Source organism: Bos indicus, chromosome 14, assembly GCF_029378745.1.
Source record: "Bos indicus isolate NIAB-ARS_2022 breed Sahiwal x Tharparkar chromosome 14, NIAB-ARS_B.indTharparkar_mat_pri_1.0, whole genome shotgun sequence".
Lineage (NCBI taxonomy): Eukaryota > Metazoa > Chordata > Mammalia > Artiodactyla > Bovidae > Bos > Bos indicus.
Window position 1 is genome coordinate 69,363,499 of NC_091773.1, and position 71,921 is coordinate 69,435,419.

General features: G+C 44.5%; 1 protein-coding gene, 2 long non-coding RNA genes and 1 other non-coding gene across 5 annotated transcripts; 3 read left to right on the top strand and 1 right to left on the bottom strand.

The window, feature by feature from the left end:
* Nucleotides 1-4,568: 4,568 nt before the first annotated feature.
* LOC109568278 (uncharacterized) lies at nucleotides 4,569-7,452 on the bottom strand. The gene is made up of 2 exons (XR_002182219.2): nucleotides 6,982-7,452; nucleotides 4,569-4,983 (listed from the first exon to the last, which is right to left on the bottom strand). It is a non-coding gene; the product is annotated as an uncharacterized lncRNA (long non-coding RNA).
* TRNAS-AGA (transfer RNA serine (anticodon AGA)) lies at nucleotides 7,044-7,125 on the top strand. The gene has a single exon. It is a non-coding gene; the product is annotated as a tRNA-Ser (tRNA).
* A 48-nt stretch (nucleotides 7,453-7,500) lies between the features above and the next one.
* On the top strand, nucleotides 7,501-32,535 carry CFAP418 (cilia and flagella associated protein 418). Its single transcript, XM_019973902.2, has 6 exons — nucleotides 7,501-7,761; nucleotides 13,292-13,379; nucleotides 15,550-15,614; nucleotides 16,141-16,206; nucleotides 24,149-24,244; nucleotides 30,148-32,535. Exons 1-6 carry the CDS (start codon nucleotides 7,607-7,609, stop codon nucleotides 30,299-30,301), a joined length of 624 nt encoding a protein of 207 aa, XP_019829461.1. The 5' UTR covers nucleotides 7,501-7,606; the 3' UTR covers nucleotides 30,302-32,535.
* A 19,556-nt stretch (nucleotides 32,536-52,091) lies between these two features.
* On the top strand, nucleotides 52,092-65,157 carry LOC109568674 (uncharacterized). 2 transcript variants are annotated; one of them, XR_002182290.2, is made up of 3 exons: nucleotides 52,092-52,348; nucleotides 64,519-64,655; nucleotides 64,957-65,157. It is a non-coding gene; the product is annotated as an uncharacterized lncRNA (long non-coding RNA). The 2 variants fall into 2 exon arrangements; XR_011570662.1 differs by having other exon boundaries at nucleotides 64,519-65,157.
* Nucleotides 65,158-71,921: the final 6,764 nt, after the last annotated feature.

Below are 71,921 nucleotides of genomic sequence, written 5' to 3' on the forward strand. Positions count from 1 at the left end.
CTATATATGACAAACCCACAGCGAACATTATCCTCAATGGTGAAAAATTGAAAGCATTTCCTCTAAAGTCAGGAACAAGACAAGGGTGCCCACTTTCACCATTACTATTTAACATAGTTTTGGAAGTTTTGGCCACAGCAATCAGAGCAGAAAAAGAAATAAAAGGAATCCAAATTGGAAAAGAAGAAGTAAAACTGTCACTATTTGCAGATGACATGATCCTCTACATAGAAAACCCTAAAGACTCCACCAGAAAACTACTAGAACTAATCAATGATTATAGTAAAGTTGCAGGATATAAAATCAACACACAGAAATCCCTTGCATTCCTATACACTAATAATGAGAAAACAGAAAGAGAAATTAAGGAAACAATTCCATTCACCATTGCAACGGAAAGAATAAAATACTTAGGAATATATCTACCTAAAGAAACTAAAGACCTATATATAGAAAACTATAAAACACTGGTGAAAGAAATCAAAGAGGACACTAATAGATGGAGAAATATACCATGTTCATGGATTGGAAGAACCAATATAGTGAAAATGAGTATACTACCCAAAGCAATTTATAGATTCAATGCAATCCCTATCAAGCTACCAACAGTATTCTTCACAGAGCTAGAACAAATAATTTCACAATTTGTATGGAAATACAAAAAACCTTGAATAGCCAAAGCGATCTTGAGAAAGAAAAATGGAACTGGAGGAATCAACCTACCTGACTTCAGGCTCTACTACAAAGCCACAGTTATCAAGACAGTATGGTACTGGCACAAAGACAGAAATATAGATCAATGGAACAAAATAGAAAGCCCAGAGATAAATCCACGCACATATGGACACCTTATCTTTGACAAAGGAGGCAAGAATATACAATGGATTAAAGACAATCTCTTTAACAAGTGGTGCTGGGAAAACTGGTCAACCACTTGTAAAAGAATGAAACTAGAACACTTTCTAACACCATATACAAAAATAAACTCAAAATGGATTAAAGATCTCAACGTAAGACCAGAAACTATAAAACTCCTAGAGGAGAACATAGGCAAAACACTCTCTGACATACATCACAGCAGGATCCTCTATGACCCACCTCCCAGAATAGTGGAAATAAAAGCAAAAATAAACAAATGGGACCTAATTAAACTTAAAAGCTTCTGCACATCAAAGGAAACTATTAGCAAGGTGAAAAGACAGCCTTCAGAATGGGAGAAAATAATAGCAAATGAAGCAACTGACAAACAACTAATCTCAAAAATATACAAGCAACTCCTACAGCTCAACTCCAGAAAAATAAATGACCCAATCAAAAAATGGGCCAAAGATCTAAATAGACATTTCTCCAAAGAAGACATACAGGTGGCTAACAAACACATGAAAAGATGCTCAACATCACTCATTATCAGAGAAATGCAAATCAAAACCACTATGAGGCACCATTTCACACCAGTCAGAGTGGCTGCGATCCAGAAGTCTACAAATAATAAATGCTGGAGAGGGTGTGGAGAAAAGGGAACCCTCTTACACTGTTGGTGGGAATGCAAACTAGTACAGCCACTATGGAGAACAGTGTGGAGATTCCTTAAAAAACTGGAAATAGAACTGCCTTATGATCCAGCAATCCCACTGCTGGGCATACACACTGAGGAAACCAGAAGGGAAAGAGACACGTGTACCCCAATGTTCATCGCAGCACTGTTTATAATAGCCAGGACATGGAAGCAACCTAGATGTCCATCAGCAGATGAATGGATAAGAAAGCAGTGGTACATATACACAATGGAGTATTACTCAGCCATTAAAAAGAATACATTTGAATCAGTTCTAATGAGGTGGATGAAACCGGAGCCTATTATACAGAGTGAAGTAAGCCAGAAGGAAAAACACCAATACAGTATACTAACGCATATATATGGAATTTAGAAAGATGGTAACGATAACCCTGTATACGAGACAGCAAAAGAGACACTGACGTATAGAACAGTCTTATGGACTTTGTGGGAGAGGGAGAGGGTGGGAAGATTTGGGAGAATGGCATTGAAACATGTAAAATATCATGTATGAAACGAGATGCCAGTCCAGGTTCAATGCACGATACTGGATACTTGGGGCTAGTGCACTGGGACGACCCAGAGGGATGGTATGGGGAGGGAGGAGGGAGGAGGGTTCAGGATGGGGAACACATGTATACCTGTGGTGGATTCATTTTGATATTTGGCAAAACTAATACAATTATTTAAAGTTTAAAAATAAAATAAAATTAATTAAAAAAAAAAAAAAGAATCTTTAAGCTATAAAGGTTGGTTGATATGTGGAAGTATGGCTGAGGAAATAGAGCAAAGTGGCCTGCCTAAAACGCTGGGTTCCTCCCTAAGAGGCACTATGGCCAACTGGAAACCAGGAAGACCACTAGGCACTAAACCTAAGCCCTGGCCTGCAAGACATTTCTAATGGCCTCCATCCAGCTGGTTCTCAGTTTGCCTGGTGGCTCAGACCGTAAAGCGTCTGCCTACAATGCAGGAGATCTGGGTTCAATCCCTGGGTGGGGAAGATCTCCTGGAGAAGGAAATGGCAATCCACTCCAGTATTTTGCCTGGAAAATCCCATAGGTGGAGTAACCTGATAGGCTACAGTCCATGGGGTCACAAAGAGTCAGACATGACTGAGCTACTTCACTTTCTTTCTTTGCCTTCATTGTAACATCTAGCTCAAACTTTTACTTCCCCACATAGTTCCCCAACTGATCCTTTTTTTTCCTTGAATCAGGTTTAACTTTCTGAAGGCTGAAAATCATGAAGCAAAAATTTATTTGAAACAAGGAGGGAAGAGGGAGCTGGACTCACAGAACTATAGAAGTGAAAAAAAAATTGTTTTCATGTCAAAACCTCAAACAAAGGCTGGACTACTGACTCCTCAGGGGGTTGATGGGTTTGAGCCACAGGAATTAGCACTTGCCTCTTCGGGTTGATCTGTTTGTTGGTTGCTATGTGGATTGGTGATAAAATATCCATTTGGGTGGGATCAAAAATTGTATTACCCTCTTAGAGCACATCTGCGAATACTCCTTTTGAACAAATGACTGTAGTTCACCAGATCTCTGTGCCGTCAGAGGCTGCTTCCCAAATACCAACTTTGAGCCTAGCCCTATCATATGGACTCATGGAGGTCTGTGAAAAATAGTGTTCGAGGGGCCAGAAAGCATGAGAAGTTCTGACAAAAAGTGACAGGGTTTGTCACTGCTGCTGAAGAGAAATGTACTGAAACTAGAAAGACGAAGGAGATGCACACCTTTGGAACATGTCTGTGGATCAAAATAACACCCTAAGAGATTCCTGAGAGAGAGCCGGGAGCCGTGTTAACCTTGGCATTGCTATCATTAAAAGGCTATGCTCATTTCTGGCACCTAACATGAGACACTTTGACAGCAACAGGGTTGATGGAAGAGGAAAGAATCTGTTTTGCAGTTAAAAAAAAAAAAAAAAAGTTCTCGGATTTCGCAGGCCATTTGAAATCATGCCAGAGAAATACTCGATTTCAGCATTCTTCAGCTCTCCGCGATGATGCCGCAAGTGGTGTCCCCCACGTGTGATGATGTATTTCAGAGCCAGAGTTTTCTCAAGATGTTCCAAGTCTGCAGGCTCCTGATCCTTTTTCAAATTACAAAGATGATAGGATCCCAGCGAGAGTTGTGATTAGTCTAAACTCTCCACAGCTGTGAGAGACGAGTGTACAAATTCCAATAAAGATTCTGCGTGTTCTGGACTGAATTTACCTACGGGGCACTGAGGCCTAACTCGGGGACCACTTGCAAGAATCAGAGCTGCCCCAGTGCTATTCCGTCTCCAGCATTAGCAGCTGGAAGGCTGGTGACTGTTCTGCAAAGATGCCTCCCCTCACACCCACGACGCTGTCACTGCCCAGCAGTATCTATTTTTGGTGTAGGGGGAGAAAAAGCATTAATACATCAACCCAATGGACTGTAGCCTGCCAGGTTCCTCGGTCCATGGGATTTTCCAGGCAAGAATACTGGAGTGGCTTGCCATTTCCTTCTCCAGGGCATCTTCCCAACCCAGGGATTGAACCTGGGTCTCCTGCATTGCAGGCAGACTCTTTGCCGTCTGAGCCACCAGGGAATACCCTATTAATATATGGGAATCCAAAGAGGCCTTGCAATTCATGATGTGAACAGCTAGGACGACTATAGAACATCTTGCAACTTAACAGGTTGGCCTGGATCGTGTGTGAGAACAGAACCAGTTGTATTACCACCTCTAACTCATTTAGATCAGTGCTAGCAAGAAGGCAGGTTCCAAGCAGTCTTCAGTTACTTGGCAAAGTCAGCAGGGCTTTGTTTTCTTATTTTGGACACCTTTTCCCTAAAATACTTCCTTGGAATGCTAAGTAAATGTAATAATACACAGCAAGCCACTTTTACCATATTTAATAACTGTATTGTCTGAAGACTCTTGGCTATATTCCTTTATGAAACATCTGACGCTTGGCATGCTTTCCAAGACTGGGAAAGAGTTAGGGGACAAGTATTCACACCACTGTCAACACATATTAACAATTATAGAGATAATAAACAAGACTCTTTATTTTGGAAAAAAAATGAAAAAATATGTTTTTTTAATTGTTTTCTAATATGATTTGCATGAATTTTCCAAAGCCATGTATACATTCACCATGTACAACCACCTCCATTGCTTCGAGTCCATTGAAGTGCACCTGGTGTTGCTCCTGACATCCGGAGTTTTTCTTTTTTTTTTGGCCACGCTGTGTGGCTTGCAGGATTTCAGTTCCTCCAACAGGGCTTGAACTTGGGCCACGACAGTGAAGTCTGGAATGTTAACCACTAGGCCACCAGGGACGTCCCTGGAGATTTTTAGTAGTGTGCTTTCATTTTCCAGGTTATCACACAGCCATCCACATATGCCTATATGGCATTTCTCACTGTAGACATTGAACTTGACTTTCTCTAAAGCCAGAAAGACAACACAACTGAAGTCAGAAGTTCCAAAGAAGAGTTGATACGCTGTAAGTGAATTTCTCAAAATACCTACCTCTGGATGATCTACACATGATATCTACACATTAAAATGGGGGTGGGAGTGGAGGAAGAAGGAAATAAGCTTCATTTTTTCTAATATTCATATAAACAAAACACAAAATTAGAAACCTTCCTCTTTTATCTTTCATAGTCCTTCATGCAAATCTACATGCTAAGTCTTTCAACTACTGATGGTATACCTCAGATTTCATCTTTTCTAAAGAAAAATCAAATTATTAAGTGTATTAAACTGTATGCCAATTATGCATAACTCCCCCTGGAACCATACTGCAAGGGTAATTTCAGTATCAAGTGGTTTATTCCTGTCTTTCTGCTGGAGGTCAGTTCTGAGTAGAAATCACCCAGCAAGGTAAACAGGAGAAAAACAAAATAAAATATCAATATACTGAGTGGGATGTCATACTATACGACAAGATTCTGATAGTTAAAATAACAACCAGGGAAGCCTGACAGGTAAGGGGAATGCTGCCTTGCTGGGAATATTCAAGATTTGCCTGGTGGTGGAGATCAGCCCTGGGTGTTCTTTGGAAGAAATGACGCTAAAGCTGAAACTCCAGTACTTTGGCCACCTCATGCGAAGAGTTGACTCACTGGAAAAGACTCTGATGCTGGGAGGGATTGGGGGCAGGAGGAGAAGGGGAAGACAGAGGATGAGATGGCTGGATGGCATCACCAACTCGATGGACATGAATTTGAGTGAACTCCGGGAGTTGGTGATGGACAGGGAGGCCTGGCGGGCTGCGATTCATGGGATCGCAAAGAGTCGGACACGACTGAGCGACTGAACTGAACTGAAACATTAGTGACATGCTGATAAGTGCCTGACAACTAGCTCTAGCAAGAAAAGTATTTTGTACCATTTGCAATATCCTGGTGTAAATACACCCAGGAAGCCTAATTTCAAGCTACCCAAGTGACATCACGAATGGGAAGTTAGGAAGAGGTTCACAACAATAGACCACTGTAAACTATTGCAGATACAACAGATGTAAATAACCTCAAACATAAATTATAATAAAATATAGGATAATAACCAGACCGTGGTGAATTTTGACTATTGTTTTTGTTTTTTAATATAATTAACTGTAAGTCTACATAATTTAATTTTTTCACAGTGGCTGCATTTAACAACTGGCTCCCAAAAGTCATGAATATTTAAAGGTTGGCTCTACATTTGCGCCATCATATGTTGTCTGTTCAGAATATCTATCAGAATATCTTTTTTTTTTAACTGTAATTTTTTTATTGGAAAACAAATATAAAAAAATTACAATTAAAAAAATATCTTTAATAGATATTCTGAACAGACAACAAAAAACCCAACTAAATGAAGCTACTAATTCATTTCGATCATAGTATCTCCAGAGTTTCCAAGGTTGCCAACCTCTTTGCAATTCCCCTTCAGAAATACTCAAAAGTTCAGGTTTCAGTGTGCATACGTAGTATTTACAGGACAGACAATACCTTGCAGGTGTATCACACATCATACTTTTCCGAGCAGTGTCTTTAAGACACTGTGGCACATTCTAGCCCTGCATAATGAATTTAAATCAGTGGGGAGCACTACTTTAGTGCGTAGTGGGTAAAAAGAGTCCTGGAGCTGTTTGTGCTTAGACAGCGGCGGGGAAGTCGAGCTGATCACGCAAGGAGGCCGGGAGGCTGATCCGGGGCCCTACGATTCCCAGTTATCGCCGGAAAAATGCACACGTCGGCAAGCCAGTGTACAGCAGCACCAACCTTTCTTCCCTCTCTCTTGTTTTCTAACTAGCGATTTTACTAAAATTCAGTTTTTTATGATTGGCGATACTCTCAAGATCCCCTCCGAGAAGCTAAAATTATTAATAACTAAAACATTCAAATGTGCGCTTAAACTAACAGAAAACCTTTGTAGAGATGCAAACATACCTGTAACTAGACACTTGTGTGCAAGCTCTACATAGATCTCACTGCCAAAGGAACCACCAGCAGTAGTCGTGGCCGAGTGGTTAAGGCGATGGACTAGAAATCCATTGGGGTCTCCCCGCGCAGGTTCGAATCCTGCCGACTACGGAAAATCAACATTTTGACACAGGTGCTTATTTCTCTTTTCCAGGCTTCTCCGCAGACCATTTAAATAATTTATGAACGGCTGGGATACGACTGAGACCCCAAGGGGGCTAGACGAGGAGGAGATGACAGAGCTAGGGAGTCGGGCGATTGTGGTTACAACCTGAGTCCAGGAGGAGAGGGAGACGGGACAAAACACTTCAAACAATCGGGAACAGGAAAGCCAGTAGCGCAGAAACGGACAACGCCGACCTCCCGCCCCGCAGCCGGAACTTTCGCCCGCCTGGGGGCCTCGCGACCCCACCGCGTCTTTTCGCGCGAGCTCGTCAGCAACCAAGCCTCGCGAGGCTCGGAAACGGGGCGCGCATGCGCGGGGCGACGGGGCGCGCGCCCCGGGAAGGGATGGTGGGGGGGCGGTCCTCGCGTTGCTCCTGGAAACCACCGGTTGCCAGAACAACCCGGGAGCAAGACGTGAGAATACAAGATGGCGGAGGACCTAGACGAGCTCTTGGATGAGGTGGAGTCCAAGTTTTGCCGACCAGACCCACTGAGACTGGGTACGGTCGAGCGGCCCAGAGGCGGCGGAGGCGGCTTCTTCGGCCACGACCAGAACCGAGCCGAGGCGAAAGAGAATCTCAGGTTAACAGGCGGGAGGGGTGGACTGTTGTGGTGAAGCCTGCTCCAGGCCCTAAGGCCACCCCTCCGCCTCCAGACCGAAAAAACCGTACTCCCACCCGCCCCTCCCACGACCTCCAGCTCCTCTCCGTGTTCCGGCTCAGACCCTCACTCCCTCACTCCCCGGGGCCGCACGTACTCCCACGCCTCGTCCTCGAGGATCTTAGCATCTCTCCCCGAGGCCCGACTCCGCCCCCCGAGCAGGCCCCGCCTCTGAGAACCCGCGGCTTCCCCAGGTCTGTTCCACCCGGACACATCCCCGCGGCTTCCAGGGGGTCAGAGGGGGTGCATCTTAGGCCCCTGCTCTCGAACCCTGAGGGAGTCACGGTGACCCGGGCCTCCGTGTGCGTGAATGATTCTCGTCCCCTTTTCAGGTGCGGGGACCCCATTCCCCAGGCAGAACAATCCTTGGGCCAGTTGCTGGAGAAAACGTTTGCATTCTGGTCCATCATTAGTTATTGTTGTTGTTGTTGTTTTTCCCTTTGAAGCTCAGAATTGAATGAGGTTGGATTTAGGAAAAAAGATTTAGTTATTGGTCACACTCTATTAATCCCACCACCATCCTTCTACCCAGGGCCCCAACTAAGGGTCGCAGAGGATCTCAGGCATCCAAATTGAAATTTGGGGAAATTTCTTAAAGTTTTGGTTTTTGATCTAAAAAAGTATCTTTCATATTTGTCAGTCTTTTTTTTTTCCTATGTAATTATTAAATAGCAATGACTTTCTTATCTCCACTTCCCCTCAATTCCATTTTTGCCAGAGTGAGTATAGGCCTTCAAAGTGATAACTTGGGAGGCTCTGCAACAACTCTTGCTTGAATCTCTTAGAAACCCTTGTGGAATTACACGGAGGCAGCTTTGGAACAAACCAAGAGAGTCAGTCTTGTTCATTTATGGTTGCGTCTGTGGATTCTGTTTTGTTTTTGTGCACCTCTATGTGATTTCCCAGAGCCCGGCACCATTGCTACCCAATTTACTAGCTTTACCTCCAATGACAGATGTTTGTTTAAAAACTCGCCTTCACAATAAAAACATTCCAAAGAGTCTAAAGTTCAGAAACAGAAGCTCTAAAAATTAGTTGAGTGCTGGGCAGCATTCTAAGAAATAAATGTTGAGCCAACTAAAATGACTGCTTTGAATGGGCTAAGGCTCACTTGACTGTATATGCAAATATCACTCTCATTAATTTGTATATTGTTATCTTGAAGGCTGGACATCCTTCTATACTGATTTCCAGCAGATCTACCATTCCTGTCCTACAGCAGTGTTAGCTTGCAGTTTCTTTGTTCTTTTTATTCACTCCTTTGAGCGTGGAAAGAATTTATCAAAGAGCCTTCCAAGAGCCTATTCATCTTAGGAGAACTAGCACAGAGGGATAGGACGACTTGGAGCTAGCTGCTGAAAATGGTAAGGATTAGTAAGGTGGACAGATCCTTTCCAAGCACAGGTCCTTTTATGCCTCTGTCTGTAAAATCCATCCGTAATCCTAGTACCCCATCCCACCATACTAAATCAAATTCTTCAATAATACATTTACAGAAGCTGTAGCAAGCCAGTGCTACTGTTATTCACATGTTAAAACTTTTCACTTGGCAGTATATTTATAAAGGTAAACTGCACAGAAAGCACCAACAAAGACCCTAAACTTAAATATAAATGCAATATATAATGTCAAACATTAAAATTTTATCCTGAGCCAAGATTGATACCAGAAAGTTAGGAACCTACTTATATTATGAATTTATTAATAGGAGACTATCTGCCAATTGTACAGTGATTTAGCCTGTATCTCTTTTTCTTAAAAGAGTTAAAATACTGGAACTGTGTCTTTAAAATGACAGTTCTGCAACTAATACATGACTATGCCACATCTGGATATCAGGAACAGCTGCTAATATAAACAGTCAGAACATAGCAATTTGATGAAGACTTCAAAATGATAAAGAGAAATATATGATTAGTTGTTTTTTTTTTTAAAAAGACTGATGTGAGTTGAACTGCAATAAGAATAATGTGGTTCAGGATGATACAGATGGGGAATATTTACAGATAATATCATAACCTCCTAGATAATAGGTATAATAATAACCAACATTTATTGAATCCTTTCTGTATACTAAGAGCCTTATGTGTGTTTTTTCATTTAATTTCCAAATCCTTATGAAGTGAATGCTATTATTACACTCATTTAACTGACCAAATCAAGACTTAGAAAAATAGTTACTTGCCCAAGTTCATGTTTCCAAGTCTACTAGGACATTGTACACCTAGATATAAGCTTTTTTGTATACCTTTCACATTTAATTGTGGTTCAAGTGTTAAACCCCAATTGTCTGTATTATGTAGAATATGTATTTTATTTTTGACAGAAACTATATTTTAAATCAAGATTCAATATAAGAAGCAAAATCAGAGAACCAATAGCTATTTATTAACCTTTGATAAAGATTATTGTATTGTAGCATCAAAAAACCAAACAACATTATATTGTCCTTTAAAATGTATATGCTTTCTCAGTGAAATGATGGCATTTTTTTCCCACTTCTATAGGAAAACATAGGTAAGCATAGACGTCATAAAATTGTGTGCTCTAATAACAGACCAGTCTTAATGTAAGCTGGTAGCTCAAACCCCTAACAGTACTGAGTAGACTGGTAACATCTGAATGCATCTGATTCTTGAAATTGTGAAACTGCAGGGGAGAAGGGAATCCAGAGAGAACATCCTGAAAACCAAAGGAGAGAATTTCTCAGGGACATTTTAGCAACCTGCTGTCACAATAGAAATTGAAGGAATTGGTGTCAGGTGCTTCTGAAAGATTAAAAGGATTGTTACTGAGCAAGGCCATTGAATGTAATGATTTGGGCAGTAGAGACTTTGGGGGCAAAAAAGGAGTTTCATTGTAGCTGAGGGATATAGAGGCCAGAGGCAGCATATTACACCTGGAGGAAGTTTTAAGTAGTTGTCTAGATCTGCTTGTTACGTACAAAATGTCTGAGGTTCTGTGTGCTTAGTCACTTAATCGTGTCTGACTCTTTGAGACCCCATGGACTGCAGCCCACCAGGCTCCTCTGTCCACGAAGATTCTCCAGGCAAGAATACTGGAATAGGTTGCCATGCCCTCTTCCAGGGCATCTTCCCAACCCAGGGATGGAACCCAGGTCTCCCACATTGCAGGCAGATTCTTTACCATCTGAGCCGCCAGGGGAGCCCAAGAAACAAACACTTTACCCTCTGAGCCACCAGGGAAGCCAAGAATAGTGGCATGGGTAGTCTATCCCTTCTCCAGGGGAAATTCCCAACCCAGGAATCGAACCATGGTCTCCTGCATTGCAGGCGATTCAGAGAGATTAAATATTGGGTTGGCCAAAAAGTTCATTTGGGTTTTTCCACAACAGCTTATGGAAATTTAATTTAAGCTTAAATTCCATAAGCTTAATTTAAACTAGGTGGATAGTTCTCAACTGTTGATGACTTTACCACTCAAGGGGCATTTGACAACAGCATTTTTTGATTGTCACAATTGAGGAAGGGTGTGCTACTGGCATTTAGCTGGTAGAAGTCAAAAATACTATAAAACATCCTACAGTGCACAAGCCTACCACTGTGACACACACATCAAAGAATGATCTGGTCCAAATGTCAGTATTGCTAAGGTTGAGAAACCCTCAGCCAGGTCATCAGCTGATGCTAAATCCAGTATATTAATACTTGTAAGGAGGTAGAATAATGGATAAAAACTACTCTTCAGTAGTGATAAGAGAGGGTGGCAGCTGCCAGAAGGTTTTTGGAGTGCTTCTGTGAAGAGGAAAGCATCCTTGGCAAGAAACCAGTATGGTGGTGGTTTAGTCGCTAAGTCATGTCTGACTCTTGTGACCCGATGGACTGTAGCCCGCCAGGCTCCTCAGTCCATGGAATTCTCCAGGCAAGGATACTGGAGTGGGTTGCCATTTCCTTCTCCAGGGGATCTTCCCAACCCAGGAATTGAACCCAGGTCTCCTGCATTGCAGGCAGATTCTTTACCAACTGAGCTATGAAGGAAATGTAGAGTGGAAAATAATAAAGGTAAAAGTTAGAAAGGGAAAAACTGAAAAGGCAGAGTCTATACAGAAATGGAGTCAGTCATTCAGTGTTAGCAGCCTCTGCATTCTCTTAAGTCAGGTAAGTATCACACGCTAACCAGTATCAGGAGCTTCCCTGGTGGCTCAGCTGGTAAAAGAATCCACCTGCAATTCGGGAGACCTGGGTTCCCTCCCTGGGTTGGGAAGATCCCCTGGAGGAGGGCATGGCAACCCGCTCCAGTATTCTTGCCTGGAGAAGCCCCATGGACAGAGGAGCCTGGTGGGCTACAATCCATGGGGTCACAAAGAGTCGGACTCTGCGGAGTCACTACTGAGCGACTAAGCACAGCACAGCACAGCACAAATAGTATCAGAGACTATCAGGACTGTAGTCCTGATGTTAAAAATTTCAGAGCAAATACGTTTCTAGAAATAGACTGAAAAGCCTGTCTTTTAAAATAAATAATTTCATGATCCAGTGAAGTTATAAAGTACTAACGATGTATAGCATCTGTACAATAGCAACTCTGAAGAGAGTTAGTCTCCTTTACTGTTAGGTATCTTGAACTGCCCTAGATTCAATTCCAAGCCTCTCCCACTATTTATATGACCTTGGGCACGTTTTTTAATCTCTTCACATCTGTGTATTCAGTAAATGTTACTGAATTCCGTAACATTCAGTAATGTTACTGCTGCTGCTAAGTCGCTTCAGTCGTGTCCGACTCTGTGCAGCCCCATAGACGGCAGCCCACCAGACTCCACCATCCCTGGGATTCTCCAGACAAGAATACTGGAGTGGGTTGCCATTTCCTTCTCCAACATCTAGTAAATGTTAGCTGTTAAATAGAAGTCCCATGCAGTAACAGTTTGTCAGTAATCCTATGATGGCTTTACCTGCAGAAGATAAAGAGGTAGTTGAGGTACTCCATCAAGCAACTAACACTGTTCTGTGTGGGTTTGTAATTGATCATTTGGTTATATAACCTTTGGCTCCTGTAGTAAAGAGACTATTATTTGACTTACAATGGAACTCTTAGGGGAAAATTAGACATATGAAAATTATCTTTGTGTATAATTCTCAGGTTCTACTTACAATTGTACATATTTTTTATTCTTAAATAAGTGGTTGATATAATTTAGAAAAGTACATACCTACCTTTCTCTTATATATCATATGGCTTTAAATGTTATATTTTAAGTATGTAAAAGTACACATGTGAATTTGTACTCAATAAACTACATCTTTTTCTCAAGAAACTTGGGCTATGCCCATAGTACAAAAAAAAATTGCATCACAATTCTTTTGTTATCAACTCTAACAATAGACTTTATTGAAACAAAACTCTTCAGATACTTGGCTGACTTTATCTGCACTTAAGCTTCAAATGTTTTCTTGGTTTTTTTTTTTGTTGTTGTTGTTGTTTGTTTTTTCAGATCAGCAGAAACATTTGAAAAAGAAGATGATCTTGACAGTCTCATTAATGAAATATTTGAAGAGCCCCACTTTGACAAAAAACACTTTGTAAGTAAAGTGTCATAAAGGTAACAGCAATTCTTTCATTATCTCAAGACATGTTTAGAATAATCTAAAAGCTTATAGAATTTACAAGTATCTATAGTCCTGAATTATGAGAAGTAAAATTGTTTAAAGAAATTATTCCACTTAGATTTATACAGGAAAAAAGTATTAGAAACTGTGTGTGTTTTGCTGTTTATTTCTCATCAAGAATGATAAATTAGAAAAGGCGTTGAACAAAATGCAACTTACAGATGAAGTTGATTACTTGCATTTATTTGTAGACTCTAAGAGCACTCTGCTAAAAGATTAAAATCAGCTTGCATTATAGGAATGTGCTTAGCATCTCAGATGCTTTGCCATTGCTCTCATCCCTGAACTAATGAGTTAGTTGGTAATATTTTAATTTTTTAAATACTTGTGTATCTATGACAACTTTTTAAAAGCTTGTAAAATAATGTAACAGCCACCTGTATATTTACTACTCATACTGAACATACTCTAACATTTTCCCAGATTTACTTCTTTGTTGTTTTTTTTTTTGGCCACGCTGCGTGGCTTGCGGGATTTTAGTTCCCCCTCTGGGAATTGAACCCGGGCCAAAGTAGTGAAGGTGCCACTGAACTACCAGAAGCTATGTATCTTCAGATCAAGGCATTTCAGAAAGAGAAGGAAGTACTTTTCTAAAGAAGTATTAGAGAAGATAATTTGAAACAAAAGTAGGTTTTATAATCATGAAGAAATACACTTTTACACATTTCTTCTGTGTGCTCCCTTTTTTTTGAGGATAAGGAAACAGATTTTATTTAGCTATTTGGCTGCACGTTGCAGCATGCAGAATCTTAGTGCCCCGACGAGGGGCTGAACCCATACCCCTTGCTTTCAGAGCTTGAAATCTTAACCACTGGACCACCAGGGAAGTCCTTGTATGCTCCCTTTTTGAAGTTAGTGATTATATTCAGTTTTCCAACCTGCAGGAGAGAAAGCAACCCAAGTAAACTTCTGGAAAAAAGCAGGTTGATGTCAAACATTGATTGGATGAGAAAAGAAGTGTGTGAATTGCCAGTCCATGCCCAGCTTGTCCTAAGAGGCCAGATTATGCTCCTGAGAACAATACTCCCTCCCCCATTGCTCACCCATTGCGTTGTTTTTCTTTCTTTTTTTTTTTTAGTTAAAGTATAGTTGACTTACAGTATTATGTTATTTGCCAGTTATTTTGTTCATTAACTATTTTCAGACTCACCCAAGAAAGCCCGGCAACAGCTGCAGCTGTCCCAGTGTGCCAGCTTTGAGTCATAAACGCGAGCCAGGATGGCACATGGAGCATGCTTCCAAAGACAAAAAGAGACTCAGGCACATTAGTATTTGTCAGATATGCACCAAAAATGTTTCCAGTTCTGTTTAACAAAAGAGTTAAGGGAAAATAGTAAAACAAAGTATTTTGCCTCCATTAAATTTCCTCACCTACTAGGTAAATGATAGCATGTCTCCGCATAGTTTAAATCGCCTTTTCTCCTTCTCATTTCCTCTCCTTGGCGGTGGTCCTAGGATGTGGTTGGCTTATGTTGTTTGGTACCTTATACCAGTTAACACTTAATAAATGCTTGCTAATGATGACGTTATGTAACCATATAGGAACTACTGTATGGCTGTGACTAGGTAGCTCTACATTTTCATTGAATATCTAATGGTTGATACCATTCCGTTTGATCAAAACTAATATTCCTGAAGTTACCCAGGAGTTTGGTTAATTTATTTTTAGTTCAGGTGAGTACCGTTTACAGCCTTTAAAATGAGTCTGAGGTTTTTTTCCTCAATTGCATTTTTCCAGGATGAAGTTTTAAATAGCAGATCCTTCATATTAAATCATTGAACTCTAGTATTAACTGAAGAGTTATAAAGTGACTCTAAATCTTAGCTTGCTAATAATGGCAGTATGTCAATTTTCTAGACTAAATGTTAGCGTAGTAATTTGTAAATTCCTCAGGGAGGTCTACTTCCCTTTTGCTTTTAAAAGGTTTTGATCATTGTTTTTATTTCTGAAACTTTAACATCATAGGAAATTTTTATTTAAGCCATTTTAAAATACTTTTGTTACAAAATAACGAATATTAGTTTTCATGTTACAATTATCCAAGTTACCTGTGGTCTTTTATTATTTTGGTTTTTTTAACAGAAATTAAAATCTAAATCTTCAGGTAACACATCTGTCAGAGCTTCCATTCAAGGCCTTGGTAAAAGGTAAGTCGGGATTGCTTCAGTGAATTACACCCACTGCTAAGCATGGTCTAGTAGATTTTGTTACCATTTACCAACATTGAGCAACAAAGCACTGGTTAGTTTTCAGGGGAAAGACCCAATAGCAGCATTTTCCGTGCTCTTCTGGTCTATGACTCCTTAGTGCAAAGGAACTTAAATGGGAGGTTATTGCTGTTGTAAATAATTTTCTGCTGTGTAAAAAAAAGTGTGAACAGTTTCTCAGAATTAATGTGCTGTTATACTCTTCAGTATTTACTTTGTCCCCTACATTATTTGGCAAACACATTTTCCTCTGACTCATTTTAACTCTTTGAGTGGTTCTGAATGTGCAGGTTTTATCCAATAAAGCACTGACCCTGGAATGAATACCTCTTCGTTGTAATAGTTGACTTGCTCAGGAAAATATACAATTTGATTTCAAGAATGTAGAGTCAATGAGGCCAAATTGACTTCTCATGCTTCTTTTATGGTTTGGTTTGGTTTTCTCCCCTCTGTTGAACATGTCTAGCTGCAGTCCAGTGTACATTGGCGGAAGCACCGTTCCGTGTGGGATTGGGACAAATGCTTCACCAAGGTAAGATGTCAGAAATACATTAACGTTAATTAGGTCTTTCCAAATTGATACCCTGTTGAAACATAGTTCTTATCATCTTGGCATGAGTCTGTTTCATCATAAGAGGTATGTTTTGTTAGCCAGTCCAAGGACACTTTACTGAAATGTGTATTATTCGTAGGGGATAGTGTGAAAGCTTGATGTTGGGTATGTGTTGTTCATTGTGTTGACACCTTCTCTAAGATCACTTGAAGTGCCTGGCTCACTTCCATCCCAGCTTGGTTTCCACAGGACACCAGGAGCTGAGCTTCTGCTCCGCCCTGTTTCCTCCAGGCACTGGAAGCCAGTGCGTGGACAGGAGGACAGTCAGCCATGTGCTGTATGATGTGCCGTGCACCCTGCCTTGGCCAAGCAGCGTGAGAAGCTGTGGGTCTGGAGTACCCAGAGTTCTGAAGCAGAGTCTCTTGATTCTACATATTTCAAAAGCAGAAGCCCTCCTTTTGGCGTCTCTTCCCCAGCCCACCTTTTACCCAGTGTCTCACTCAGGACCTGGTTCGGGGTGGTCTTACAGTCACGGTGCTGCCTGTCCCAAGCCCCCGCAGCCTCAGACTCCCACTCCGCTGTCATTTGTCATAAAGTGGGGAAACAGACTGATCTTTAGTGAATCTTTTTTTATTTAAGTATAGTTGTTTACAATGTTGTTAATTTCTCCCGTCCAGCAAAGTGATTCAATTATACATATATATGCCTTCTTTTTCATACTCTTTTCTATTATGGTTTATCACAGAATACTGAATATATTTCCCTATGCTATACAGCAGGAGTACCTTGTTGTTTATCCATTTATATATAACAGTTTTTGTCTGCTAGTCCCAGATTCCCAAGCCGTTTCCCCCACCCCTTCTCCTTGATGCCCGTAAGTCTGTCCTCTTGTCTGAGTCTATTTCTGTTATGAAGATGAGTTCATTTGTGTCACATTTTAGAGTCCACATATAAGTGACATCATACGGTATTTGTTTTTCTCTTTCTAACTTCATTTAGTATGATTATCTCTGGGCCCATCCATGCTACTGCAAATGGTATTATTTTGTTCTTTGTCATGGCTGAGTAGTATTCCATTATGTATATGTGAAGTGAAATGAAGTTGCTCAGTCGTGTCCAACTCTTTGCAACCCTGTGGACTCTGGCCTACCAGGCTCCTCCATCCATGTTATTTTCCAGGCAAGAGTACTGGAGTGGGTTGCCGTTTCCTTCTCCAGGGGATCTTCCTGACCCATGGATGGAACCCAGGTCTCCCGCATTGTAGGCAGATGCTTTACCATCTGAGCCACCAGGGAAGTCCATTGTGTTTATGTGCCACATCTTTATCCATTCATCTCTCAGTAGACATTTAGGTTGTTTCCATGTGTTGTTTATTATTAAATAGTTCAGCAAATCATTTTACTCTCCTGATAAATTTGGTTCTACTTTTACAGAAGCCTACTTAACTAAATTATTATGTTTTGTCTAATTATTTCTAAAACACTTTTTCATTTTCTGGTAATTTTTTAAGAAATGAAAGACTGTGCTATATGACAACACAATCACACTTCAGGAGAGATAATCATTGTACTGAATAATAAAAGTGGGATCCAAAAAGACATTGTTGGAGGGTGCAGCTGGCCTAGACCTTGGAGGCTCAGAAAAAAGGGCTGTGGGAGGGAAACTGGGGATCTAGACCAGGAACACCAGGCCGTGGACAGGCTGCAGCAGCCCACAGGAAAGATGCTTGCTGTGAGGGCTGTAAATAAGTGTTGATAGCACCTGACTCATCCTGCATTGAGGACTGTCTGTACAAAGAATTAGAGACACAGACTGCCCTTAGAGAAGAATTCCGTCTGGTTGCTGTCAGTCCCGACTTACCTGTGTCAGCCCAGCTGGACTTGTCTCAGCCATTGCCAGACCACTCTGCCGTGGATCCAGGCTTCTCTCAACTCACCCATGAACTGTACAGCGAAGGTCTCCTAGTTACCATCCACTTATGTCTCCTGTAGTCTCAGCCACATAGAGCATCAAAGAAAAGATCCCTCACATACAGCCTTGAGCACCTCTCCCCTGTTCAGAAGGAAAATGAGAGCTGAAATCTGTCTCATATTAACTCTAAACTCATTGTTTGCCTTACCAAACTGGTGTCTTTGTTCTTCCTCTTCTTTTTTCAGTTGTTTTACCTCCAGTTGAAGCTTAGGTCAGATACTCTACTTCCAGTAGAACACTTGTAATTGCTTCTATTAATACTTTCCACTTAACATTTTTCTGCCTTTGAGTATTTTTACCTTTTTTCCCTGTCTAGAATGGAAAACACACATAGAATTTGCATTTATATGCCAGGTAAATGTTTATATTCACAGATCTTCTTCACCCATCATAAAGATATATCAATCATTGACCACCCTCTTCATGACCCAAATCAGCACCCACTGAAAGATAAGCACGTACCTATTCCTGTGCATGTAAAACATTATATGTGCGAAGTACTTTATACTGTCCAGAGTACTTTTTTTGTGTATGTGTATTGGTTCATCTGCTCACAGGAAAAAACCAAGATGCAGATAGAACAAGAATTTTTAACCCCTTGTTGTAAATGAGGACATTGAAGCACTGGTGTTATTTTCATTACACATATATTAATTCATCGTGTGCTTGCTGAGTCCCAGGTTTTAAGTGAACACCTTGTGACAAACAAATAAGTGGACACTTCCCTTCCCTCAGTGAGCTTTCAGTCTAGATAAGGAAAGAGACTTTAATTCTACAAATAACTATTTAATTTCCACATAATATGTAATGTAAAAGATAAGTACAGGATACTATACACATGGATAATGGGCATTCTAACTAATATGAAAGGTTAGGGAATGCTTTCCTAAGCTAATAATATTTAATCAGACTGTGATGTGGTAAGTAGGAATTAAGCAAAGAGAGGGGAGCATTGGCACCACCGTGTTAAATGAGGACGCACCACATTAGACGGGCATACCACACTAGGCGATCCTGAGCTGGAGAAGCTGGAGGTTCTGGAGGAAGGGAGCAGCCAGGTGAGCTGGAGTGTGGCGAGTGGGGGAAAGGGTGGCTCCGGAAGGAGCTGGAGAGGTAGTCAAGGGATGTTTGGTTTGGGTCCCTGAGGAGGATTTTAGAAACATAAGTCCTAGGGCAGTGGAAGCCGTTGGGTTGTTAGATTTGTTTTTTGTTTTGTTTTAAGCAAATAAAAGTGACATAATCATATTTGTGTTTCTAAAGAAATTTTGGTTCTAGAATAGAAAATGGATTGGAACTTGGAAGGACAAGACAGGAGGGAACGCTGGAAGACCAGTCAACAAGCAGTAGTTAGCAGTGGTCCAGGAGAGAGACAGCGGTAGCCGCGGTGACCTACGTACTGGCAGTGGCTGTAGGGAAAAGGGGTGTCACTTGAGATACTTAAAATATATAAATGACAGAATTCAGTGATTAAATGGCTATTGGAGGTCAGAGAGAAGGTTGTCAAAAATGACTCCCAAGTGCTGTTCCTTGCCCAAGGCAAGGACTCACCTGTGTAACTTGATTCCTAGTCCATTATGTTTTCTAGTATACCAGTTGATTATATAATGTATGCAAGAAGGAAGCTCTGTTCTTGTTTTCCAACTGCCCAAACAGCAAGACTCCCCAGTGCACTGTGTGGCTCTGACTGAGAACCTCAGAGTCTGTGCAGAAGACTGTATTGGGCTGTGTTTTGGACATTCCCACAGCTAACATCTTTTTACTTACTAGCCAGATAAAAGGACAAAGCCATTGGTGACACCTTCATGTTTGTATTTCCTCACATTTTAGAGGAAAGACCTGACAGGTATCTTTAATTGGAACCATGACTTTATGTTAGATATTCTTTTATATGTAGTTAGGAAAGAAAAATATATTTAAGCTCTGAAGACAAGCCCTGATGTACATGCCGAGGGTATAAAGGAAGGTCTGCTCTACCTGTTGAATCTGTTTAATTTGGGATAAAGCTCAGGTTTGAGAGTAATCCTGAATGATTTTAGAGTGTAAAGATTTGAGTCTTTTACCCAGCTGGTGGAAAGGAGGAAGAGTAATAGCAAAGCGTGGTGCCATTGATAAGGTATAGATAAAACCAAGGCGTCATTTTCAAGCCAAACTGAATTTTACCCTGCTCATTTTTTAAACTACTTGCAAGACTGGAGTATTCCATAGACTGGTACTAATTATGATCTAATAGAGTGAATCGTAGCAGCAGAATGATTTCTTAGCTGCAAGTTGGTTTTATGTTTCTCAGAGGACAGTGTTTGTAGGAAAATGTGGTAGTGTGAATAGATTTGAATAAACTACTAAATTTTAAATTAAAAAGCTGTATTTAACATTATGGTTGAAATTTTACACATACAAAATGTCAGGAAATTCTAAATTATAGTTCCCACAACAGCAGTAATTCAGCCAAATTGCACATATGTATTAAGGCATTAAAGTTAACACTCTGTGCAGTCATGTAATAAACTACATATGCATAAGAAAGCCAGTTATAGCAGCTTTGGGAACCATCATTTTGCATTTTCCTAACCTGTACATTCAAAATCCAAGTTCAAATGTGTACAAATATAAGTGTGTTGAATTTCCATATGTACAAATTCAATTTCATAGATTTCTAACAGTTCAAGAGAAAATATAGAATTGTTTTTCAAGCTTGTATAGATTTTAAATGTTTAGTTATTGTTATAATTAATATTTTTAGAAATATAAAGCATTATCAAACTTTCAGGCCAGAATATATTTGTAATTTTGAAGTTGACATATCTGAATTTTAGAGGGAAATAAATGAAAATAATATAATGATGGACTTTATAATTGTAGAAGTATTATATGTTTATTGAAAAAAAACAAAAATGAAAATAATATAATGATGGACTTTATAATTGTAGAAGTATTATATGTTTATTGAAAAAAAAACAAAAATGAAAATAATATAATGATGGACTTTATTTTTTAATTGTAGAAGTATTATATGTTTATTGAAAAAAAAAACAAAGGTCAAAGTGTATAAGGAGAAAGATAACAATCTCCTTCCAAACCTAGACAGGATACTAAAAAGCAGAGCCATCCCTTTGCCAACAAAAGTTCATATAGTCAAAGCTATGTTTTTTCCAGTAGTCACGTACAGATGGGAAAATTGAACCATAAAGAAGGCTGAGTGCAGAATAATTGATGCTTTCCAACTGAAGTGCTGGAGAAGACTCTTGAGAGTCCCTTGGACAGCAAGGAGATCAAACCAGTCAATCCTAAAGGAAATCAGCCCTAACTATTCATTGGAAGGACTGATTCTGAAACTGAAGCTTTACTACTTTGGCAACCTGATACAAAGAGCTGACTCATTAGAAAAGACCCTGATTCAAATGTATTATTTTTAATGGCAGAGTAATACTCCATTGTGTATTATGTACCACAGCTTTCTTATCCATTCATCTGCTGATGGACATCTAGATTGCTTCCATGTCTTGGCTATTAAAACAGTGCTGCCATGAACATTGGGGTACATGTGTCTTTTTCAATTCATGTTGATATTTGGCAAAACCAATACAATATTGTAAAGTTAAAAAATAAAATAAAAAAATTAAAAAGAAAAGACCCTGATGCTGGGAAAGATTGAAGGCAGGAGGAGAAGGGGACAACAGAGGAGGAGATGGTTGGATAGCATCACCGACTCTATGGACATGAGTTTGAACAAAGTCTTGGAGATGGTGAAGGACGGGGGGACCTGGCGTGCTGCAGTCCATGGGGTCACAAAGAGTCAGACAGGACTGAGTGACTGAACAACAGCAAAATGTTTTTATAAACTTATAAACACCTGTACAGGAAAATCTGGGCAGTAGTTTTTACAAAAACAGGATCATGCTATATATGTTATTGTGCACCTAGCTTTGTGCACCTTTAGGTCAATAAGTAAATGTAATTATCTCTCTTTATCAACTACCTGATATTCCATGGTATAAATGTTATTCAATCTTTTCCCTCTTGGATAGCTATACAGGTGATATCCTGTTTTTCTGCCATTTCAACAATATTGCAGTAGAAATTCTTGAGATATATGCCTATATTCTGGTACTTTTATTTGTAGAGTCCCCCAAACGGGATTGCTGTCACAACAGCTAGGTATAATTTTAATTTTAAATTATACTAAGATTTTCCCCAAAAGGTTATAAGTTCACATACCCACCAGAAATGTCTGAGAGTGCTAATTTTGGCTAACATAATTGGTTTAAATATATATTCCATAGTTGCTTTAAATTTTAATTCTTTATATAGTGTTTTAACTTTAACAAATGCTGTGTGCCAAGCACTGTTACAAGCACTATCAGTATTAGCTTGGTTAGCTCCTACTAATTCTGAGCGTGTAAGTATTATCACCATTTAAGAGATAAGGAAACTGAGTCACAGAGAAGTTACTTGACTATAATTACACAGCTGGGGAATCAGCATTTGAACCTAGGCAATCCTGTCTGCACTCTTAACCACTCATCTATGCTACCTATATTAGTGAGAGTATATTTTAGGTTTTTTTTCATTTTTGTAGTTTGTAAGCACTGTTTGTCAGTATAAGTATTTGATTATGTGTTAAAGATGTTTTCTTTCACTCTGTTACTGGTCTTTTCACTTTGTTTTTGGTATCTTAGAAAACCCTTATTTCCTTATAATTTTTAGGTGATCAAATGTATCTATATTGATTCTAGTTTTAAAATACTTCAAACAATGGAGATTTCTTTAAAGTAAATCACAGTTACTATACAAGTCAAATTGTTTGCAGCAGCAATTACTAATTCTTACTGTATGTTATCGTTTTACTCCTGTCGTTACCGTATAGTACATGAATTTTGAGATCTGCTTGGCATTTCAGTTCCTCAGGTTGTCGCTGACTACCTGTTATGTGCTAAGTATCGCTTTAGCAGTTCTGTCCTGTCTCAGCAGCATTTGGCTCTTTACTGCATCTCTGCCATCAACATACAAGCCTGTTCTTTTTCCATCTTTTTTAAATATAAGCATTTCTTAATCCCACTTCCTTTACAACTACCACTTCATCTAAAGAAACTGCTTATATAGACATACCTTCCCAGTGAAACCTATGCAGACCACTGTATTTAAAATTATAGTACAGTTCCTCCCAGTGCTTCCAGTTTTATTGACTCGACTCTACTTTTTATTTTATTTAAAGCGTTTTTATCATCTAATATAGTATATTAGTTATTATAAGTATTGTTTATTCTCAAATTAGAATCTAAGCTATATGAGGACAGAATCTCACCAGCACATAGTAGGCTTTCAGTAAATATTTTTTAAGTGAGTGAATGAATACATTAATACAAAGTAGTGGGGAAACAGAAGCAAATAAGATATTGTCCCAGCACTTACAGGAGAAACAGATTCATTTCAATACAGTGTGGCAGTTCTGTGATAGAGGCATCCTGAAATTTCATTAGGAAGGGAAACACTTAAAAAGTTATCTTAAGTGAAGATCTACTCAGGTGCAATTTAAAAACTAAAAGGTCTACACATCAGTTTTTTTCTTTAAATCTGTAAATATATATGTGTACATATATATATATATATATATCAGTGTGTTAGATCTTAGTAAAATAGTAGGTTTATGCAGAAATTTAACCTAAAAATTCAAATAGGTAATCAGTCCATTAGTATAAAAACTTAGATTCATTTTTGTATTTCTGTTGTTTACTCAGTAATCTGTAATGTATGGTATAGTCTATGAATTAATCAGCAGATTTTCACATTTTTAAAATATTTTATTTATTTATTCGGCTGCACCAGGTCTTAGCTGCAGCATGTGGGATCATGGAGTCTTAGCCGCTGGACCACCAGGGAGGTCCCAGATTTAAACTTTTCAAATTTAAACTTACCAATCATTTCTAATGTACAGTTCTTTTTCTCTGAACAGAGCATGTGACCATCTGCGTTGTACAGCCTGTGATTTCTGGGTAGAAAGCTACGATGACTATAGGTGGGACAAATCATGTGATTACCTGTTTTTCAGGTATGTTCCTAAAAACTTCACTCTGTGAAAATGTACTTAATGCAATTTTATATTTCTTATTGTGCTGTGATGCCTCTTGGTGCCTTTGGCCAGACTCTGTGACCTGTGCTCTTTGATATTTTTCGCATCATCTCCTTTCCATCTGTGCTATCAGCCTAATTAAGGACATGTTAGTTCTGGACAAGAGCTCAGACGTAGCCTCCTCACTATTTTTCCTGAGTATAGTCTCTTCTTCCAGACCACCCTTCACTTGCTGAGAATTAAAGCATAACTCTGAGTATGCCATTCTCTTGCCCCAAACCCCTCTGCTTACAGAATAATGTCTAAATTCCTTAGCATGGCATATGAGACCCTCCACGAGTCAGTCCCCATCTGTCTGTCACCCAGCTTTGTTTGTCTTTCCACCATACAGTCTTCACCTTCACAAGATTATTATAGCTACGTCAGAGCACTCAGTGCTCCCATTCCCTGTGACTTGGTGTAAACTCTCCGCCTCTTGGGGTATCTTCCCACCATTTTATCTACCTAAACCCTACATGTCCCTCGGTACAATTCATTGCTCATTTTCCATGATTCCCTTACCACTCTCTCAACTTGGAATTAAACTCATCCTTTTTCATGTGGCCACAGCACTTTGTACCTGTTACAGTACTTAACTGTAATAAAAGGTTAAAAAACTCTTAGGTTGGTATATGTCTGACTCCCTCCTTGTGGTTGAGATAATGTTTTACTCATGTTTTTGTAATACTTACTGAATGCCTAATTTTTTTTTTTTTGGCTATACCTTGTGACATGTGGGATCTAGTTCCCTGACCAGGGATCAAACCTGAGCCCCCTGAATTAGGAGCTCAGAGTCTTAACCACAGGACTACCAGGGAAGTTCCATGAATGCCTAATATTTTTAAGTTATAAAAATATATTTGAAAAAAAAAATATATATATATATATTTGAGCTATACCTTCACGTTTTCAAGTAAAAATTAAGGGCTAAAAATTAGTAAAGTACATACATCATGCATTTGGGGGCCCCCAGACCTGTGCCTAAACAAAGACTATATTTTCAGATACAAGTAATCAGAATTATTAGAGCACTCTTCTGTAGCATGGGAAACGGGTGAATGGCTTTCTTCACACTTTTCTGGTAGCTGTTCTCATGTAGATCTATAGGAGTCTCCTCTAGTGTTAATGTAAGAGTTTTTAAACTTTTCACATTAAAAAGTGTTCTGAAAATCTTGTGAAAACTTTGAATCCTCTCTATATATGCAAAGAAAAACTCAAATATGTAAATACATAGAAAAATTACAATTTGAGAGATTTCATGGTCCCCAACCCCAAAAAAGCCTAGTGTAATCCCCAAATCCAGGTCAGGAGCCCTTATTCCTGACCTGGATTTGTGTTAGTCCACTTTTTAATCCCATTGTTGGAAAAGTTAGCTTTTAATTTCAGATTCATTTCATCTTTTCTGACTTATCTAAGCCCTCTGCTATAGGCTTTCTTCTAGTTGATACAATGCATGGGGAATAGTCCACATATTTCACTAAGATGAACCGCCAATTTTTATAAAACTAGTATAATAGAATGTGTATACCATCAAAATGTCAATGAGCACAGGCATAAAGGAAGCTTGTTGGTGATGTAGTTGTACTTGAGGAGCTTTCAGTGTCTCCGAGTTATCAAGAGCAGTCGCAGTTGGTGTACTGTAGATCTGGTGGTGGTTGTGCTTACTCGCTCAGTCATGTCCTACTCTTTGTGACCCCATAGACTGTAGCCCGCCAGGCTCCTCTGTCCACAGAATTTTCCAGGCAAGAATGCTGCAGCAGGTTGCCATTTCTTACTCCAGGAGATCATCCCAAGCCAGGGATCGGACCCACATTTCTTGCATCTCCTGCATCAACAGGCAGGTTCTTTGCCACAAGCGCCACCTAGGAAGCCCATAGCTATGAGCAGCCTGGTTTTTAAAAACTACAGACTTCTAGATAGAGCTAGAAGATTCATTACACTATTAAAAATAGATGAATGGAACAAATAAAGGAGAGGCTGTGAATCCCCATCAGGATATAGATCATCGATATGATATTCTATAGAGCTTAACTGCTGCTGCTGCTGCTGCTAGGTCACATCAGTCGTGTCAGATCTGTGTGACCCCATAGAGGGCAGCCCACCAGGCTCCCGTCCCTGGGATTCTCCAGGCAAGAATACTGGAGTGGGTTGCCATTTCCTTCTCCAGTGCATGAAAGTGAAAGGGAAGTCGCATCAGTCGTGTCCGACTCTTCGCGACCCCATGGACTGTAGCCCACCAGGCTCCTCTGTCCATGGGACTTCCCAGGCAAGAGCACTGGAGTGGGGTGCCATTGCCTTCTCCGTAGAGCTTACTAGCATTTCTTTTCATCAGGCTTTCTTTAGGACCTAGTCTGTAGCGTTGTTAAATACCAGGCTCACAAGATGAATAGGACACAGTGCCTGCTCTCAAGCAGTGCTCAGTTTTGAGGAGAGACAGACTGTTACATCACGTGATAAATGTGAAAGAGGACTTTCACAGGGCAAGGTGGATGCATTCCACCCTGAGGTATCAGAAAAAGCCTCAGAGCCTTGAAGGATAACCAGGAGTTTGCCTGGCAAGCCATGTGGACACTGGTGGTCTTTTAGGGGATATTTTTAAAGACACAGGTGAAACCGCATGGTGTGTTTGGCAACTTCCAAGCAGTTTGGACTGTGTGGAGTTTTGAATATAAGAGCAGAACTTGGCAAGAGGTGAAGTAGGAGCAAGAGATCAAAAAGAGCAGAGGCATAGAAGAAGTGCTGAGGAATTTGGACTTAATTTTTTTAGGCAGTGGATAACCACTGAAGGTTTTTAATCAGGGGATAGATCTGAATATTTGAGTTTACAAAAGATTGCTCACTATTTATGGGAACCAGATCAGTTTAGAATCACAGGAATTAGCGATTCCTAAGACCATGGCATCTGGTCCCATCACTTCATGGGAAATAGATGGGGAAACAGTGGAAACAGTGTCAGACTCTATTTTTCTGGGCTCCAAAATCACTGCAGATGATGATTGCAGCCATGAAATTAAAAGACACTTACTCCTTGGAAGGAAAGTTATGAACAACCTAGATAGCGTATTAAAAAGCAGAGACATTACTTTGCCAACAAAGATCCGTCTAGTCAAGGCTATGGTTTTTCCAGTGGTCGTGTAGGGATGTGAGAGTTGGACTATAAAGAAAGCTGAGCGCCAAAGAATTGATGCTTTTGAAGTGTGGTGTTAGAGAAGACTCTTGAGAGTCCCTGGGACTGCAAGGAGATCCAACCAGTCCATCCTAAAGGAGATCAGTCCTGAGTGTTCATTGGAAGGACTGATGCTGAAGCTGAAACTCCAATACTTTGGCCACCTCATGCGAAGAGTTGACTCATTGGAAAAGACCCTGATGCTGGGAAGGATTGGGGGCAGGAGGAGAAGGGGACGACAGAGGATGAGATGGCTGGATGGCATCACCGACTCGATGGACATGAGTTTGGGTGAACGCCAGGAGTTGGTGATGGACAGGGAGGCCTGGTGTGCTGCGGTTCATGGGGTCACAAAGAGTTGGACACGACTGAGCGACTGAACTGAACTGATTGTGGATATTGTGGTAATCCAGTGGGAAGGAAATGAGGATCTGAGTTATGACAGTGGGGAGGATAGACTAGAGATGGATTCAAGAGCTATTTTAGAGGTAATCCTTACTGGAAGATGAGAGACAAATGTCACTCAGGATGGGTCCTGGATTTCTGTCTTGGTTTACTAACATGGGCCACGATACAGTCCATTGATAGAATTTAAGAACAGTTTTGAAGGAGGTGTCTATACGTTCATTATGGGAGCTGATGAACCTGTGGCTCTGAAGCTCAGATAAGAAATGTCTGTACAGTGGTAGTCAGAACCATGAGACTGGAAGATGTTACCCAGAAAGGTGATTTGGAAACCTGTCAGTGAGTGCAGAGTTAAAGGCTTATTTAGTTAAGATAGGAGATGCTTTGGTGTTTTTATTGTGGAGGGGAGAGAAGACATTGGAAGGGGAGGTTATGTGAGTAGCAAGGTCCTGGAGGCTTTGGTGCAGAGTGCTGATGGAAGTGAGCTGTGGGTAGGAAGAGGCCTGCTCTGTGCCTGGGTAGAAGGTGGTCATATGCTGATGCTTTCGGGGGGAAAGCTAGGAAACGGAAGCCTTTTCACATCTCATTGCCTGGTTTTGTGAATGAAGATGTGATCTGCTTGAAAGTAGAGAAGTAGAGGGGAGATGAAACACTTGAGGAGGATGGGAAATGTTCACTGGGGAAACCAGAAGTAGGTGATGACTGAAGGCAATGTAAAAGTTCTAAGAGTATCCCAGAATGCCCAGCAGGACATTGGGAGCCATTCGTTTTTAGTGGTACCAATCTGTATGTTGGTTATACAGTAAAAACCCATTTAGTTGTTTCATTGTCCGTATCTTACAAGTGAGGGCAATAAGTGTAAGTAAGTAAGTAAGTAAGTGTAGCTTTGACAAGTTCTAGAACTGTCTAAAAGAAGTGTAAGCTATACTTGACCATCCTGCCGTAATAGCTAAATAAAATGCTCTTATTTTTCTATTAAATTGTATTTCCTTTATGGAAAATAATGATATTTTCTTTCGAAGCTTTTAAAATAATGCACTACTTGAAATGTATTAATTAGTTCCTTGGCTTCCGTGATTCCTGTTCCTGAACTCTGTAAGGATTCAATCCAATCAAGTGTCAGATGTTAAGTCTGTCAAAATATGTTATAGATTGAATAAAGGACACTTCTTCACATAGCCATTTAGTTTTAATCAAACATATTTAGCTTTGTTCAGCTGTTCTCTTTCCCATAAAACTTACTCATTCCTCCCCTATCTCACTGTAACCTTAGCTGAGTCGTTCAGCTGGTCAAAGTCTCAGTTTCCTGAAGTCAGACCCTTGGCCTTGGAAAGCCTCTCAGGTTTTTGTCAGCGTCAAACTTGTGCCTGAATTTTGTGCGATACTGCGTGTGGTGCCCGTTGGCCGCCAGAGGGCACTTTACATCCTGCTTTCCTTTGCAAACATGAAATAATAGCACTATCTTTTTTCTTTTAATTTGTACTGTATTTCATCATTTTTACTGTGTATTTTTTCATCATTCCACTTTGAATTTTTTCATCTTCTTTTGCCATGGAATAGTTACATTACATAAACTCAGTACATGAACTATGAAAATCATAGTTGATTTTCTGTTAATTTCTATGAATTAAATTTAACTTCTGTAGTCTTTTTTATAATAGCACCAAGTCAGATGGTTATCATTTTTCATGAGTTCTGCCCATTGACTCAATTATGTTAAAATTATTGACATTTATTTCAGGATAGGCTTTTTTTTTTCCTGATACTATAAGTGAATAAGAACAAATTGAAACAAATGAGATACAATATGAATTCAACACATAGAAATAACAAGCACTTTTTCTCTATTAATGAAAAATTTCCATAGTTAACATATCAGAAGTCTGTTCCTTTATGCCTCTTACATGCCCTCCATGTGCAAGCTTTTAAAATATGGCCCGGGTGAGCATTTGAGGTTGGAGATGAACCACCGTCTTTTCCACTGTTCTTACATCATGTGGTCTCTGATAGGACAAATCAGTGATTCTTCAGCTCTTTACGTCGCTGTGTTCTACAGCAGCCTAATAAACAGACAAAGGATTACCATTGTAAAATATTGCAACCCTCAGAAACCAAAGTGTATCTTCTGTTTTGCATGTGAAAACACGGAGTAGTTTAGTGTTTGGATGTTGTAAAGATTGGAAAATAAAGCAGTGAGGATTTCTTTTTTTTTTTTAAGTCATTAAGCACTGAACAAAACTATTATACTAAAACCTTCTTGTTTTACCAACAGGAACAATATGCCAGAATTCCACAAATTAAAAACAAAGCTGGTAAAGAAGAAAGGAACACGAGCATACGCCTGCCAGTGCAGCTGGAAAGCTGTTGAAGAACTGACTGACCTTCAGACCGACCATCAGCTTCGCTGGGTTTGTGGCAAACACTAAGGATCCAGACGTCCTACATTCAGACAGCTGCACCCATGAGAGCAGTCTCCATTCATCGCCACGGTGTTTCGGTAAAGGCACATAGTGTCGTGCCCTTGGGAAAAGACAAAGTTCCATTTAATGGCTGTACAAATTGTCAAGGACTAAATGGACTTGGGAGGATAATGTGCTTTAACATTTTGGAATTATTCATTTTTGATATATGAGCATTTCACTTAGTAAGGTAACAGGTTATCCAAATACTTCTTTGCTAGGCTGTCTCCTGGAGTTTCATACAGATATATAGCCATTCACTAGTAATTGCCATACTCCTGACTGCTAATACACTTAGCATGAGTATTCCTCATTACAGAAGTTACAGGGGATAAAGCAGACCTTTGGCCCTGCAGAGAGGTCACTGAGAGGGGTATACATCACCTGCTCTGGTCAGATCTGCTGTTAGCAAAAATAATAATTTAGGCATGTCAGAATCCATATAGTCAGTGACTGATGAAAGGGTTTTCAAGAGTGTGGGCGAACTGTAGGTGAAAACACTGCCTGTGTCTGATGTTACTTCACAAACTCAAAGCAATTCTATGCACAACAGTTAGTATATATTACCAGTTTTAACTTATTTCTCCTCCTTTTGTTCATTTAGATATCAAAAGGTATCTAGTTTGTGTTTTAGCAAATATTCATTTCTATATTAAAAAAAGTTGTTTTGATGCACCTAAAACTACAAGGAAAAATCCTGATACAGATCATTGCTGGATTTACCAAGTACCTTCTTGCCTTTAATGCCCTAAAACTCCATTAAGTAAAGAGAACAGCAAGTAAGATATGAGAACAGCAAGTAAGATATTTTCTCAGGCAGCCTGTTGATTTTTCTGGTAGGATCAGGTTGACATGCTGTTCATTAGATAACTACATGAAAAGAGAAATAAAGCATAGCTGAACCAGCAGGTAACCTGTTGGGCTCCTTAATATGACTAAGACCTGAGGAATCCTACAAAGCAGCACATTTGGAAAAGCGGTTACCTCAAAATTACCAGCTCCCAGCCTCATCAGGAGATTCCAGTTTGCCAGACGCTCTTCACCCCATGTGTCTATTATGCAGTTCAGATATGTGACACAAGGCTTCCTTAAAGGGAGTAACCAAACACAGTTATGATCTGTTTAGTCTTATACTGAATCTGTTCCAACCATTTTACGCAAGCAAAGAAAGATCTGGTCATTAAAATCCTTTTCCTAACCGTGACACTTTTGCATATGTGTATAACTTGCTCTAGTAAGTCTAGTATTCTGATAGGATACCTCTCACTGGCAGATGCTCACATTCTTATATTAAGGATATGTTTACAGATCTTATCTTTCAATAAAAGTGTTTTATCCTCTAAAATTTTATCAGAAACATAGGAGGATCTGGGTTAAATTGCCTATTGCAAAAAATAGCAGAGCACCAAGATCCCCACATTCAGGACCTCATGGAATTTGGCACTTTTAGTCATAATGGTGATTTTTTTTTTAATTTAAACGAGCAAATTTACTAAATTATGGGTTTTAATTTTTTGCTTTTATTATTTCATTATAACTATTCTGTAACTTAGATATATTGCCCATGTTTAGCAGTCCGTAACATTATAGTTATAATAATTAATTCCCCAATGTCAGAACTGTGTAAATGAGTTCATATTTTTGTTGGCAATTTATTTTATAAGCTTTTTAATATTGTATAATCTTTAATCTAAAATGTAGAAAGTATATGTTTATATACAAATGAGTAGACTAGTACCAGTTGTATCTTATTAGCCAAAACGCAGCTACTTTACTGTCAATGTAGAAGAGTGTAGCTTGTAATCAATTATAATTTTTAAATGCAAAGTCTATAAAACTTTCAAGATGTTTTGCCCATTTGTTTTCAATATTTATAATAATTTTCTACTACCTTCAAGTATCTTATTTTTTTAATTAAAGTTTTATTGAAACACAGTATGTAACAAACCCACTTGTTCATCTAGTTGTGAGCCCTAGTGCTGGCTCAGTGCTTGGCAACATGGGGGCTCTTCGTTTCTGGCTCAGGGATCAAGCCTGAGTCTCCTGCATCACATGGATTCTTGACTGCTGGACCACCAGGAAGGTCCCAGCAAGTGTCTGTTTCTTATCAAGCCAGGTAGCTACTTTATTTGAACTCTGTTGTACTCACATACCTTTATCTTGCCCAGAAGTAAATAAATAATAAGTAGCTTTACTCTGTATTTAGGTGTATTTTTTTTGTTTTATAATAAATATTCAAATGGGGATTAATGTGATATAATTTTGATAATTTCCTTTAAAATATCAATTAAAAGTTTTGAGCCGTCCAGTCGAACAGAGAATGTATTTATCTGCATTGAGGAAGAGAAGCATGCCATGTTTCAGTGCCTGTGTAAGCATGTGTGTGTATGTGCACGTGTAAGAGAGTGTGGCAGCCAGAGGAACAGGTCTGAGCGTAGGAAGGAGCCTGCTGACAGTGGCCGGTGTCCATCCAGACCCATACGATGATGTCTGTACACCTAACACCCTCCTTTTCTTGGGCCAAAGAAATGCATCAAACTATGATTTTTAATGGTTTTCCCTCCTTTTCTTACTCACCTGATATTTTTTAATGTGGGAGGGAAGGGTCTTAAATCTAATAAGTATTGTAATGAAGCTTAATAGTAACTCAAATGCTGACTTTTTTTTCAGATGTTAGGTTTTAAACGAAATCTCTTATCAGCCACCATACTAGCTTTATGTATTGTTTAAGGTAATTCTGAAAGGAACGAAAAATTTCAAAATATACAGTCTCTTTTGAGGTTTTACATTGTATCACATTTATTTGGGTTTGTGACATCCGATGTACCCTATTTTAAAGTGTGGCATGGAATATATAGGTATGGTTGATAATTAAATTTTTTTTCAGACTTTCCCCAAGATGGGTGACAATATGAAGTGTTACAAGATCAGAGTTGGAAGTCATGTCCCTTGGAAAGCTACTTAACCTTGGGGCTTTATTTGCCTCATCTTTGTGAATGGTGATATCCCTTTTGTAAGCTTGTTGTGAAGATTAAATTATATACGTGTGAAAATGATATGACATAGTATGGTGTTCAGTTCAGAAAAAGTGCTTAATAAATGCTCTCACTCTTCTTCCTTCTATCTAAATTGTTACCACATGTTTCTTACAGTAAAGCATTTGATCACGTTTATTCATTCCCTAACATTCAATCTGTGAAAACCTACTCTGCTGTCATTTTATCTTATTTCTAGTAAATATAAACACGTCTAGCTTTATTTTCATGTAAGTGGAAATAACTTTCAAAAACACCCACTCACTCCAGCCTTCTCTTCCTGTCGACTTTAAACCAAATGAGCATAATGAAGGCCTCCCAGGCCTTTCACAGCATCTTTTTGGCTTCTTCTGCCTCCCTCCTCTTCCAACTAGACCTACAGCGCACCCACTGTTCCTTAGACTACTGCATGTTTTGCTGTCTTAATGTTCTTGCTCACCCTCATCTAATTCTATCAAAATTTGACTCATTTCTTAAAGTCTGTATTTTGTACATCAGTGGTTTTCATGGTGTTTTCCACTCTCAGAGAAGTCCCCTGGAGTCTTGCAGGGCGTCCACATGGTCAAACCTATTTTTGTAACACGAAGACGTTAATGCTTTTTCACGTTTTCACTTTGTTGACATTTAATACTGTGGTGGAGAGGCAGAGGAACCAGAGATCAAATTGCCAGCATTTGTTGGATCATAGAAAAAGCAAGAGAGTTGCAGAAAAACATCTGCTTCTGCTTTATTGACTATCCCAAAGCCTTTGACTGTGGATCACAACAAACTGTGGAAAATTCTTCGAAGAGATGGGAATACCAGACCACCTTACCTGCTTCCTGAGAAACCTGTATGCTGGTCAAAAAGCAACAGTTAGAACCCAACATGGGACAACGGACTGGTTCCAAATTGGGAAAGGAGTACATCAAGGCTGTATATTGTCACCCTGCTTGTTTAACTTACGTGCAGAGTACATCATGCGAAATGCCAGGCTGGATGAAGCACAAGCTGGAATCATGATTGCCAGGAGAAATGTTAATAACCTCAGATATGCACCCTTATGGCAGAAAGCAAAGAAGAACTAAAGAGCCTCTTGATGAAAGTAAAAGAGGAGAGTAAAAAAGCTGACTTAAAACTCAACATTCAAAAAACCAAGATCATGGCATTCTGTCCCATCACTGCATGGCAAATAGATGGGGAAACAGTGACAGACTTTCTTTTCTTGGGCTCCAAAATCACTGCAGATGGTGACTGTAGCCATGAAATTTAAAAAAGACACTTGTTCCTTGGAAGAAAAGTTATGACCAAGCTAGACAGCATGTTAAAAAGCAGAGACAATACTTTGCCAACAAAGGTCTGTCTAGTCAAGGCTATGGTTTTTCCAGTAGTCATGTATAGAAGTGAGAGTTGGACCATAAAGAAAGCTGAGCACCGAAGAATTGATGCTTTTGAACTGTGGTGTTGGAGAAGACTCTTGAGAGTCCCTTGGACTGCAGGGAGTCAAACCAGTCAGTCCTAAATGAAAACAACCCTGAATATTCATTGGAAGGACTGATGCTGAAGCTGAAGCTCCAATACTTTGGCCACGTGATGGGAAGAACTGACTCATATATAATTTCATTGCTAACACTAGCAAGCGGGTACTCTTTCTGCCCCCTTCTGATGCCTATGTCAGAAGCTTTCTCTATCTCCTTTATACTTAAATAAAACTTTATTACACACACACACACACACACACACACACACAAAAGACCCTGATGCTGGGAAAGATTGAAGACAGGAGAAGGGGACGACCGAGGGTGAGATGGTTGGATGGCATCACTGACTCGATGGACATCAATTTGAGCAAACTCTGGGATTTGGTGATGGACAGGGAAGCCTGACATGGTGCAGTCCATGGTGTCACAGGGAGTCAGACACGACTGAGCAACTAAACTGAAGTGGGAGGGGGGTACACAGAAAGCACTTGTGCAGTTGAGTTGTGAGCTGAACAAACCACTTTTTTCATGGAATCCATTTTTGCCTGAAAGAACAACTGACAAACTACAGGTATTCAGACTTATTTAGCGTACATTTTCTCAAAAATTAACAAAGTGAGCCACCTCCAGGAAAAGAACTGATAGTATTTGTTACCAATGATAAAATGTAAGTCTTCAAGCAAAAATTAGAATTTTGGAAAACTTGGATCTACCACTCTGAGCATGAGAGTTTCCTGATGAAACTAGTAGTGATTTGAACAAGTGATTTATAATGGATTTAAGTTAACTAAATAGTTTTTCATGTTCTCAGTTTTAACTTCTAATATGATAAATATCAATAAATATAACCACAAATAGAACAAGCTCTTCAGGGTTTGCAATAATCTTTAAAGCAGGAAAAGGGTCATGAGACCAAAAAATGTTGGGAGCTATTGCACACTCACGATCACCTCCCTCCCTGAACCTCACCCCAGGCTGCAGGTGTGATTGCTCCCCCTCCCACCTGCTCTCAAGCTTTCATTCCTCATGTAATGCCTTGTATTTTAATTATTTGTGTGCTTGTTGTATATCCATCTTGGAGATTAGACATCAAGCTCTTTATGGTTTTGAATGATCTCCTAGCAGTTCAGGGAAACTGTCTGCACCGTTGCTTCACTGACTTCCTGGAGCACTGTGGGTAAGCCACTGTGTCTTGGGCTTCAAATTTTAAATGAGAGTTGCATTGACTGACATGGGTTTCCTTCCAACTTGAGATACTTGAATCCTGTTCCTCTCAGAATACAGTGCTGTGCTAGCCATGCATTGGGAGATGCGGTTTGTGTTGTGGGGAAGAGCCCACATTCTGGGGTCAGGGATGTGGGTTTTCAAAAACACAGGATCTGATCCTCTTGAAGCTTTCAGCCAGTGGTGGAAAGAAGTGACCCACCAACCGCTGAGACCTTGAGTGCTCTCAGAGAAAAGTAGTCAGGGTTCTTACAGAGCACAGGCGTTGAAATCCAAGCGGGAGGGAAGGAGGCTCTTCCTTCTTGTAGATGATTCTTAAGTTGCCTTTAAAGAACTAGAAGTGAATTTCCTTGGCTTGCTTTATACTAAGTGTGGGAGAATGGTGGTAAGACTGAGGCCGCACCGGGGAGGTAGGATTGAATTCAGAACCTGCCCCAGGAGTCCCGTGGGACAGAGATGGAACCAACTGGAAGCAGCAGTTGAGGGAGAAGATGACTAACGCTTTTTCCAGGTGGCACACACTTTGTGTGTGGTGCTTTTGTTCACAGTTCCTCTTTGCTGTCCCTCCAGGAAGACTGCACGTCCTCATCTGAACTCAGGCGGAGAAGAACGGCATCTCAAACTTGTAGAAGGAAAGGACCTCAGGGAGGCATCCCAAGAAAGCCATGTTTGTTAAGAGCGTATGAGGGCATGTGGAGTTCACCACAAAATGGACGTTCCAGAAGGCACGGGAAATGGAGCTGGCCAAGAGGCAAGAGCAGCGGAGGTGGGGCAGCAGGGGTTGGCTAGAGATGTTGAGCAGTGTTGAGATGAGAGCCTGGAAGGAACTTATATTCCATCCAAAAAAACGATCTGGGGGATGGCTGGCCTCACACATCTAACCAACTGGTTCCAACTAGAGGCAAGATGGTTTCTGTGCATGACATAGGCTCAGGGCTCGGATGATGACCCAGGCTGCTGGACTGCTGTTCTTGCATCTGGTCAGCAGCCTACACCCTTTACTCTTAGATTTGAATAGAACTGATTCTGATAAAGTCCAAACTGTTAGGAGACTACAGAGTTCATGTCTTCTGGCTGCTGCTGCTGCTGCTGCTGCTGCTGCTGCTGCTGCTAAGTCACTTCAGTTGTGTCCGACTCTGTGGGACCCCATAGACAGCAGCTCACCAGGCTCCCCCGCTCCCTGGGATTCTCCAGGCAAGAACTCTGGAGTGGGTTGCCATTTCCTTCTCCAGGGCATGAAAATGAAAAGTGAAAGTGAAGTCACTCAGTCGTATCCGACTCTTTGCGACCCCATGGACTACAGCCTACCAGGCTCCTCTATCCATGGGATTTTCCAGGCAAGAGTCATGTCTGGCTAGAAGAATACAAAGTACCCATGAAAAGAGGTTTTGTAATGTAGTCATTGTCTTCAGAAGACCGTTTAGAGGAACTCTGAATATTAGTGAGCGAGGCCTTTCTTCTCAAGGATTTGTTCATCCAAACATGTTGTTTTTAGGGACCTGAGAGGATTGAGATTTGAACAGATAAAGAAGACTGAAAAAGACTGCTGGCCTAGGCTTCAGTTTTGCTAGAGATCAATACGAGAGGAGAGGCAAGAAGGCTGAACTCTAAGAGATAGTTTTATCATTATTCTTATTTACAGATGAGGAAACTGAGGCACAAAGAACTGGCCCCAAATCACTTAGGTTGTAAATAGCAGAGTAGGATCCAAACTTTGGTCCACTCGACTCTGCATCTGTGTGTAAGGGAAGGGAGAAGTTGCTTTCTGCAAGATGAGCTGCAACCTCAGTTGTGTAACCCAGGGCTTTCACCCTGGTATTCCCCAGCAGAGCCCTGGTAGACTAACTGATAAATACGCTGGACTGTAAAAATATACAGTCCCGGCTTTACCAAAATAATACTTGACAACATTTCCATGACTTTGTTTAGAGGAAGCAAGATACAGTGCCCAGGTGCACTAGGCTTCAGGTTGTCTCCCAGTGCTGAAGGACAGGTGGTAGACTCTGATGAGGAGGAGGCCAGGTTAGATGCAGTGAGAAAGAGCTCCAGATTCTATTAGTCAAGTCTTCCAAGGGCTCGGGGGTGAGGAAGGAGAGCCTGCCCTGAATTTGATAACCCTGGAATATTAGGGCCCAGATTCTTATCTGGTGCAGTGGTTCTCAACTTTGGCTTCAGTTGAGTTGCCTGGTGAGCTTTAAAAAGTGTCAGGGCCTGGCCCTAGGCCCAGAAACTGATTAATTTGTCTTGAAGTTAAGGCCCAAGCATCAGTATTTAAAACAAAAAACTCCCAGTTATTTCAGTGTGAGGCCTGAGTTGATAATCTACTAGCAGTGATAATGACCTTCAGCACATCACATTCCTCTCTGGTCTTTAGTATCATCACCTGTTTAAAAAAAAATTATTTGCTAAAAGCTCTCACTGCCAGTATTTTTATATGAGGCTATACTAAGTGATTTTTAATGTCCCAGGATTAAATCTTCATGAATCTCTTGATGATGTGAGCATTTTACAGTACTTATTTCATTTAGGGTTCAGAGTGTACTGTCATCAGTGTTTCCATTAGCACTAGAAACAGCGTGGGGTCAGTGCTGAGTCTGAGGCTTGAGACTGATAACAACTCATTCGCCTTAATACACAAAAGAACAGCAACCTCCAAATTTGGACCGTGCACATCCTTCGCCACTAGAAGAAGCATCTCAGAGATGTAGCCCCCCAGAAAGTGAGTCACTGGCACCATCTTCCATTGCGAACAGCAGCCCTCACTAATAATATTAGGCAGAAAATAGGACTCTAGAATATGCATGAAAGACAATTTTAAGTCAATAGAGAAACTTGATATACTTTCAGGATTCATACATACAACAGCCACTATGGAGAACAGTGTGGAGATTCTTAAAAAACTGGGAATAAATAGAACTGCCATACAATCCAGCAATCCCACTGCTGGGCATACACCCTGAGGAAACCAGAATTGAAGGAGACACATGCACCCCAGTGTTCATCTCAGCACTGTTTACAATAGCTAGGACATGGACACAACCGACATGTCCATTGGCAGATGAATGGAAAAGGAAGTTGATGTACATACACACAATGAAATATTACTCAGCTCTAAAAAGGAACACATTTGAGTCAGTTCTAATGAGGTGGATGAACCTGGAGCCTATTATACGGAGTGAAGTAAGTCAGAAAGAGAAAGACAAATACTGTATATTAACACATATTATGGAGTCTAGAAAGACAGTACTGATGATCCTACATGCAGGGCAGCAAAAAAAAACCAGACTTTTGGACTCAGTGGGAGAAGGCGAGGGTGGGATGATTTGAGAGAATAGCATTGAAACATATTCATTACCGATGTAATATAGATGACCAGGGCAAGTTCTACGCATGAAGCAGGGCACCCAAAGCCAGTGCTCCGGGACAACCCAGAGGGATGGGGTGGGAGGGAAGGTGGGAGGGGGAAGCACATGTATACCTGTGGTCAGTTCGTGTCGATGTATGGCAAGAACCATCACAATATTGTAAAGTAATTATGTCCAATTAAAATAATTTTTTTAAATATACGTTACAAATTTTCTTTAAAAGATTCATATACACATTCAAGATTTTTATTTTTAAATTGACATGTGTAGGGGAATTTATGAAAGATTTGCTCTCAAAGAATACCGTGTGTTATTTTTACATTTTTCTAAGGGGTAGAGGTTTGAACAAGACTTTTCCCAGCGGATGGAGGCATATCCTCTTATAAGTGTCTTCAGCCTCAGCATCTGGAACCTTCCCAGTCCCTTCTCTTGGTTTCATCCCACAGCGGGCTACGCCCTGAAGACCACTTGGGCTTCTTTCCACTCAGCTTCTATGGCAGACATTTACACATTTAATCGCCAGCACTTTTATTCTGAAAGATCCACGGTGCAATAATAAACCCAAGAAATGAGACGGGAAAAATGTGTATGGCCCACCTGTAAAGGCGTAGATGATGCAGGTGTGCCTGTGGCTCAGCACCGTGTCCTCAGCGAAGGGGCTCCGTGCCCCTCCTTGCCTTGGCCCTGTTCATCAGCCTTTAGTGCCATAAACGAGTGGCTGGAGTGGGTGAGGTGAGGAGCGCAGACCTGGAGGCAGACGGCCTGGCTTGGAATCCTGGCTCTGAGCTCACAGGGAATGTGGTCATCTGCAGGTCACTTATCCACCCCGAGTCCCTTCTCCCCAGCTTGTGCAGGATGATACGAATGCTGACATCGCAGAATTGCTGGGAGGAGGTGAATAAGATGATCCACGTAAAACATTTAATGTGGTGCCTGGCACTTAGTAAGTGCTTAGTAAATGTGAATGCATACCTTAAAGATAACTCCCCCTCCAGCATTCTCCATTTTGCCTTAAACATGTCTTAGTACCCGCAAGCTTGCCTTATAGCAGGAGACCCAAAGCAACCCATGTAAAGTGAGCATCAAAGCACAGGCGCTTTTCACCTAAAGTGCCCTCCTGCACCATGCCAGTTTTGTGGTAAGAGAGGTGCCAGTTTTCAGTCAGGAGTCGAGTTGGTAGCACATGGGTCACTTCCTAAGGAATCGTGATAATGGGTCTTTTACGTTATGTGTCTTGGACTCTGCTGCTACTGCTGCTAAGTCGCTTCAGTCGTGTCCAACTCTGTGCGACCCCATAGACGGCAGCCCACCGGGCTCCACTGACCCTGGGATTCTCCAGGCAAGAACACTGGAGTGGGTTGCCATTTCCTTCTCCAATGCATGAAACTGAAAAGTGAAAGTGAAGTCGCTTAGTCGTGTCTGACTCTTAGCAACCCCATGGACTGCAGCCCACCAGGCTCTTCCGTCCATGGGATTTTCCAGGCAAGAGTACCGGCGTGGGGTGCCATTGCCTTCTGGCCAATACCAGACATCCAAGTGTGGACATCTACAGGCAGAGGTGGTGCAAGGCGATGATTTCCCCACCGCGTGAAATTTCCCCACCGCTGGACATCCCCCCGTTTGCTCCTCATTGATTCTAACGTGATGAAAATGGAAACTGCTAACCCATGTGTTGGTACTTGTGCTAGAAACACGCCCTGCTCCCCAGGAGGGAGAAAGGAAAACACTCGGTTAAACTTCCCCTTTCATAGTCTAAAATTCCTGCTGCAACTTCGGGTCAGCTGTCCAGTCATCAACCCACAATCTGAGCCCAGCACCAGCCATCCCCAAGACCTGGACCAGCAAAGGAAGGAAGTCCTAAAGAAACCTTCACATGGCTACAGCTCATTACAGTGGACAAGAAAGGGGCAATTTTTATTCCAGGAACTTGGGGGATTTTAAAAGACCCATCTTCTGAGTAGGGATTCCCCAGTGGCTCGATAGTAAAGAATCCACCTGCCAATTCCAGGGACACAGGTTCCATCCCTGGGTGGGGAAGGTCCCCTGGAAAAGTAAATAGCAACCCACTCCAGTATTCTTGCCTGTGAAATCACATGGACAGAGGAACCTGGTGGGCTACAGTCCATGGGGTCTCAAAGGAGTCAGACACGACTTAGAAACTAAACATCACTTTGTTGTTCAGTCACTCAGTTGTGTCCAACTCTTTGTGACCCTGTGGACTGCAGCACGCCAGGCTTCCCTGTTCATCACCATCTCTTGAGTTTGCTCAAATTCATGTACATTGAGTCAGTAATGCCATCCAGGCATCTCATCCTCTGTCGTCCCCTTCTCCTCCTGCCCTCAATCTTTCCCAGCATCAGGGTCTCTTACAGTGAGTCAGCTCTTTGCATCAGGTGGCCAAAGTATTGCACCTTCAGCTTTAGCATCAGTCCTTCCAGTGAATATTCAGGATTGACTTCCTTTAGGATTGACTGGTTTGATATCCTTGCTGTCCAAGGGACTCTCAAGAGTCTTCTCCAGCACCATAGTTTGAAAGTGTCAATTCTTTAGCATTCCGCCTTCTTTATGATCCAACTCTCACATCTGTACATGACTACTGGAAAAACCGTAACTTTAACTATATACACCTTTGCCTGCAAAGTGATGTCTCTGCTTTTTAATATGCTGTCTAGGTTTGTCATAGTTTTTCTGCCAAAGAACAAGCATCTTAATTTCATGGCTGCAGTCACCATCCACAGTGATTTTGGAGAGAAGATAAAGTCTGTCACTATTCCCATTGTTTCCCCATCTATTTGCCATGAAGTGATAGGACCGGGTGTCATGATATTTGTTTTTTGAATGTTGAGTTTTAAGCCAGCTTTTCACTCTCCTCTTTCACTTTCATCAAGAATCTCTTTAGTTCCTCTTCACTTTCTGCCATTACTGTGGTATCATCTGCAGGTCTGAGGTTATTGATATTTCTCTTGTAAATTTTGATTCCAGCCCGACATTTCATATGATGTACTCTGTATATTAGTTAAATAAACAGGGAGACAATATACAACCTTGACGAACTCCTTTCCCAATTTTGAGAAACCAAAAATTGAACCAGTACAAGCTGAATTTAGAAAAGGCAGAGGAACTGGAGATCAAATTGCCAACATCGGTTGGATCATAGAAAAAGCAAGAGAATTCCAGACAAGCATCTGCTTCATTGACTAAAGCCTTTGACTGTGTGGATCACAACAAGCTGTGGCAAATTCTTAAGGCTGACTTAGTGACCCTAATAAATTGAGAATCTAGCCCATAGGGGGCAGACCTGCACTGAGGACTGGATCTCATTTTTTTTCTTGGACTTTGGTCTCTGGAAAAGCACCCAGAAGAACATTCCTAAATATCAGGCATTTCAGTTTTTGATCAAAATCCGCCTTCTGTGTTTAAAGATACCTTGTAGTGGTGGAGCTAAATGTTTTTTCTCTGGCTGAGAATAGAAACCCTCCCTAGTCTAAACCACCTGCCTTGTTCTTAGGAGAAAAGGCCAGGCACCAAGCAGCAGAGCAGTCTCACCCAGGAAGTTTCACAGCCCTTCATACCCGGAAGCACTTGTCATCTGAGCTTGTGAACCCACCTGGAAAGTGGAACACTTTAACTGATTCACTTCAAAATTCAACTCCTTGAGCACTTCAAGGAATATAATTGGACCTAAAGTTAAAGAGGAGCAATGAAGTGACTCCTCACAACAAAAGATGGGAAAGCAAGGTGACGGACTTGGCAGAGGCGATGGAGGAAATTGCAAGGGTGAGCCAGTTTGTGCTGACGGGACTTCTGAGACCAGGAAACCTTATCTTCATGACCTTTAAGCCTGATTGTTCAGCACAGATGTTCCCAGAATACAGTGATTTAGTTTTATTTTAAGGTTTTTTTTTTTTTCATTTAAATATACAGAAAGCAAAACAAAATAAACAATTATTTTATACACTCACTTTTTTTGTGCATCAACATACAACATATAAAAACACAAAAATCTCTCCACTACCCCCAAAGGTAAATATTGTTCATTTGATGTCCATCCTTCTGAACTTTTGGATGGATGGATGCTAGAGATATTTCCTGACTTTTTTTCTTAACAAAAATGGAGTACTGATACATAGATGTAATAATTACCCTGCTATTTGTTTGAGTCTTTGAGAGGAGGGAGCTTAACCAAAGAGTATATCATAGATATCTTTCCAGACCAGTATGCATAGATTTATCTCCTTTATAATGGCTCTGTGATATTCCATGGTTATGGATGTTCTAAGATTTAACTATTTTTCTGTTTATGGAGATTTCTGTTTCATAATTTTTCTGTTAAAGACAGTGCTTCAGGCAATACCTTTGTAGAGATATCTGTACACTTATTAGTATGTAATATTTCCTACAGATTATTAAAAATGGAAATTCTAGTCAGATTCTGCATCTCTAAGGAGCTTTCGGGTGATACCTGTAGTGCTGGTCTATGGACTGTAGTTTGAGCAGCCAGGTCATGAAAACAGTCCATCAAATAAAAGTCCAGCTAATCTAAGATCTATCCATATGCCGAAGAGACCCTGTATAGACCTTCTGGTTGATGACGCCGGTGGAGCCAAGCCTTTCCTACTCCGTAAAGTTATCTTGCTGATGCTGCTGCTGCTGCTAAGTCACTTCAGTCGGCAGCCCAACAGGCTCCCCCATCCCTGGGATTCTCCAGGCAAGAACACTGGAGTGGGTTGCCATTTCCTTCTCCAGTGCATGAAAGTGAAAAGTGAAAGTGAAGTCGCTCAGTCGTGTTCAACTCTTAGCAACCCCATGGACTGCAGCGTACCAGGCTCCTCCGTCCATGGATTTTCCAGGCAAGAGTACCAGAGTGGGGGGCCATTGCCTTCTCTGAAAGTTATCTTAAACCATCCTAATAAGCCCCTCTGCCATCTAAATACTAGCTAATGACCACAGTTGATGTGGAACAAATAATTTGCCTAGGCAAGCCCTGTCTGAATTCATGGTCCATAAAATTGTGAGATTAAATGGTGGTGGCTTTAAGGAAAAAAAAAAAAAAAAAAACGATTGCTTGATCAAATTAGCACATTTTAAATTTTGATGATACTCTCAAATTACCCTTTCACAAGATTGCATCAATTTATGTAGTGGTGTGAACTATGGATGAGAGTGACTAGTATCTTCCCTAAAGGAATGGGATGAAGACTGTGTATTTGTTTATCATTATTAGCATTTTAAAATATATTTAATGATGAAATATTTCAAATATACAGGAAAGTATACAGAATAGGCTAAAATAGTGGTTCATACACATTTTTATTACTTTTTGCATTAAATTTAATAATTATTTTTCTCCAGAAAATTACCCACTTCAGCTGAATGTTAAATTGAGATTTCGACCCAAATTTGGTTAACTTCAAAGCCTATACTCATTTAGGCCTGGAGCAGAGACGGAGGGCAGAGCCCTGTGCTCAGGATGCCAGAAGACAGCTGAGTCAGCCCTTCAGCTGCTGTTCCAGTTCCCTGTTGGCTGCCTGGGCAACCATGAGCCCATCACCCAGGGGGCCTCCAGGAGGATGAGCCTGGTCCCCCTCCATACACTGTGACTCCCAGGGAGAAAATGAAGCCTCAAAGGAAAGCCACAGAGATACTGATATTGTTTTAATTATTACATAGAACAAATTACTGATCACAAAAGCCCAAGCCATGTAATCATCACAGAACTTAATGACATATATTTGCAAAGCAGAAAAAGACACAGACGTAGAGAACAAATATATAGACACCAAGGAGGAAGGGAGCGGATGGGAGGAATTGGGAGACTGGGCTTGACACATATACAGCACTGATGCTATGTAGGAAACAGGCAACTAATGAGAACAGACTGTGTAGCGCAGGGAACTCCCGAAGGGGAAGGAGATCCAAAAGGGAGGGGACACATGTATATGTATGGCTGGTTCATTTTGCTGTACAGTTAAAATTAACATAACATTGTAAACTCCCAATTAGTTTAGTTATATATATATAACTATATATGGAGCACAGTGGTAGCAGTGGCTGTGGTCATCAGTGGTCAGGGGGCAGCAAGTTGGGGAGGGGGGTGGGCGATGGGCAGCGTTTGGTGATGACTGGAAGAACCCCGACCTGGTATAGGGTGATGGTGGAGCACCCAGGCTGGTCTGTGGGGCTGGAGGAGGGGTGTCCCTCAGGAACAGGCTCTGCTGAAGGGCAGGAAGACAGGTGTTATAGTTTATTGGAGTATAAACTATGCTCCAATAAAAATTAAAGAAAAATGATGTATAGGTAGTATATAAACTGTATATCTGTATTATTTTCTTTTACAGTTCATTATAGGCAGTAGGGTTTATAGGGCTTGAGTAGCATCGATACTCCCCATCGTTACTCCACTCTCTTCGCCCCTCCGTGAGCAGCTGCTGCTGTTCTTACCATAAGGGCTGGATGCCAGGAGCTGCCCGTTTTATGTGATGTGACAGGCAGCTTTCGGTTCTGTCACTCTAACTCGGTCCCTGAATTGACTGTCTCATTTGCTGTAGTATCAAAATCTAAAGCTGAGCCCTTGTGAACATTCCCACTGGGCCACCTGTCTTCCTGCCCCTCAGCAGAGCCTGTTCCTGAGGGACACCCCTCCTCCAGCCCCACAAACTAGCCTGGGTGCTCCACCATCACCCCACACCAGGTCGGAGTTCTTCCAGTCATCACCAAACACTGCCCATCGCCCACCCCCCTCGCCAACTTGCTGCCCCCTGACCACTGATGACCACAGCCGCTGCACCACTGTGCTCCAAAGATGAGGGCCTTCCCATTCTCACAGGGGTTCTCTCAGAGGTGACAGCCAGCGGCCTTTCCAAGGTCACAGTCACTGGCGCAGGTTTTCAGCTCTGCAGAAGCCCACTGGCCGGGGTGAGGGGGGGGCGCACACTGCATCAGGAGGGCCACAAAGGAGCCCCCAGGGTGCAAGGCAAATGGGGCAGGAAGCACATCAACTACACAGTCAACTGATACACCACCTGCTCATCCACTTAACTCCACTGAGCAACATTTAAGCACGGGAAGGAACTGTGACTGCTCTTGCTAGGCTCTCTAACAGCCAAGCTCTCTTCAGGGTCTAAGCTTAGCAAGTCCTGAAGGTACATAAATTGTTCCCTGGGTCTTTTCTGAACAGGGGTCTCAGGGAGAGAAGACATCATCATCTTAGTAAAAGAGCATCACAACTGGAAAGGACTTGGGACTATATCATTAATCCAGCCTTTTGTTTTATAGATGAGTCAAACAGGCTTGGAAAGTTGAAGGGTTGTGCCTGCGTATACACAGATGAGGGGTGTCAGGAACTTTTTTTAAATAAGAGGAGTCTTGTGTGCTCTGGGCTTAATTGCTCAGTCATGTCTGACTCTTTTGCGACACTATGGACTGTAGCCCACCAGGCTCCTCTGTCCATGGGGATTCTCCATGCAAGAATACTGGAGTGGGTTGCCATGCCCTTCTCCAGGGGATCTTCCCAACCCGGGGATCAAACCCAGGTCTCCCGCAGTGCAGGCGGATTCTTTACCATCTGAGCCACCAAGAGGAGTCTTGGAAACCATCAAGTCCATCCAGGGACAGGTGGGCCCCTGGGAAAGAGGGTCTTTAATGTCTTACCCCTCCCTTGACCTGCCTAATTCTCCTCCCCCTCACCTTGTCAGATGTGTGACACAACCACAGGGTCCCCTGAATGCTTTGTCCCTCTATCTCCCCTTCCTCAACCAGGGCAAACCACTCCTGCCTAATCTATCAGCGACTCCCCCAGGGAAACCAGCTCCCCCAGTTGCAAAAGGAGCTGATAAATAAATGCCCCCCTCCCTAGCTGTTAAGTGCTGACAATGGCTTCTAGTGGTTCTGCACTCAAGTGGATATTCTCTAACTTAATTTTTTTAAAGATAACTCATTCAAATGGCCCCAAATTAAAACAATATAAAAATTACCATTCCTAGACCCACCTGCCTTCCATTGTGCCAATTCTCATCTCAACTCTCTGCAGGTAACTTTTTTTTTTTAGCTTCTTGTGTATCTTTTCAGATACTTTATACTCATATAAGCAGATATAGATATATATTTACAAAGAACTCCTAAGAGGTCTCAGAACTGTAAGCCAAAGAAATCCTGCTAATAGTAAAACTGTAGACACTCTGAAAATCTGAGCAGCAGGTCTTTCCCAACAACCCTTTAGTCAGGACTTGTGGCTACTTTCTTGTAGTTGAAGTTCTCAGCTCTAAAGAAAATTGGTTCCTGTGGGACTCTGTAACAAGTTCATCACCCAGAAAGAACTACAACTGTTGCCTCATTTCTAGGTCTGAAAGGAAGAAAGAGTGAGATTAGGGGAGCTCTTGAGACCCATCTCTTCACTGGTTGATTCATTTGTTGACCATTCCTATGCACCAGGCACTAAGCCAGGCCCCAGGACACAGATATAATACCTGTGCTCACTGCAAAAGGAAGACAACTTAGACCAAGGCTGTTATTTAGATGGTGTCGATTGCAACTGACAGAATATCCAACACAAAGAGTCTCTGTTTTAAAAGATCTGTGTAGTCAAAGTTATGGTTTTTCCAGTAGTCATGTATGGATGTGAGAGTTGAACCATAAAGAAGGCTGAGAGCCAAAGAATTAACACTTTCAAACTATGGTGCTGGAGAAGACTCTTGAGAGTCCCTTGGACTGCAAGGAGATCCAACCAGTCCATCCTAAAGGAAGTCAATCCTGAATATTCATTAAAAGAACTGATGCTGAAGCTGAAGCTCCAATATTTTGGTCACCTGATGTGAAGAGCCAACTCATTGGAAAAGACCCTGATGCTGGGGAAGGTTGAGGGCAGGAAAGAAGGGGGTAACAGAGGATGAGAAGGTTGGATGGCATCACTGACTCAATGGACATGAGTTTGAGAAAACTCAGGGAGATAGTGGAGGACATGGGGTCGCAGAGAGTCGGACATGACTTAGCAACTGAACAACAACTGAAATACGAAAACATAGAGTTGACTTTAGATACAGCTCAATTCAGAGCTTCAGCAGTGTCACTAGGAGATATCTCTTGGCTCTTTTCCCTCTCGGTTCAGTTCTCACTCATGGTTGTCCAGGAACACTCAGGTTCATTTCATCATTGATTCAGGTTAGTGGAAGTGAATCAGTGCTTCCTGCAAATCCAAATATCCAGAAGTTGAGTGTCCTTACCCATTTCTAAACCAATCACTGAAGCCCACAGGGATGGACTATACCGATTGGTCTAGTCTAGGTCACATGTTCCACTCTCGGTGCCCAGGGTCAATTTTTCCCAGAACACATAGGTCCAGAGTGAAGGAGAGGTGGTACTCCCCAAATTAAACAAGGGTACTGTAGCCATACACACGAATAGACTGCTGGGGCACAAATATAGGAAGTGTCCACTCCATCCATGCAATTACAAGTGCAGTGAATAGTGCAAAGGGGAACTGCAGGGTGCCATGGAGAGTCTGCCCCTGCAGAAGAAGTGGGCAGCAACCCAGTGAGGGTTGTGGGTTTATATTCATGGGAGGGAAGACTTGTCTTGGGAAAGCCCAGATATGGGAATGCATGAAGCCCTTTCCCAGAACTGAAAGATCTACCATATAACCAGAGCTCAGAAAGCAGGAGTGGGGAGAGACCAAGACCAGATGGGAAAGGAACCAATAGGGTGGACCTGCCCCTTTAACCCAAGCCGTGACCCCATGCCAAGCCCCACTCGTGATTTATTCCTTGTGTTCAGTCCTGTCAACCAGCTAATTGGAGTAATTGGAGACCCAGTGCTGCATGAGTGTGAGGATCAACTCTCACCAGGTCACTTCCTGGGCCTGTCTGCTCTCCACCTCCTGTTTCTCCCACTCTTGACTTCTCCTGACCCTGCTGGTCCCACACCCCCAATTCAGAAGGGTGTTTAGAGGGAAATCTGGCCAGGTGGGCATACAAGCTAAGAGCCAGTCCTCAGGACCTAGCCTCACCATACTTAGCAAGGCTGCCTCTCCACTGGACACCAACCCTGTGAACTGAGGCCCAGACATACACTATGTCAAGGCCCGGGGTCCAGGACAAACATGGGGAGTGAGCAGTAACCTTCCAAAGTGAGCAGAGGGCAGCAGAGCAGGGGCCACAGGGCCAAAAACATGGTCCTGAGTGTTCTCTGGGCTCTGAAAGCTGCTGAAAGCTGACCCAGGCTTCAGCTTTGAGTTCCTGGGGAAATATTTTGTTAACAAGTCCAAGCTTGCTCTTCTCGCTGCACAACAGGCCAGTAAATAGGAGACAATGTGCTGAGGCAAGGAATATGACTTTATTCAGAAAGCCAGCTGACCGAGAAGATGGCAGACTAATGTCTCAAAATAACCATCTTCTTCGGGTCTGGATGCCAGGTTCTTTTATAGAACCAGAAAGAGAAATGATGAGGAAGTTAAGTAAAAAAGGCAGAATAGAGAGGGAGAGATGGTGATGAAGTAAAGTAAAAAGGGCAATCAGTCTTGCAAAACATCTCCTGGAATGACCAGCCTCCAGGGAGGGATGTGTTAGTTTCTTCTTTCTTGTCACCATTCACAGGTGGGCAGGGTCAGATTATCTCCCTGTGAGCTGAACAAAAGCACATTAGTTTAACAGTCAGGCAGAGAGGCAGGGTTCTCTGAGACAGGCCACTATGTATGATTATAACAACAAAAGCAATGAAAAGTAAAATTTAAAGTCAAATAAACAGGTCCAACATGGAGTCAACATCGGCTCTTCACTGTAACAGTTTCATAACTCATTTGATGAGAGTCATGGGAAATGCAAGTTCTTCAGAGTCTCTTATATAGGAAAGTGAAGAAAGCAAGACAAGAGAGCATCAGATCTACATTTAGTGCCTAATGCTATTTGCCTTAGGTTCTGGGCAGAACTTTCTCTCTACTTCCTCTCTAGTTGCTGCTGTTTCTGACATATTTAAAGCTGCCCAGTTTACATAGGTGTTTTTAATTATAAGTTGCCTCACTTTCTGAAAGTAGATTAATAAACAAATGAAAGAAGAATATTATGAGAGTTGTTTTTTGTTTTTGTTTTTTTAAATTTCGGGCCCTCTCAAGTTTTAAAACATTTCCTTCTCTCAGGTCTATGCTCTCAAAGTGGAATCAGAGCCACCACGAACGGACAGCCAGCTTCCTCTATTTAATCAGTTGCTTGTTAATGCACAATATACAGTTTCCTCCTGACAGTCCAACAAGGGTAACCACAGCTGCAAACACACATCTGTGTTTAGCTAACAGACCAGCAAGGCTCACATCAATCATCTCTTTTATGCAATACTTTATGCAAATGTGGATAAAGCTCACAGGGGGCCCAATGTCTTCTTGAAGGTGGTTTATGTGCAGAAATTACTGTTTGCATTTTCTCATTCATCAACTTGAAAATGACACTCCTCCCCATCTGCTCTTAGTATCTGACTTTAGGGCTCCCCTAACGCAACCCCTGGTGGCCAAAACCCCATAGCTCCAGATCCTGCCAGCGCGCCATTTCTCCAGTTTAGCACAATTTAGTAATCTCAACTTTATTTTTCTTGACATTAGAACCATGTGAAACCAGCGCAGAGCTACTTGTTGGCTGATGCTATGACTATCAGAAAACCCAGGAAGTCCTCCCACCTGAGTTGTTACTGAGCCCAAGATGGCTCTGCTTGCCACACGACAGGCCAGGGGGGACAAGGCCTGAGGCAGGGAATAGTGACTTTATTTGGAAAGACAGAAGACTGAGAAGATGGCAGATTAGTATCCCCAAAACAAACCATCTTTTGGGGTATGGATGCCAGAACAGAGAGAGGGAGGAGGTAAGGAAGTAAACAGAGAAAGGGAGGAGGTAAGGAAGTAAAGTTAAAAAAAAAAAAAAAAAAGACCGTTAATTTTGCCTGGCTTGGCCAGCATCAGGTGGCTTGGCCAGCATCAGGTGGCTTGGCCAGCATCAGGGAGGGGTCGTATTAATATTAATTTCTTCTTTTCAGCAACCATTCCCAGGTGGGCAGGCTCAAATTGTCTCCCTGAGAGCTGAACAAAGAAAGGCTCTTTAGTTTAACATTCAGGCAGGGGGGCAGGGTTCCCTGAGGCAGGCCATTACGCACGATTATAACAACAAGGGCAGGGAAAAGCAAACCTTAAAGTAAGGGGAAAAAAAAAAAAACCAGATCTAACTCGGAGTCCGTTTTGGCTCTTCAGAGGACCCACTGGCATCCGCCCCCCTCAATGCCAGGGGCCCCTCACCAGGCCTCAGTGATTCTGCCCATTTTCCCTTTTCCTCTAGAGCATCTCCCAGGCACACTGTGGAGACAGCTGCCAGCTCTTCGAAGCAGGACTTGATCTATCTGTATGTCTGTGTAGCCACGGCTTTGCCCTCCTCCTCCTCCTCCCCACAGACACTGGAGCTGCACAGAGATGGTGCAGAGGCAATGGCTCTGGGCCCCTCATCTGGTCTCCTTTCCAAGCAGGCGCTTCTCACTGCCATCAGCCAGGGCTTCCAGGCACCTACCACTTTGCAACAGAGAAACTGAGTCCAGGGAGGAGCCTGACAGCAAGCATCCCCCACCCAAGGGAGGTGGTGTTCTGGAGCAGCCTCCTTTCTTGCCAAGCCTCATCCCCCTCACAGTCCTCTTTGAAATAAGCCCTGGGTGACTTACCACCCACATGCCAAGCAGCCTCTAGGACATTTTGCTGACTTAAAAGCCATCCTTTCTTGAGCCGACTATGCCCTCCCTCCCCTCTCCCACGAAAGCAGCAGCTCCTGGGATGGTTCTTGGCTGTACATCAGAAATTTTCTCTTCTATTTCAGGAAGATTCATCCGACCAGAGTGAGCAGACTGCAAGGAGCTGGTAAAGGCTGGAGGTGCCAGGAACATCAGGAGAGCGGCCAGGGCCCTGCGGAGGGGAAGGTATGTGCCTTGTCCTGGCCCTGGAGGATGGTGTGGGATCACCCAAGAGCTTGTTAGAAAGGCAGGTTCGCAGCTGCCACCCCAGGCCCATTGGATCAAAATCTGCCTTTTATAGATCCCTGGGTGACTCGAACAGGAAAGTTTGAGAAGCAGTGGATTCTCTAGGACCCTGTGATTGATTGGATCCGAGTGAGTCTCCAGGTCCTTTCTGTAACCTTCCCCACAGCATCTGGCATAATTAATGCCAAGCACAAAAGTCTTCAACGCACAAAATAAGAAAGCACAACTTCCCTTACTCAATCCTGAGGGCAGCCCTGGGGCTTGGGATTGTTATCCTCATTTCAAGGAGGAAGGAGCTAGGCTTAAAGAGGTCAGACCACAGGCCCAAGATTATAAACTCAGTTCAGTTCAGTTCACTTGCTCAGTCATGTCCGACTCTTTGCAACCCCATGGACTGCAGCACGCCAGGCCTCCCTGTCCATCACCAACTCCCGGAGTTCATTCAAAGTCATGGCCATCGAGTCAGTGGTGCCATCCAAACATCTCATCTTCTGTCGCCCCCTTCTCCTGCCCTCAATCTTTCCCAGCACCAGGGTATTTTCCAGTGAGTCAGTTCTTCGCATCAGGTGGCCAAAGTATTGGAGTTTCAGCTTCAGCATCAGTCCTTCCAATGAATATTCAGGACTGATTTCTTTTAGGATGGACTCCAAGGACTAGGATTTTTCTGGAGGCTGCTCGACCTCTAGATCTGCCACTTGAAGCAGGAATTCTCTGCTTCAGGGGCTGCACTTAAACCAAAGCCCCAAGAAAGAAGCATCTTGACTCCCAGCTGACAGTCACTCTAGAAACCTGGGCTGAGAGTCCCTAGGCCTCGCTGCAGAGAGGAGGACGAGGAGGGGCTGGCAGGGCTGTGAGCTGCTCCCAGGAAACAGCAGGGTGCAAGCCCCAGCACCCAGGGCCTGTCTGGGCCTGTCCTTCTGCAGCAAGCTCCCACTGCCTAGGACAAAACAGAGCCCTTTGGGCCTGGGCCCAGCTTAGCAGCTCTGGGGCGGGCGGGGGACACATGCCCACAGATCTCCTGGTTCCTGCAGCTCCTCAAGAAGCTGCCTTGCCACGGCAACCCCAGGTCACAACCCCAAGCTCTAAGACCTCTGTCCAGAAATGCATTTTACAGCCTCCCTCTTGATAGCTCAGCTGGTAAAGAATCCACCTGCAATGCAGGAGACCTGGGTTCGATCCCTGGGTTGGGAAGATCCCCTGGAGAAGGGAACGGCTACCCACTCCAGTATTCTGGCCTGGAGAATTCCACGGACTGTAAAGTCCATGGGGTCACAAAGAGTCAGATGCAACTGAGCGACTTTCACTCTTCACTTCTCTGAATCTAGTCCCAGTGTCACCCCTCTGCAAAGTCTGCACAACAGCCCCAGACAAAATTAAAGCTTCTAGAAGCAGGGACAATTCTACAAATGTTGACTGGATGTGTATCATGTGCCCAGTAACTCTGTGTGTGCACACATGTTCAGTTGCGTATGACTCTCTGCAACCCCATGGACTGCAGCCCATCAGGTTCCTCTGCCCATAGAAATTTCCAGGCTAGAATACGGGAGTGGTTTGCCATTTCCTACACCGGGGGGATCTTCCCAACCCAGGGGTCAAACCTGCATCTCCTGTGTCTCCTACATTAGCAGGCAGATTCTGAGCCACCTGGGGAAACTCAGAACTATGCAGGATGTTTTGACTTGTATCATCTCATTTTATCCTTCACCTATGGAGACAGGTACTATTATTCCCATTTTACAACTATGAAAACAGAGGCTAGTGGATTATGGGGCTAGAATTTGTTGACTGAAAAAATTATGCACCGTGTGAGATTTGTGAGTTAAATTTTATTCGGGGCAAAATGAGGACTACAGCCTGAGAGATGGCATCTCAGATATGCAGAGGAACTGCTCCAAAGAGGCAGTGGTGGGTCAGTATAGATGCGATTTTGGTGAAAGGACTATACATTCGATCAAGCACTCATTTTGGCAGAAACTTGCTGTCACGAGGAGCAGATGTCTCTAAGAATGATTTTAGTGCTTCTCTAGCTATGAGAAGATGTAAGTTTTAGGGTTCATACAACCTTCTGAAAATATCTACCTGAAAACCTGCTCTGCCAGTATTTCCCAAAGCAGAGAGCGTCTCATTCCTAATCTCCACCCTAAACTCTTCTTGCTGCTGCTGCTAAGTCGCTTCAGTCATGTCCGTCTCTGTGCGACCCCATAGACAGAAGCCCACCAGGCTCCCCCGTCCCTGGGATTTTCCAGGCAAGAGTACTGGAGTGGGGTGCCATTACCTTCTCTGAACCTAGTCAATAAACACTGGCAAACGCACTGAATGCATGTTTCTGCAGGACATACAGGGAGACACCCAGCTGAGGGTGCCAGATTCTTCCTCCTGGGTCACAAAGAGCCCCTTCCAGCCCCAGGAGAACAGGGTCGGCAGGGTGGCGGTGGGAGGGATGAGGGCTGCTTCTTCTTTCCTTACAGTTCCCTTAAAAGTGAAAGTGTAGTCGCTCAGTCGTGTCCAACTCTTTGCAACCCCATGGACTGTAGCCACCAGGCTCCTCTGTCCATGGGATTCTCCAGGCAAGAGTACTGGAGTGGGTCGCCATGCCCTCCTCGGGATCTTCTCAACCCAGGAATCGAACCCGGGTGTCCTGCACTGCAGGTGGGTTCTTCACCTATTGAGCTACAAGGTTATAGGGAGGCAGAAATTCCTCCTACGCTGGGCATAGCCCAAAGAGAAGACGATGCTGGGCACAGACTCCACCCTCCCCACCCCCGCAGTGCTCAGAGAGGCTGGACAGGTGGCCAGGCCTTGTGTGCCCTGCAGTCCCCAGGGTGAGGGGCAGCCACAGACCCAGGGAGAGCAGGACAGAGACCCGACTCCAGAGGCCCTCTGGGGACCCTGGGGTGAGGAGGACATGACCCGGAGAGTGACCTGTCAGGGCCCCCCCAGAACTGTGCCCAGGACTGCTGCGAGGGCGGAAAGAAAGGCACAGGGGTTGGGTGGTGTTTAGGTGACACTCGGAGTCGATGATTAATTGGGTGTGGCGGGAACTGGGCTGCCCTGCAGGCTCTGGCAGGGCGGCTGGCTGAGGGGCAGGGGGTCATCGCCCCGGAGACTGAGAGCGGGAGGGAGACGGGACAGCAAGGGAGGACATGCTGGGTCTGAGAGCTCGGATGCCAGAAGCCAGGGTGCCCAGAGCTGTGGGCACCGGAGAGCAGGCTGGCCTGGGGAGACACGGGAGTCAGCTGACTAGAAGGCACGCTTCCCAGGCAACAGGAGTCTGGAGTGAAAAGGAGCGTGACAGTGAGTCACCAGGACGGCCTGCTTGGCCTGCGTCTCCCCGCCTCCTGGGGAACCCCAGCTCCTCTCAGACACAGCCCAGGAACGCTTGAGCTTGCTCACTCATATGAACTCACTTCTTGAACCAGACCTCTGCGGCCCCGGGGTTTCCACGGCTCTCCCCTCCTTGTTCCTGCCCATCAGCGACCACCCAGACTCAGAGCCATGCCTGGGTCCCGATGCCCACCCAAGAGTCGTGGCTCCAGCTCTGACCCACCTGGGCCAAGGCCCACTGGCCACAGCATCGACGTCTGCATTGGAAGAGTGCATGTTCCACAAGCAGTAAAGATGGAAACCAACAAAACCCACGGCAGGCCAGGCCCCGACTACAGCAGGGCTAACTCAGCCCCACCACCACCACCCCACCATCACCAGGAATGTCCTGAGCACCTCCACACCTGCAGAGGCAAGCCCCATGGACCCGAGCCCCCGTGCAAACCTGCCTCCAATCCTACCCCATATTAGCATCTTTCCATAATGACTGACTCGGAGAATATCAGTTTGTTTCAAGGGGAAAGCAAAACCTCTAGTCCACCCAGACTGGGCAATCTGAAGACACGATCCAAGTAGACAAGGATCGGTACCCAGAGACTGGATCATCCAGCCTGTGGGCCCAAGCATTATAGTTCTGATGGCACGAGCCTCAACTCCCAGGAAGATTCTAACCACTTCTCATCACCTCCAGTGTCCCCAGCTCAGACCCAGCCACCACTATCTCTTGCCTGGGTTATTGCCACAGCCTCCCTACTGATCCTCCTGTTTCTACCCTTCAGTCCAGTCTTAACACAGTAGCCTGAGTAAACCATCCACCAGGCAGTGCTCTGCTGAAACCTCGTCTTCCCACCTCAGAGGAAAACCCAAGTCCTCCCAAAGCCCTGTGGTCTCAGCCTTAACATAACCACCACCCCCCACAAACCCCGGTGATGCTCTGACCTTGACTCTGGGCTGCTTGTCCTTATTCCCGCTGCTCCTCCAGTCCTCAGGCAAAGGATCTACTGTCCTCTCAGGCCCCTTGCACTTGCTGTTCCCTCAGCCTGGAATATTCTCCCTGCACGTGGCCACCCACCCCCTCTTCAGTCTTTGCTCACAGTCTCAGTGATTACACCATCTCAGATGTCAGCACCTGTACACACACACACACACACACACACACACACACACACACACATTTTCCTCCACACCTGCTTAATTTTTCTCCTCAGTGTTTCTCACATCATAGCTTACTTGTTGATCTTGTTTATGTGTATTTCCACAGAGACCAAAATTTTATCTGTTTAGTTTGGTTCCCTCTGACCGCTCCCCCCTCCCCCAGTGCCCACAAGAATGCTCACGACTGTGTGTTGAGGTAGATCTGTTGGTCGATTGTGATGTGGGAATGAAACAATTTCTGGATTCTTTGCAGGAGACCCCCCCTGGTTCCCTTATAAATAGACCTGGCGAGTCTGTCTACTGGACTCCTGGATGGGCCCAAACATGCCTGAGAACTGGGTGAACTTAGCTTTCTTCAAACTTCTTTCATCCCAGCCCTGCTGGAATGCAGGGAGCAGTGCAGTGAACCCCTGAGTGTGAAGGAGCTCGGTGGGGAACATGGCCCCTGAGAGAGCAGAGGGGCCTGGGAGGAAGGCTGGAGAACCGGCATCTCCAAGACACCTTTGAACGTCAGTAACAAAGCAATTTGGTAATGAGTGTGAGGTCCTCTGTTCAAGGGGAAACAGTCCGGGGCAGGAAGAGTGCAGTGCCTCACAGCAGAGGAGCCCTCCTCCCCAGGGATTCTGGCAAGCGTAGCTTTACAGAGCTTAGAAGTGAGGGCCGGAAACAAGGCATGGTTGGCTAGTATGTCCTTAGAAGGCCAGAGGCGCTCTTTTCTAGAGTGAGGTACGCCAAAGCCAAGTTAGAGACTTGTAGGTGTGAGAGCAAACAGCCTCCCTCAGGGGGGCGCAGTTGTGTCCTTCCTCAGCTGAAGTGAGACAAGAGCTACAAGCCTTGTGGGATGGAACAGGGTTTCTAAAAGGCAAAGCTGAGAGGTCTGAGAAGGAGCCCACAGTGAGGAACTGGGAGGCCTCAGGTCAGAGCTTGTGGGCTGAATCTCAAGACAGCCTGTACTGACGGCAGAGGTCAACAGTGGGAGCCAGGGGCCTAGCCAGGCTCCCATTTTTTCAGGAGCATTTAGCCCATCTCCTGCTGAACTTGTTGGGGGAGACTGGGCTTCCTTCCTGCAGCCCTCCTGCTGGTAGAGAGATGGGCAGGAAGCCAGGCCAGGGTGGGGAGGGCAGAGGGCTCAGTGTGGGGGGGTGGGTTGCCTAGCACCATGGGAGGGAGGGGGACACAGCCCTCAGCTGAGAGGTCCTGAGGGTGGTGTTGGAGAAGACCCTTGAGAGTCCCTTGGACTGCAAGGAGATCCAACCAGTCCATCCTAAAGGAGATCAGTCCTGAATATTCATTGGAAGGACTGATGCTGAAGCTGAAACTCCAATACTTTGGCCATCTCATGTGAAGAACCGACTCATTGGAAAAGACCCTGATGCTGGGAAAGATTGAAGGCAGGAGGAGAAGGAGACGACAGAGGATGAGATAGTTGGAGGGCATCATTGACTCAATGGACATGAGTTTGAGCAAACTCTGGGAGCTGGTGATGGACAGGGAGGCCTGGCGTGCAGCAGTCCATGGGGTCACAAAGAGTCAGACATGACTGAACTGAACTAGGGTGGGGCCCCTGTTTCCCACTTTCTTTCCTCCACTGCTTTAGGCCAGTGCTCTTACTCTGTGTTTCTAGCCCAGCTTCTGTATTAACTTCAGAGGACTCTATGCTGCTATTATGAAGAGCTGACCCTCAAACAGGGTTGCAAATGTAAACGCTGGGCAAGTGTGTGGGTCTTGAAGAGGGCCGTTTGGTAGGAGGCAGCCTGATTAAACAACAAAAAACAAAGCCTGCCAGGCCTCTGAAGAAAGCAGAGTTCTTCACACTCGCAGTGTGCAGCCAGAGTTAGAACCGTGTGGTTGGCCTCTGGTTCAGCCATAAGGCTGTGTGACATCAGGCAGTTTATCAAGGTGGCTTCAGTTTTTTTGTGTGAAGAAGGCCAGCACAAAACTAACGTGAGGGAGACCCTGGGAGCGGGACAGAACTTGGAACTGTTAATTATAAAAGGGCAGCCACGGGGTCAAAGCCTGAAGAGAGACTTGTGCCTGAGTGAAAGGCAGGGCCGCACCTGAGAGGGGGAGCTGCGTTTTGGGTGAAGACTTCGTGCAGGAGCTGGGCACTCATGCAGTCACCTGTTAACCCAGTCAGAGCTGCGTTCTGGGTGAAGACTTCGCGCAGGAGCTGGGCACTCGTGCAGTCTGTTAACCCAGTCACTTTGCAGACCCAGGACAAAGTCCAGAAGTCAGTTTCAGGGATTTAGCACAGGCTTGGCTGGATTTGCAGCCAGGAATGCTTGCTGTTGTTCTTGCTGTTGACACACACGCTTGAGCTGATGTTGCCTCGAGCCTTCCCCACCCCAACCCTGCCCAGGGTGAGCCGTGGCAGAGGACTCAGGTGGGATGGGTTTTGTGGCTTCCAGCTGTGAAGAGGGGCAGCTAGCAGAGGTCAAGGATCAGACAGGGCCTGACAGATTATGTGGAAACTGGTAGCCATGGCCACTGTCCTGAAACTCATACCCCTCTTCCTTCTATTAACCCCATCTGGAGGGATTTAGCCATGCTGCCAGCAACAGCTGCCCAGACCCATGGCCATGATGCCTGTGAGGAGTGAACGGCCTCTTTCCCAGGGACCCTGGACATGGGTTTGGGTGGACTCCAGAAGTTGGTGATGGACAGGGAGGCCCGGCGTGCTGCAGTTCATGGGGTCGCAAAGAGTCGGACACGACTGAGCGACTGAACTGAACTGAAACCAAATATACTCCAATTAAAAAAAAAGAAACACCTGTTTAAAAATGCAAGTTCCAGAACCCACCCCCAACCCCCTAAAGCAGAATCTCCAGAAGTCAGGGAAGATGTTTCTACAAGGACCTCCAGGCCATTCTTATCATAGGAAAGCAGGTTCCCCCCCCCCCTTTTTTTTTAAATGCAGATAGCTCGTAGAGATTCACTGTAATGGGGGTGGGGGTGATGTGGCAGCTGGTGGAACCAGGGTGGACTGATGTTTTGAACACAGTGGCTCTGATGCTTAATCTACTGAGAATCACTGCTGACCTTCAAGCATACTTGACCTATTCTTACCACTTTGATGAAAAAAGCTAAGCTTCAACTGGGCTTTGTAATAATGATTTCAATCAGACTTTCTCCCTTTTGGGTACGATATGTTTGTTTTCTTTATCACCATTATTTAAAAACAAAACATAACAAAAACAGAATCTCTGCTTTTGGAACGGTCCTGTGTGTATTGTGCCCTCATGTGACCCTTTCAACAACCCACCAAAATTGGTTCTATTGTTGCCCCACTTTACAGATGAGAAAATAGTTTGCTTAAGCCCGTTGGGCTGCTAATGAGTAGTGAAGCCATTCTCACCAAATCCAAGACCATCCCCAGATGCCGCACCCCTGGGCTCAGCCTGCCCGAACCCGCCCACAGTGCAGGATGGTTCTGAGCCAAGCAGCCTCCTTGTGGAAACCAGTTTTTCAAGTTGAGAACGAGGCTCCGCCCTGAAGCACACACACCTGCTCTGCATCAGGCCAGCCATGGTGGGCTGTCGGGAGCTCCTTTAGGTCAATCATTCCCAGGTGATGGTGCTTCAGAATCACCTGGTGAAAGTGAAGTCGAGTCCGACTCTTTGTGACTCCAGAGACTGTGGCCAACAAGGCTCCTCTGTCCATGGAATTTTCCAGGCAAGAATACTGGACTGAGTTGCATTTCCTTCTCCAGGGGATCTTCCTGACCCAGGGATCGAACCCAGGTCTCCCACGTTGCGGGCAGACACTTTACCATCTGAGCCACCAGGGAAGCCCTGGGGAAGGTGTTAAACATGCAGGTACCTAGGTCCTGCATCCTCAGAGGCTTTAACTCCAGACTGGGGTGCAGCCCGGGAGTCTATGAGTATAGGCAATGATTCTGATACAAGTAATTGGAGGGAGAGGATGAAAAAAGAAAAAAGATGGGGGAAGGGAAGAAGGAAGGAAGGAAAGTAGAAAACAGGGCCCCGGGTGAGCGGTCAGCCTTGGCAGAAGGCTAAGAAATGCCTTGAGGATGGGAGGGTGGGCAGCTGCAGCCTGAATGACCTCTCTCCCTCCACACCTGGATAATCTCCACTCCTTCAAGCTCGGGTTCCCAGGTCACACCTCCTCAGTGCGGTCTTTTTCCATGACTCCAGGAAGAGTTAAGGAGGCCCCCTTAGGAATGCGCAGCCTTTAAAGTTAGGCACTCATGCATTTTCCTTATCACGTTGGCTCACGTGGTGGTTTTCACTGCTTAATGCTTTGTGGCTGAATTAATCACCCTGCGGGGGTGAAGCCACAGCTCCTGGCTGCTGTGGGCTGCTGTCTGCAGAGAGGCCGCCGGGAAGCTGGAGGAGACCCAGCTGGCAAGCAGAGTCCAGGTGGGCCTGAGCAGACAGATGTTCAGTCAGTTCAGTCGCTCAGTCATGTCTGACTCTTTGCAACCCCGTGGACTGCAGCACGCCAGGCTTCCCTGTCCATCACCACCTCCCGGATGTTCAGAGACTGACAAGAGCTGTAAGTGCTCCACAAGTGAAATGCCCACATCCCCCCGCCCTCACACATAAGCCAAAACTCTGGGCCACTTTCCTGAACTGCCAGCGTCGTGCCCAGTGTAGGTTCAGGATCCATGATGCCAGTGGGTTTCATCTAGCTTGTCAAGCCCCAGCCAGAGGGCAGCAGCTACCTGGAGGGCCCTGAGGTCACCCTGGAGGCAGTATCAGTCTCCCTGGGAAAGAACACTGAGAATGATTAGTAATGTCTGCCTGGGGCCCAGCTGGCTCTGTTCTCCAGCTGCGTTAGCTTCCTAGGACTCCCACAACCAACCAGCACAACCTCGGTGGCTTACAACTACAGAAATTTATTCTCTCAGCCTTCTGGAGGCCAAACCTCTTCAGTCTCACTGATTGGGTCAAAATCAAGACGTTGGTAGGACTGTGCTCTCTCCAAAGGCTCTTGGGAGAATCCTTCCTGCCTCTTCTGGCTGCTGGGAGCCCAGGTGTCCCATGGCTCGTGGCAGCATCACTCAATCTCTGCTCCCAGCCTCTCACTGCCTTCTTCCAGGTCGTCAGACCACCCTCTCTTTTCTTTGATAAGGACACAAGTCATGGCATTGAGTACCCACCCCATGGACTGCAAGGAGATCCAACCAGTCCATCCTAAAGGAATTCAGTCCTGAATATTCATTGGAAGGACTGGCGCTGAAGCTGAAACTCCAATATTTTGGCCACCTCATGCGAAGAACCGACTCATTGGAAAAGACCCTGATGCAGGGAAAGATTGAAGGCAGGAGGAGAAGGGGATGACAGAAGTCAAGATGCTTGGATGGCATCACCGACTCGATGGACATGAGTTGGAGCAAACTCTGGGAGTTGGTGATGGACAGCAAGGCCTGGCGTGCTGCAGTTCATGGGGTCGCAAAGGGTCAGACATGAATGACCAACTGAACTGAACTGAACCCATCCCGAATCCAAGATGACCTTATCTCAAGCTTCTTAACAATTCCATTTGCCAAAACCCAGTGGTTGGGACCCCTTTACTGGTGGTTGGGACCTGGACCTATTTGGAGGCGGGAAGGAGCATGCCTTCAGCCCATTCCCCCAGACTTGTACTAAATCAATGTCGGTAAGGAAGTACCGCCTCCTGCCTTTGTGCCCCACCTCCCACGTCCTTGTTCACACCTTTCAAAACCTGATGCTGCTGAGCCTCTCCTCTCCCTAGGGACTCATGTGCCCATCCAGTAGGGGATGCGGAGGACCGAGAGGGGCAGGGAGCCTGCCGCTCCAACAAGGATGGTAGACTGCGTGCCAGGCCCTCTCCAGATGTCCACAGGAGATCACGAAGTCGGGTCTCCCCCAGGTGTACCAGATGCAGAACCCAGTATATGAGTGTGGGTCGAGGCCGTGGGCAGGTTGCCCTCATGCTCCTGACTCATGCCACCCCTGTGACCATCATGCTCCACCCCATCTAAGCATCTCCGGCTCAAAGGTCACCCACATCATGAAAGGCAGTTGCGGTGAAGATCAGGCCACCGAAGACCTGCTCCAAATCCCCCTCTACCACCCTGCTTGCAGGCTGACCTCATTTCACTCCCCTGAACCTCACTGTAAAACCAGGCTGATAACGATACCTGAGTGAACAAAAGAAAGTCGCTCAGTCGTGTCTGACTCTTTGCGACCCAGTGGACTCTACAGTCCATGGGATTCTCCAGGCCAGAATACTGGAGTGGGTCGCCATTCCCTTCCAGGGCATCTGTCCCAACCCAGGGATCAAACCCAGGTCTCCCACATGGCAGGTGGATTCTTTACCAGCTGAGCCACTTAACTCCTTTCTCCAGTCAGACCAGGTGTCATCTCCTCCTTCACAGGCCAGATGGGCTGAATGAGTAAGTGTGAAGGTCCCAGGCCTGCAGGAGGGCTTCCGTCAACGTTTTTATTATTTTTTAAACTGAGTGAAAGTAGCTGACAGCACACAGCTGCACCATTGCAGGTCACCAGGTTTGTACACACTCCTGTTTTTAACCAGTGCCTGCACGTTGGTGACGCCTAAATCTCGCCTCCTCCCGCACATCTGGCCCACTGACTCGTATCTCAGTGTTTCCATGGTCAGACTCTGCCTGCCCCATACCTCACCTGCTCCTCGTCCTGGGTCCTCAACTGCGTGAGTAGCCAGCCAACTCAACACCTAACAGGCGTCTCTCCTTTATCCCCGAGTCAGCCAGCAAGTGTCACGGGTCCTTCCCCTTCACGTGCCTCGAATCTCTCTCCACCTCTGTATCCACCGTGTCCTCACATAAAGTCACATCATTTCTCAGCTGAAACAATGAAACTGCTTCCCGTTTTGGTCCCTTCCCTGTGCAGTGTATGTTCACAAGGCTGATTTGTTTTTTTTTTTTTTTGGCTGTGATGCAAAGCATGTGGAATCTTAGCTCCCCACCACGAATCAAAGCCATGCATGCCCCCTGCTCTGGAAGCGGAGTCCGAACCACTGGACTGCCAGGGAAGTGCCAAGGGTGGTATGTTTTAAATGCATATCTAATCACGTGCCGGGGTGGCACAGGTCTTTTAGGCCAAAGACCACCCTCCCCAGGGTGGCCACGAGGTCCACCGTGTGACCAACTACCCTCCAGCCGCGTTCCCACGGCCCCTAAACCAGAGCCCTGTGCAGCTGCTGGAGTTCCCCAACCACGTGGGCCCAGCCCCTCTCATTTCTCCGTGCCTTTGCACATCCTGCTTGCTTTCCTGGGAACAGGAAATTCTTCTATTCCTTCCTCACATAATTAACCCCTTCTCAACCTTCAAGACGCAGGTCCTTCAGAAAGCTTCCTTCAGTCTTCCCCCTTCCAGCCCCCATAGCATCTTGCCCTATGTCTCTCGTGCACCTACATCATAAACGCCTGTTACTTTCCTACCCACCCCACACTCCACGCCCAACGCCCTGCCCAGACTGTGAGCTCCGTGAAGTCTGGGTCGGCGTCTTTTCTCTCTGTGTTTCCAGCACCTTCCACAGTGCCTGCCAACAGTGCCTCAATCAGCATTTGTTGAATGGCGAGGACAGAGCAGCTTGATAATAAGAGGTGTATCTGGTTGACTCTTTTTTTATTCATGTTTTTTTGTTTGTTTGTTTGTTTTTAGCACTCCATATTGCAGAAGGAAATTCCTATGCATGAGAAAATTCCTTTGTTTAGTAAATCACACAAAAATCCAACAGAAATTGTGAAAATTCTGGAAGACAACATGGTCGTTTTGGAAAAGACAAAAAGATAAACAAGGTACGAGCTAAGGCAGTAACATAACTATTACAAAATGTGTATTCTGAATCCAAAAATCAATGTGAGAGCTTAATGAAAAATCCTAAACAGGGTCTGTGATACACACATAGCATCTCTATAAATGCATCCGAAATTTTTAAAGCTTCTTCCTCAGCTTTACTGATATATAATTGACATGTAATTGTTTGATTCTTATATAAAGTAAAATACCATATTATTCAATGAACAAAATAATAAGCAACAGCCTTAGTGTTTTATTGAAATATACCAAAGTGTTCTTCATGTGGCCATTTCTTCCAAGGGTTTAACACAGGCTCCAACACAGTGAAGGCCTTTTGCTAGGCGACGGGGCTAACAGAGTCCTCTCCAGAACTTGTATCAAGTGGTGGCCAGCATTTGACACAAGAACCACTGTTGAAAGCAGCATACCCCAGGGGAGCCAAGCTTGTGATAAAATCTAGATCACTATCGGTTCAAGATTAAATTTCCTGAGTAAGGCCGATGATGCGCACATCCTGTGTGGTTGATTAGAGAAGATTTGTATTTGGATAGCAGGTGACAAGGATCACAGTCTACGTGAAGGCTGAGCAGCCTATTAAAGAGATGAAGCCTGCTCCATCTCTCTGCAAACACGGGGCACAGCCTCCTCTACATAAATCCTACACCCCAGGGAGGCCGCAGCTCTCCTTTCTCCAGATCCACCGTGCACCTTCCCACACCTCTGCCGTTTTCTCCACCTGGAATGCCCTCCCCCTCTATTCCGTCCCAACAATACCCTGTCCATATGCCCAGGCCCAAGTCATTGAAATAGAGATAACAATCCCCCTGTTATCCCTTTCTTCCACATTGAACTTTAGGCTGGACACTTGGCCACTTGGCTATAAACTACATTTCCCAGCCTCCTTTGTAAGTAGATGAGGCCAATGGCCAAGTTCTGGCCAACAGGATAGGTGAGCCACTCTGGATCTGTGTCTCAAAGCATCTCTGCCTTCCTCCACCGTCTCTCTGCCCTTGCCACGAGGAGGGAAATCGATGTGGCCATGACCAAGCGTCAACCCTGCAGCTAAAGACAGTAGATGACGGTGGAGCAAAGAAATGAAAAGGGTCCCTGAATGACCCTGCAAGGTTGAGCCATCCCACCAGCCTAGTACCACCTGCATCTGCACTGCTATGGGACAGGGAAACGAAATTGTATCTGAAGATGGACCTGAGACAGACTACTGTTTTGGGATCTCTGCGCTGTAGCTGATTTATCCACCATCTCCTCTAGAAAGGCCTCCCTGAGAGCCCTCTGAAGTCCTGCCATGACTTTGGTGGGAACACGCATGCAGCATCATCCATGTGCCATCACGGCCACCTCCATGCATGTTATTTGTCACTTGTAGACTGGAAGATTCTGGAGGGCAAAGGCCACACCGACTTCATCTTTGATGTCCCCAGAGCAATCAGCACAGTGTCCTTACACGGAAGCTGTGTTTGTTGAAGAAGCGAGTGAATACACAGGGCTGCCCACTCGGGTGCTGATTTTAGGAAAGAAGCAAAGATAGCAGCGGTGGAGTTGGCGCACAACACACTTCAGAAGAAACCAGAAAGAACTCGGCTGACAAATAAGAGGTCTGCGGTGCCAAGCTGGGAATAGTAATTCTCCAAAAATAAACGTATTGTGGTAACAAAGCCTGAAGAGACCGCACTGCAAAAACACAGATGGTCACCGCAGCCCTGGAGCAGCCCCTCCCTTCCGTCCAGTGACCGCGCCGCCCTCTGGAGACTGAGGTGGGCCTGGCCCCGTGTGCCACAGACCTGGACAACCACTTCTGCAAACTGGGCCCCTCCCGCCGGGCACCGGATGTGGTACCGAGTGAGAGAGGCACCAACACTGTCCTCCCGGACCATGGCAGTGTAGGAAGGGGAGAGGGTTTCCAGGCCATCAGGAAAACAGTCGTGAGGGTATGAGGTCTGGGGGGCCAGACTGCTGAATGTGAATCCCAAATCAGCCACTTACCAGCTGTGCAACCTTGGACAGGTAGCCTAACCTCTCTGCGCCTCCATTTTTCCTCACCTGTGAAACAGAGACGGTAACAGCACCTCCTTCCCAGGTTGCTGCAGGACTGAGTGAGCTCACACACAAAGGCACCCAGGACAGGGCCTGCCACACCGGCCATGGCGGATGCTGTCATCAGCATCGCCTTGCCTCTGGCCGTCACCCTCAGAGGAAGCTCACAGCACAGGACCCTTTGTGCAGCAGGCAGAGCAACACAGAAAGCCTGATTTCCAGACTAAAAGCACTGAGGGGATTACGTAACCTGCCAGGGGTCACTAGGCATAAAAGCAGGACCCCAACTGCCCCTCTGGCCGCCCAACTCTAAATCATGTGCTAACAGGCAACTCTGCAGCCTCCACGTGGGGACTCCTGCTGCCTCCAGAAGGGTTCCTGGGCCTCAGGAGGGAGCAGCCTCAGGGGCTATGAGCTGAGGGGAGATGGTCACTCCCTCCTGTCTGAGGGGCCTCTTGGGAGTCCGGGTGAGGAACCAGACCTCTCTGCCCACTGCTTACCCCCCAGCAGCCTCCTGACCCACCCAGGGGCCCCAGGGAGCTGAGCCTTCTCTGCAGGCTGCATGGGGGTGGGGAGGCCCCAGGAAGAAGTTTGGGTATTTGCTGATAAAAATAGATGGAGATATCTGAGAGGACCAGAAAGTCTCAGATGACACTGTGAGCGAATCTGTAGAAAGGAAAGGGTGAATGAGGAAGTACAAAATGAGAAAACAGAAAAAATATATATATATGCTCGGGCTGTGTCAGAGCACAGGTGCTTCCTGTGAAGTCCTGGCTGAGCCTCTTAGCTAAGGTGACCCAAATAAAGCCAGACCCAGTGTGCGGCGGGGAGCGGACAGGTGGCATCGATGCGGACACAGCAGGCGACAGAGAGAGAGAGAGGGGAAGGGTCAAGGAGCCACGCACGGGGACAAGAAAGGACAGGAGGAGAGGGGACAGGAGACGGGCATCACAAAAGAGGCTGAGACAGGAGAAAAGAGGGCCTAAAGCCACACCGTGGCTCACTCTCCGAGCGCTTCCCTCAGCAGCTGAACAGAAGGAGACTTCTCCCCGAGAGGGCTCGCTCTTTCAGGAACGTGCTGGAAGGTTCCAGTTGCTGGGCGCTGACCAGTACTCCAGCCCCGCTTCCTGGCTAACCTCCTCCCCGTTGTCTCTTCCTGATTTGCTAAGACCCACCAAGAAAAGTTATGACCAACCTAGATAGCATATTGAAAAGCAGAGACATTATTTTGCCAACAAAGGTCCATCCAGTCAAGGCTATGGTTTTTCCAGTGGTCATGTATGGATGTGAGAGTTGGACTGTGAAGAAAGCTGAGTGCCAAAGAATTGATGCTTTTGAACTGTGGTGTTGGAGAAGACTCTTGAGAGTCCCTTGGACTGCAAGGAGATCCAACCAGTCCATTCGGAAGGAGATCAGCCCTGGGTGTTCTTTGGAAGGAATGATGCTAAAGCTGAAACTCCAGTACTTTGGCCACCTCATGTGAAGAGTTGACTCATTGGAAAAGACTCTGATGCTGGGAGGGATTGGGGGCGGGAGGAAAAGGGGACGACAGAGGACGAGATGGCTGGATGGCATCACTGACTCGATGGACGTGAGTCTGAGTGAACTCCTGGAGTTGGTGATGGACAGGGAGGCCTGGCGTGCTGCGATTCATGGGGTCGCAAAGAGTTGGACATGACTGAGCAACTGAACTGAACTGAACCCCCCTCTTCCCCGAGGTCTGTTTCTCCCCAGAAAGCCGAGGACCCCATCATGGCCGCCCTCTCATCCAACTCTGTGCACCGGGCAGGGGGAGGCCGGTGTCCGGCGTGGCCCGCGGACAGCCTCTGAGGAGAGGTCACGCACATTCCCCGCCCCAGCTTGGAGTGTCGTGTGACAGCCAAGGTCCAGAAACTCGCAGGCCCAGGGTCAAGGCCCGGCAGTGGTGGAGAGGCCCAGAGGCCCCTCCGTCTCCAGGGACAGCCCTCCCGCCCCGCGGACAGAGCAGGCACAGAAGTGACCACAGACCACAGCTCCAGGGAGCCCCGTCTGTCCCTGGAGAGGCGGCGGGTGCGCTCCACGCCGGCAGCCCCTGCCTGTGGTTGTCCAGCGCCCATGCCCCACACCTCGGCTGCGAGCCCACCAGGCCTCCTGGGGCTTGGCACCTCCACGCTTGACCGTGTATACTTCCTTCCAGGTCCGGCAAGACTCCAGGCCACGTTCCTCCACCTCCGTTGTCTCCACTTCCCAAGAAACCTGAGCCAAACACCCTCCTTGGGAGGAAAACTCCTGACATCTGCTTTCAGATTCAGATTTCAGGTTCCAGGCCCTTCCTGCCCCCACACCTGACCCCGGAGCAAGGTCAGTAGGATGGGCCTGGGGTTTCCTGCACCCCAGCAGCTCAGCCTGCAGCCTGGTCTCAGGGCAACCCAGACCCAATTCCAAGTCATGTTAGATCTGTGGTCCCAGCTGGTCTGCCATATAGCAGGTGCCCAGTGAGGATTTCTGGACGTATGCCTTTCAATGTCTGATTCCTGGAACCTCTTTCAGGAACTGCCCTGGCAGTCCAGTGGTTAAGACTTTGCCTTCCAGTGTAGGGGGTACGGGTTCAACGCTTGGTCGGGGAACTAAGATCCCACATGCCTCACAGCCAAAACACCAAAATATAATACAGAAGCCATATTGTAAAAAATTCAATAAATATATTAAAAACGGTCCACATCAAAATAACTTTCCGACCGACACAGGTGCAGCTCGGCCTCCTCTGTTTCTGCTTCAGGCACAGGGGCCACAGGAACCCCTTCTTGGTCCCCCAGACGGCAGAGGTCAGAGGACTGCAGACCCGGAGGTGTTTCTGAGCCATCCCCCAAAGCAGGTGTATCAGTTTCCTGTGGCTGCCGTATTAAGTCGCCATAAACTGGGTCTCTTCAAACAATGGAAATTTATTCTCTCGTGGTTCTGGAAACCAGAATTCTGAACTCAGTATCCTTGGGCTGAAATCAAGGAATGGGGAGAGTGGCTCTCCCTCCAGGGACTCTGAGGAAGGAAAGAATCCATTCCTTGCCTCTTCCAGCTTCCAGTGGCAATCACGGGCTTGTGGCTGCACCAATCCAATCTCTCACCTCCGCAATCACATCGCCTCCTCTTCTCTGTGTGTCAAATCTCCCTCTGCCTCCCTCTTCAAAGGACACATGTGATTGTGTTTGGAGCCCACCTGGATAATCCAAGATAATCTTCCTGCCTTGAGATCCTTAACCACATCTGGGCTAAATTTAACTTAATCGCATCTGGATTATGACAGTGTGTGTCTGTGTGTGCTGTCATGTTCAACTCTTTGCGACCCCATGGACTGTAGCCCACCAGGCTCCTCTGCCTATGGGACTTTCCCGGCAAGAATACTGGAGTAGGTTGCCATTTCCTTCTCCAGGGGATCTTCCCAACACAGGGATGGAACCTGCATCTCCTGCATTGACAGGTGGATTCTTTACCACTGGTGCCACCTGGGAAGTGACATTCAAAGGTGAATATAAGGAAGGTGACATTCACAAGTTGTGAGGATGAAGACCTACATATATTGGAGGAGGGGGGCATTATTTATTTGAACATACCTGGCAATGCAAGAACTCTGGATGCAGGAAGATCTAACACTTCCCCATCCGTAAATCCACACGCTCCTCCCACGCCCACTCCAGCCTCCTTGGAGAATCAGCCTCACTTGAGTGACTGAAGATAGAGATGGTGACATAGAAGAAGCAGCACTGGGCTGAGAGTCCTGGCCTGGAGTGTCCCTTTGCCCCTTGCTAGAGCTGTGACTTGAACAAGTTGCTTCATTGATCCAAACATGTAGGAATGTCTAGGCCTGAGTTCCCTTCAAAATGGAGGAAATGGTGTGTTCAGCACTATGCTGAAGGCAATGGCACCCCATTCCAGTACTCTTGCCTGGAAAATCCCATGGATGGAGGAGCCTGGAGGGCTGCAGTCCATTGGGTCGCTGAGGGTTGGAACGCCTGAGCGACTTCACTTTCACTTTTCACTTTCATGCATTGGAGAAGGAAATGGCAACCCACTCCAGTGTTCTTGCCTGGAGAATCCCAGGGACGGAGAAGCCTGGTAGGCTGCAGTCCATGGGGTCGCACAGAATCGGACATGACTGAAGCGACTTAGCAGCAGCAGATGTATGGATAGTGTCTGGAATTCATGGTAAGCACTCAATAAACTCTAGAATGCTCTGTGGTGACCTACATGGGAAGGAAATCCAAAACAAGAGGGGATACATGTGTATCCGTAGCTGATTCACTTTGCTGTACAGCAGAAACTAACACAATATTGTAAAGCAACTATACTACAACAAAAATTAACTTAAAAATAAATAAATTCTAGCTATTACTATTTTCTGTAGTAGGTATTCAGTAGGTGGGATTTATTTTTAACACCCAGCTCACATAGGCATGGAAAAACCAGGACAAAAGAGAATTGTGGAGGACAACAGAAAAAAAAGAGTTCCTCCATACCTTGTTTGATTTTCACAATTCTGTGTGAGTTGGGTGATCATTTATTCACCGAGGAAAAAGTAAAGCTCAGAAAGTTGAAATCCAGCACATACAGTTGATGCTCACCACATATCCATGTATATCCCCCAATTCCCCAGCTCCCCTGTAGCTAAACCGGCCATGTGACCACTTCTGTCCAGTGGACTGAGAACAAAAGTGACAAGTGTCATTAGCAGGATAAAGCAGAGAAAGTGCCGCCGAACATCCCCTCAGCCCTCCCTTCACCTGCCGCGGTTCCCACAGAGTTCTCATGCCAAGACAGTATAACCATAATGGTGAAACAACACAGACCCCCGAGGCACTGCTGGGCAGCTGGCTGGTCCACAGAGGACTTCACATGGCAAGTGAAAGAACAAAAACAAAATACAGAACTTGTGTGTGTTGAGCCGCTGAGGCTTGATGTTTGTGATCGCAGCATAGCCTGTCCCTGACTTACTAGAAATCCAGGTCTTCTGACAGGGTGTTTCTCCACCATCCTTTCTCAACCAAGCTTCTAAAAGGGGTTGTCCACACTAATAGTCTTTACTTCCACACCTGCCGCTTACTTTTTACCCTCTGGTCAGCCTCTGCCCATCTGTCTACTGAATTTGCCCTGTGACCACCAGACTGTCAAAGCCAAAAGACAGTATTCTTTTTTTTTTTTTAATAACAAATTTCTGAGGAGTATGACTCAGCTGAAATATT

Coding starts and splice junctions, on each gene's coding strand:
- CFAP418 (XM_019973902.2), top strand. CDS start 7,607: ATGGCGGAGGACCTAGACGAGCTCTTGGATGAGGTGGAGTCCAAGTTT. Junction 7,762..13,291: donor GAGGCGAAAGAGAATCTCAG/GTTAACAGGCGG, acceptor TTGTTTTTTCAG/ATCAGCAGAAACATTTGAAA. Junction 24,245..30,147: donor TGTGATTACCTGTTTTTCAG/GTATGTTCCTAA, acceptor TTTTACCAACAG/GAACAATATGCCAGAATTCC.